We start from the raw sequence: 72089 nt of genomic DNA, 5'->3' as shown, positions 1-72089 counted from the left end.
TCCATCTCACTGAGAGTTGGCCCAGAGCAACTTACTCATTTGCTGTTAAGGAAACGGAGGCCCAAGTCAGGCGCTGTTGGGTACCTGCTCAACGGCCTTCTCAGCTCCATGTCTTCCTGATAGTGTCTGGCTTTCAAGCCAAGAGCCCTTGATCTCAGGGAAGATGTCCCCAGCCACTGTCGTTACTGGTTCAAGCCAAGCACGGTAAACCCATCTCTCTTACTATGTTATGGGTGGCCATGTGGCCTAGTTTGGGTCCATGAGACAAAGCGGAAGTCCACTGGGGGGGTTTCTGGAAAAGGTTTTCCTCTCTGATCAAAGAGAGAGGCATAGAAATAGAAAGTCTCTTCCCTACACCCACTTGCTGCTTTTGGAAGTTGTCAGGTGATTGATTGTGTGATGCTTGGAGCGGCTGAGTGCACTGCTGAGTGGGAGACCGTGCTTACCCACTGAAGGTAGCAGCGTGCAAAGACAGAGAGAAGAGGGTGGGGCTTGAGCTGCGGTCTCTTCACTGGAACTATTTCCAAACTTTTTATTTTGTGAGAAAATTAAATGTATTTGTCGCTTAAACTGGTGTTAGTTACTCTACTCCTTGAAGCCCAAAGCTACCTAATTGATTCAAGACACAAATAAACTGAATGACATGTCCAAGAGCACTCAGGTCATCGGTGTCAGTGCAAGGGCTAGATCTGGAATGAGTGTGGAGTTTGGAATTAAATAGACCCATGTTTTTTTAAAAATTCATTTTATTGAAGTATAGTTGATTTACAACGTTGTGTTGATTTCTGCTGTACAGCAAAATGATTCAGTTATACGTATATATATATATTCTTTTTCCTATTCTTTTCCATTATGGTTTATCACAGGATATGGAATATAGTACCCTGTGTTATCCATTGTTTATCAGAGTTTGCATCTGCTAATCCCAAACTCCCACTTCATCCCTCCCCCACCCCACCTCCCCCTTGGCAACCACACGTCTGTTCTCTATTAGACCCGTGTTTGAATCACTAATTCACTGTGTGCTCTTGGACAAGTTATTTGATCTCTCTGGGCCTGTTTTTTCCCTTGTAATATGGGACTAACATGAGCATCCACCTCATGGGGGTGTCATGAGGTTTAAATGAGATCATGTAATGTGGCCAACAGTCAACGAATGTCAGCTTGTTCTGCTTCCTCCTTGACACCACGTCCAGTGCAATCTTTTTTTTTAATTAAAAAAACATATTTATTGTAAGAAACTTAACTTTAGAACTTTAATGCAGTACAAATTTTTAAATTAATCTTATTTTTATTTTTTACAAAATGTATTTGAAACAGTGCAATCTTTCAACCTTGTCTTTTCTTTCCTTTAGAACTATATCAGCAGTTGTATTTTCATGATAAAATATTAGCTGTACACGATCTCACAGTACCTAGAGGATTAATTTTATTTCATTGTAAACATTTTAATATATTTACAATGTGTCTCCTCTTGGAAAGTCCCCCAAACAGTACACTGCTTAGTACATTAGTATCCAGAAAAGTTACTGCTGAATGCCTATATCTCTTGCTCTGAAAAATAATAGAGACCTCTTGAAATCTGATGCATCATCCTGAAAATCTTTAAGTGCTTCTTAAAAGTAATCCTTAAATCTCTGTTTTTTTACGCTATTTTCAGACACCTATGACAAAAGCAGATGAATATAAAGAGTGGCTCAGCTGTTTCTACCTGTGAATATTGGAGAGAAAAATGATGTCTAAATAAGAGTAATTTGGACTTCCCTGTGGCGCACTGTTTAAGAATCCACCTGCCAATGCAGGGGACACAGGTTTGAGCCCTGGTCCAGGAAGATCCCACATGCCATGGAGCAACTAAGCCCGTGGGCCACAACTACTGGGCCTGTGCTCGAAAACTCACAAGCCACAACTACTGAGCGTGCGAGCCACAACTACTGAAACTCACGCACCTAGAGCCCGTGCTCTGCAGCAAGAGAAGCCACCGCAATGAGAAGCCCGCGCACCACAACGAACAGTAGCCCTGGCTCACCAAAACTAGAGAAAGCCCGCATGCAGCAATGAAGAGCCAACGCAGCCAAAAATAAAAATAAATAAAGTAAATAAATTTTTTAAAAATAACAGGAATTTATGAAGTGGCCATAGTGTTTCTACAGAGCAGGTCCTAACAACATCACACGTGAGCAAATGCACTGTGATCAATTCTTTCCAGTTGTTATCTCGTTAAATAGTGCCAACAACCCTATGTGGTGGATTATGTTATCCCCATTTGAGGGATGAGAAGACTGAGGCTTGAGAAGGTCAGTGATCTGTCCAAGGTCACACAGCTAAAGTGCTACAGCTGGGATTGGACCCAAGTTCTGTCAGATTTGGGAGCCCAGTTTCTTAATTCCTATACTTTACAGATGGCTAAAATGCCTGCTGAACTTTCCTGAGTTACCACACTTTCTTGAACAACTGGACCTAAACATATGTCGGTTATCCATCATAATACTAGTTAGCGTTTATTGAGCACCTACTATATGCCAGGTAAATGATTTCATTACCAGAACAACCCTGAAAGGTATGTATTATTGCTATAAAAACAATAATAATGACTTTATTTATCATAATAAGTATCAATAGCATCAACATTAATTAATATTAACATTAATGGTAATAGTTATTAATGTTAACATTCATTATTAACAATGATGATTAATAATATTAGCATTAATTAATAATGTTAACATTGATTATGAATTGATGGTATACATTATAAGTTATTAAGAAGAGTTAATTATTTATTAATTAATAGTATTATGAATAGATATATTGCTTATTATAATAACTTTACAGATGAGGACAGTGAGGGGCGGTGGTGGGCTGTAACTTCTCCAGGTTTGCACAATTAGTAATGGGCATTCAGTTCCAACACAGCCCAATTCCAAAGCCTGTGTTCTTTCCACTGTAGCACGTAGCTTCCTATTGTAAACAAGAGTAACTGCCATAAGGAAGCTGATGCAAGTTTAAAATGGAAAGTATATCTATAGTAATATATCTTAAGTGTCTCAGGGCCTTTACATTTCCTTTGTTACCCAAACAACTAGAAGAGTACTAGATACCTAATGGGCACTCAGTGATTGATTGCTTGGTCGATCAACTGAGAGGTTGATAACCAGCAATGATCTGTTACTTGCACACATTTCCTTCTGAAGAATTATTTAAGGGCCTGACAGTGATGTGAATCTCATCATGAATGCCAAGATACGTGCTATATTTTCACAATGGCTGCAGGACAATTTCACAACAATGACAATGTCATCAGTTTGTGAAAGTCTTAAGGATACAGTTGTCAAAAGGAAAGCTGGTCACATCATTTTTTTTTAAGGCTACATACAGCAGTGGCTTTACAAGAGGAAAAATGAAAAGACTAGAGACGATTCTTCATTAGCCCTTCATGCTTAAGTCAAGAAATGGATTTGAATCAAAATAGTTTGTAGAACTAAAATCTTAAGTGTCATGGTCATAACTTTCCAGAAGATATATAACTTGAAATTCTTGACATTTTACATATTCATAAACTTGAAGGGATAGAATGAATGCGGGGGTGGGAGTTGATGTGTGTTTCATGAAGAAAATAAACTTTGATGTTTTAAGAAAAATGCACTGCAATTTCATTTATATAATTTCAGACTGGGGGCCTGTGGAAAACTAGAGAGAAGGAAAATGGAATCCAGTTCTGGCCCAGTTGCTAACTTACTGTGTGACTTTGGGAGCATTGTCCCTTCCCCTCTCTGGAGTTCCATTTCCCCTTCTGTACAATGAAGGTTTGACCTTGTGACCTGTAAAGTCCCTTTCATGTCCAAGTCAGTCCATTCTCTTTCCTTTTACTCTCCAGGTCATTACTGCAGGAGGAAGAGTGGACGATCTTGAGAAAAGCCCCTTTGGTAGCAAATATCCTGTCTCATGAACCTGGAGGACATTATGCTAAGTGAACTAAGGCAGTGACAGAAGGACAAATACCACCCGATATCACGTCTATGGGGAATTGAAAATAGTCAAACTCATAGAAGCAGAGAATGGAAGGGTGGTTGTCAGGGGCTGGGGGAATGGAGAAAGAAGGAAATATTAGTCAAAAGGTACTATATTCAAAATCCTGAGATAAACCATAATGGAAAGGAATATAAAAAAGAATATATATATATAAATATATAAAACTGAATCCCTTTGCTGTACAGCAGAAATTAACACAACACTATAAATCAACTATACTTCCCCCCCCAAAGAAAAGATAAGTCCTAGAGATCTATTGTAGAGCATGGTACCTGTAGTTAACAATACTCTATTCTATACTGGAAAACTTGCTAAGAGAGTAAATCTTATGTTTAAGTGTTCTTATCACAAAATAATAATAATAGTGAAGGAGGTGGGAAGAAATTTTGGAGGTGTTGGATATGCTTATGGCAAAGGTTGTGATGATAGTTTCACAGGTGTGTACTTATCTCCAAACTCATCAAGTTGTATATGTTGATATTTAATGTACAGCTTTTTGTATGTCAATCATACCTTAATAAAGTGGTTTAAAAAAAAAAGAAAATACTCTGTCTTGAGTTGAAAGTACTCGGAGACTATAAGGCTCTTCATTCATTTTTGGAGCGAATAACATGTTCCATATGTATATTAGTCATGATTCTTGTGGCTGCCAGACACTTAAACCCAGCTGGATTTTGCTTATGCAGAAAAGGGAGACTTATTGGTTAATGTAACCAAGCCATGGGAAAGTCAAGGACAACTGAAACAAAAGCCTCTGTTAACTGACAGGATTCTCTTTCTCCCTTCCCCCTCCCTTTCTTTTTCTGACTCCCATCTCTGCCTTTCTGAGTGTCAGCCTCATACTCTCAGACTAATTCCTTTCACACAGCTGGATACATGGTAGCTGGCCAGATCTGTACTCACGCCTCCCAGAGTTGATGTCAGAGAGGAATTTCTACTGGCTCTAAGGTATTAGAAGTACCAGGAGAGATTTTGATTGGCCTAGCCTGGATCAGGCGCCTGCATCTTTACCAATCACTGTCCAGGCAACAGAGTTTTGAAAGAACATAGCAGTGGTCCTTCAACCGCATGGTGGGAGTGGAGAAAGGAGCACTTTCCAGAAGGGGAGTGCTGCTCTAGGTAGACAAAACACTAGACATCGGCTGCAGTGAGGCTTCATTGTCTTTGATGAAAGACTGCTGAGCACAACCCACAATAACACCAAAAGATTCTATGGCATTTTTATAATCAGGAAATGCTTTGGACTGAATGTTTGTGTCCCCATCAAAATTTGTATGTTGAAATCCTAAACCTTAATGTGATTAGGTCAAGGGGTGAAGTCCTCGTGAATGGGATTAGTGCCCTTATAAAGAGACCCCATAGAGATCCCTCATTTCCTTCAGCCATGTGAGGACACACCTAGAAGACACCATCTGTAAACCAGGAAGTGGACTCTCGCCAGTCATCAAATTTGCTGCTGCCTTGATCTTGGACTTCCCAGCCTCCAGAAGTGTAAGAAATAAATTTCTGTTGTTTATAAGCTGCCTATTCCATGGTAATTTGTTATAGCAGCCAGAACGGACTAAGGAGAGTCTTGGAAAAGCAAATACATTGCTACCTTGAATGTAAAGGACTGAGGGGTTTATTGTGTTTTATCAGTCTCCTTTCTACAATGCAGATATGACTTGTGATTTGGCAAGAAACATCCATTTTCTATAATGTCTCTCAAGGAGTAAGCAACAGAAACTTCATCCATTTTTATTATTCATAACAGTACTTGATACTTACATACTATGGCATTTTCATCAAAGGATCTCAGAACATACAATTAGCAAGTATTAGTCAGTTTTCAGATGGGAAGTCAGAGGTGCTGAGAAGGCAAAGCCAGGCACTGTAAGTCTGCCTGGGATGGTGAACTTCTGGAAAGTACCTTTTCTAACCTTGGCCTACTCAGCCAGTTCAAAGGTGATATGCCCTCCAGTCCAGAAGCGCTATTCCACTCAAAAGTAAAGAAAAGAGGAAGGTAGTGTTTTTATGGAATCAGAGACTCTCAGATATGGCAGAGGACTAGGAGATCAGATGCAGCCTAACCTCCGATCTGTGCATATCCTATTCCTAGATCATCATCCATCATGAGTGGCCATGCAATGTCTAGAAGATGAACACTATTTAGCTCACTAAGCAACACATTTTATTATTGAAATGGGAAGGTTATTCTTTACATTGGAATTCATCTTCCCCAGGGCAGTGATTCTTTTTTTTAAATTCACTCTTGAAGGTATGTTCTGTGACTGACACCTACCTAAGTATAGGGATTCAGAGGTGAGTAAGCATTTGTCCCTGTCCTCCAGGATCTCGGAGGAAACGGTGGAGGAAACAGACATATCTGTCAGCGGTAGGTGCTTTAGTGAAGGTGTGAACATGGGATCCCAGAAGTGGATATGCTTCCCAGAGAGGCCAGGGAAGCTCTCCTGGAGGGGCTAACCCCATAGCTGATTTTTGAAAAGATGAGTAGGAATCTGCCAGATGAACAAGGGTGGATCCTGGATGAGGCAGAGGTGAGAATGGCATATGCAAAGGCTCAGAGGTGAACAAGAGAATGACCCATGGAGGGCACCACAGGTAGTTCAGTGTGACTGGAGACATGAGGTTTGAGGTTTAAGAGGCCAGGCTGCAGAGCAAGGTGGGGCCATATGATGAAGGACCCCCATACCATAGCAAATGTGCCATGTTTTCCCTATTAGCTAGTGGGTCTCAGCCTTTCTACGGTCATAGCTTACTGAGAATTGGACTAAAGGCTAGGGGGCCTCTCCCCAGTAAAACGCATGGACACATGCACATGTGAGTACATGCACACATACACACACACCACATTTCTTATCATTTCACAGATGCCCTAAGGCTCGTCCATGGAGGCAGGCATGTATGCATTCATTCATTCAGTATTCATTGTGGGAATTAGAGGCCAGGAGCCAAGCCCTGGGTTAGGTACTGGAGATAGAACAGTATTATGTGTTGAATTGTGTGCTTCTCCCCACCCCACTCCCAACCAAAAAAAGATACACTGAAGTCCTATCCTCCACTAACTCAGAATGTGACCTTATTTGGAAACAGGATCTTTAAAAAGGTAATAGTTAAAATTAAGTTATTAGAGTGGGTCCTAATCCAACATGACAGGTGTCCTTATAAAAGAGGAAAATCTGGACACAGGGAGAATGCCATGTGAACATGAAGACAGAGATCAAAGTGATGGCGCTACAGGCCGAGGAACACCAAAGATTGCCCACAGACCACCAAAAGCCTGGAACAGATTCACCCTCACAGCCCACAGAAGAAACTAACCCTGCTCATAACCCTGGAGCTTATACTTTACTGGGGAAGAGAGATCATTGAACAGATACAAAAATGTATGCAGTGCACAGTGAGAGCAGAAGCTCAGGGGGTTATGGGAATACATAGAGGGGGGCATAATTTAATATTGGTGGTCAAAGAAGACAACCTAGAAAAAATGTCTTAAAAGATGAGGAGAAGTAAGGCATGCTACAGGGTGATGAGGTGGGAAGTGTGTTGTGAGAGGAGAGGATATCCATGAATTCCAGGATCAGAAAGAAGGTCACAATGATTGAATCTAATGTGTAAAGGGGAGAAAGGTCAGAGATGAGGACATAGACTTGGGGTCAGATCTTGGAGATTCTTGTAGGCCAACTTAAAGAACTTGGGCTATATTGTAAGGGAAATGGTGAGTCATTGAAGGGTTTTAATCAGGGGAATCAAGATTTAGAAAGATCACTTTGGCTGCACGGTAGAGAATGGATTTGAGAGCACCCAGAGTGGCAGCCAAGAGACCAAGTTAGGAGGCTGTTACAGTAGTCCACTGAGAAATGATGATGACTTGGACCAAGGTAGTAGTGGTGGAGGTGAAAAGAGCTAGATGGATTTGGGATATAATTTTGAGTTAAAGCCAATAGAACCTCCAGGTGGATCTACCCTACAGGTAGTTGGAAATACCTTCAGAGATCACCTCTCTTTCATGCATCACTCATTTCTCCCTTCCTATTGCATCAATTCCATAAACATACAAACACATTCTAATAATTCTTATCTTAAAACAAATTCTCTTTTGATGCTATATACTCCTCCAGCTATTACCTGTTAAAGTAAAATTTGTTTTTCAAAGCAAAATTTTGCAAAAAAATGTTTGCACAGGATTGTCTATACTCTCTCCACTTTCTCATTTCCCATTCACTCTTTTTTCTAAAAAATATAGCTTTATTGAAGCTATAATTCACATATCATACAGTTCATCCATTTTAAGTGTACAATTTAATGGTTTTTAGTATAATCATAGAATTGGAACATTTTCATTCTCCAAAACAAACTCTGTACCCTTTTTCTATCACCCCCATATCCCTCATCCTACCACACCTTAAGAAACCACTGATCTATTTTTTGTCTCTGTAGAATGGCCAATTCTGGACATTTAATTTAAATGTAATCATATAATATGTGGTCTTTTGTGACTGGCTTCTTTCATTTAGTGTAATGTTTCAAGGTTCATCCATGTTGTAGCATGTATCAGTACTTCATTCCTTTTTATGGCTGAATAATATTCCATTGTGCAGACATGCCATATTTTTTTATCCATTCATCTGTTAACCCATTCAGTCTTCAATCTTCCCCAGTTGGGCTTTTATTCCCCACCACGCCACTGAAAATACATTTGTCAAAGTCACTAATAAATTCTACATTACTGAACTCCATAGTCATTTTGCTATTTTCATATTATTCAACCTCTTAAGCATTCAACATGATTGAACACTTCTTTCTTTTTAATTAATTAATTAATTAATTATAATTTTTGGCTGCATGTGGTCTTTCTCTAGTTGTGGCGAGCAGGGGCTACTCTTCATTGCAGTGCATGGGTTTCTCATTGCGGTGGCTTCTCTTGTTGCGGAGCATGCGGGCTTCAGTAGTTGTGGCACGTGGGCTGGGTAGTTGTGGCTTGTGGGCTCTAGGGTGCAGACTCAGTTGTTGTGGTGCACGGGCTTAGTTGCTCCACGACATGTGGGATCTTCCTGAACCAGGGCTTGAACCCATGTCCCCCGCATTGGCAGGCAGATCCTTAACCACTGCGCCATCAGAACACTTCTTCTTTTTTGAAATAATTTCCTCTCCTAACTTCAGTGAACCATATTTTCCTACCCAACTGGTTACTTTTTTCAGTTTTGTTGCTACTTTTCCCCCTTTTATCCCACCTCTAAATGTTGGAGTGTTCTAGAGTTTGAAGGTTGGGCTCTTTCATCTGTCTGCACTCTCTAAATGATTTCATTCAGTCCCATGGCTTTATATATTATCTATGCATGCTGATGACTCCCACATTTTCATCTTTAGTCCAGACCTCTTCTCTGAGCTCCACATTCATATATCTTACCTCTTGTTTAACCACTTCCTTTATATGTCTAAAAGACATTTCAAATTTAACATGGCCAGAGTGGAACACTTGATTCCCTATCATCACAAACATGTTTTTCTTACAGTTTTCCCCATCTCAGTACATGACTTCACCGTTCAACAGTGGCTCAAGCAAAAACCTAAGAGTCATTCTTAACCCTTCACATTTTCTTCATCACTTACATCCAAACCAATGGGCTATATGTTTAAGCACGGTCCAGAGAAAATAGTCATCCTTGCTTGGACCACTGTAATAGCATTCTCATTGCTCTCCCTGATTATATTCTTGACCCCACTTCAATTTATTCTCTACATCACAGCCGGAGTGATCATTCTAAAATGAAAATCTGATCATGTCATTCAAAATCCTTTCAAAGCCCTCCAAAGCCTTATTACCTATCTAAGTGGAATCCCTTGGAATAAAATCCAATGTCCTCACTATAGCCTATAGGGCCCTACAGGAATGACTCCTGTCATTCCCTTTGATCTCTTCCACTATTACTTGCCTCCTTACTCATGCTGCTACACTTCTTTCCTTGTTGTTTCTCAAATACACTTATCATGTTCCCATCTCAGAGCTTTTGCACTTCTGTTTCCTTTGTCTTGGAGGCTATTCCCCCAGATGTTTGTATAGCTGGATTCTCATTGTATCATCTCAGTTCAAATATTACCTTCTTTTGAGAAGGCATTCCTTGACTACCCTATCTAAAACTGCACCCACCATTTTGTTTATGACAGGGAGGAAAGTACTTTTTAAAAATGAAAATGGTATGGGAAAGTTATACAGTACTACTTCTCTTAGTCCATCAACGAAACTATCCTATAAAATTCTTAGAGATAATAAAAAAGATTATCCTCTAAAGTTCTTAGTTAAAGTTAAGATGTATTTGTTATAATAAATATTTCAGATGAACTAGCATCATTTCATGAAGTTGACAGAGAAAACTGTTTCAAAGCAAACTCTGTAAGAAAATATATTAGTAAGGAAAAGGTATATGTATGCCATTTAGGAAGGTATAATTTGCAGCATAGACCCATTTTAGGTAGAAAGGATAAAAATGTCAACATCAACCATTGTGAGGACATTCTCTTTAGTCAATATAATTTGCCAAAATAGTAGTAACTATAGTAGTAGAACAGTGGGTTTTGAGCTATGTCTCTGGTCTTGGAAAATTGTAGTTGAATAGAAACCCCTGGGACTTCATAGAAGCTTGCAACACTGCAATCAGGTTCCTTTAGGGGTTTCTAAAATCTTGAGAGATGGCCTAAACCCAGAGCAGATGACCACAGGATTATGGCTTCTAAGGGCTCAGAAAACTAACTTTCATTGGAACTAAAGCCCATACATGTAGGCCAAAACCTACATACTAAACTAAGCAGGGCAACTACATGTTAAAATAGAAGATTTAAATAAAATCAAGAGTCTCCTAATATAATAATCAAAACATACAGGGTACAATTTAAAAAATCACCTGTCATACCAAAACCCAGGAAAACTACAATCTGAATGAAAAAAACAATCAATAGACATTAATACTGAAATGAATCTCATGTTGGAATTATCTGACAAGAATTGTAAACCAAATGTCATAAAAGTGCTTCAACAATCTATAACAAATTCTCTTGAATTTACAAATTCTCTTGAAACGAATAAAAAAATTATGAGTTCCAAAAAGAGAGGAAAGAGAGAGTGGGACTGAAAAAACATTCAAAGTAGTAATGAATGAAAACGCCCCCCAGTTGATAAAAGATATAAACCTACAGATTCAAGAAGCTGAGCCAATATCAGGATAAAACCCAAAAAAGTCCTTACCAAGACACAGCATCATGAAACTCCTAAAAACTTAAGATGAAGTATTGAAAGCAACCAAAGAAGATCACAGGATTATAGGTAATCTTATAGGGGACCACCAATTTAAATCACAGTGGGCTTCTTATATGACAGCCTGGAGGCCAAAAGGAAATAAAGCAATATTTTTCAAGTGCAGAAAATACATGTCAATCAAAAATTCTGTATCCAGAGAAATTATCCTTCAGGAACAAAGGAGAAATCAAGCCATTCTCAGATTAAGGAGAACTAAGAGAATTTGCCACTAGCAAACCTTCCTTGAAAGAGTAGCTAAATAAAGTCTCTAAAGAGAAAGGAAATACCAGAAGAAGGCAGGAATCTTCAGGAAGGAAAAAAGAACATGTAATGGGTAAAACTAGAAGTAAACATTATAGACTATCCTTCACCACATGATTCTTTAATTATATTTTATGACTGAAGCAAATGATATAACACTACCGGATATGGAGCTCAATGCATGCAGAGGAAATATTTAAGACAATTATATTTGAAAAGCGAGGAGGGTAAAGAGACCTAAATGGAATTAAAATTTCTGTACTTCACTCAAAGTAGTAAAATGTCAACATTAGTAGTAAAATGTCAACAAAGTAGTAAAATATCACCAATATTGGTAGGTGATAATTTATGTATGTGTGTAGTAATACCTATAGCAACCACTAAAAAAACTGTACAACGCATTATGCTCAAAAGCGTTATAAATAAATAAAGTGGAATTCAAAAAATTGTTCAAGTAACCCACAGGAAGAAAAGAAGAAGGAAAAAGAAGAACAAGAAATTGGGCTTCCCTGGTGGCTCAGTGGTTGAGAGTCTGCCTGCCGATGCAGGGGACATGGGTTCGTGCCCCAGTCCGGGAAGATCCCATATGCCACGGAGCGGCTGGGCCCGTGAGCCATGGCTGCTGAGCCTGCACGTCCAGAGCCTGTGCTCTGCAGCTGGAGAGGCCACAGCAGTGAGAGGCCCATGTACCGCAAAAAAAAAAAAAAAAAAAAAAAAAAGAACAAGAAATAGGGAACAAACACAAACATAAAACAAATATTGAAAAAACAGACTTAAGTCTTAGCAATTCAATTATTACTTTAAATGTAAATAGCCTAAATTCAGCAATTAAAAGACAAAGATTGGCAGAATAGATTTTTTTTAATGACCTAACTATATGTTGTCTCTAAGCAATAATCTACAAATATAACAATATAGTCAATTTGAAAGTAAAAGGATGGAAAAAGATATACCTTGCAAATATTAATCAAGAGAAAGCAGGGCTTCCCTGGTGGCGCAGTGGTTGGGAGTCGGCCTGCCGATGCAGGGTACGCGGGTTCGTGCCCCGGTCCGGGAGGATCCCGCGTGCCGCGGAGCGGCTGGGCCCGTGAGCCATGGCCGCTGGGCCTGCGCGTCCGGAGCCTGTGCTCTGCAGGGGGAGAGGCCACAGCAGTGAGAGGCCCGCGTACGGCAAAAAAAAAAAAAAAAAAAAAAAAAAAAAAAAAAAGAGAAAGCAGAAGTAGCGATATTAATACCAGATAAAGTAAACTTCAGAGCAAGGAAAATTACCAGAGACAGAGAAGGATATTACATTATGATAAAAGGGTCATTCCATGGAGAAAACCAGCAAAAAACACAGCTGAAAAGTATGTGAGCAAAATCTATAGATATGAAGGAGGACTAGACAAATCCGTAATAATAGTTGGAGACTTCAATACCCCACTCTTAACAATTGATAGAACTGCTAGACAGATAATCAGCAAGGATATAGACAATGTTAACTCAATTAAGCAACAGGATCTAATTGACATATATAGAACATTACAACTAATAACAGCAGAATACACTTTTTTTTTTCAAGCACTCGTGGAACATTCAAAAATATAACTATATCCTGGGTCATAAAAAACAAAACAAAAAACCCTTAACAAACTTAAAAGAATTAAAATCATACAGCATATGTTCTTTGGCCAAAATCAAACTAGAAATCAATAAGAAAGATAAAAGTGAAATCTCCAAACACTTGGAAACTAAGCAACACACTTAATAATCCATGAATCAAAGAGACAGTCTCAAAGGAAATTTTAAAAACACATAAAACTGAATGAAAATGAAAATACAACGTAGCAACATATATGGGTTGGATCTAAAGCAGTGTTGAGAGGGAAATTTACACCACTAAATGCTTACATTGGAAAAGGAAGAAAGTCTCAAATCAATAAGTTAATCTTTTTAAGAACCTAGAAAAAGAAGAGCAAGATAAATCCAAAGAAAGCAGAAGGAAGCACATAATAATAAGAGCAGAAATCAATGACATTGAAAATGGAATCAATAGGGAAAATTAATGAAACAAAAAGCTGGTTCTTTGAAAAAACTCAATAAAATTGATAAACCTCTAGCAAATTTGAAAAGGTACAAAGAGAGAAGACACAGGGCTTCCCTGGTGGCGCAGTGGTTGAGAGTCCGCCTGCCGATGCAGGGGACACGGGTTCGTGCCCCGGTCCGGGAAGATCCCACATGCCGCGGAGCGGCTACACCCGTGAGCCATGGCCGCTGAGCCTGCGCGTCCGGAGCCTGTGCTCCGCAACGGGAGAGGCCACAGCAGTGAGAGGCCTGCGTACCACAAAAAAAAAAGAGAGAGAGAGAGAGAAGAAACAGCCAGCATCAAGAGTAAAATAAAAACATCACAGCAGATCCTGTAATCATGAAAAGGATAATAAAGGAATACTACAAACCACTTTATGGCCCTAAATTCACATGCAGGAACTTGTACACAAATGTTCATAGCACCTTTATTTCTAATAGTCCCAAACTGGAAACTATCCATATGTCCTTCAGTGGGTGAATGGTTAAACAAACTGTGGTACAACCATACTGTGGAATACAACTCAGCAATACAAAGGAATGCACCACTGATATATGCAACAACTTGGATGAGTCTCAAGGGAATTATGCTGAGGGAGCAAAAGCCAATCTAAAAAGAATAAATACTGTATAAGTCCATTCATATAACATTCTCAGAATGACAAAACTATAATGATAGTTATAGAGAACAGACTTGTGGTTGCCAGGGATGGAGAGAGAGGATGGGTGTGGCTATAATAGTGTAACACAAGAGAGTTTTGTGGTAATTGCATAGATGAGCGTCTCGATTGTGGTGATGGTTATACAAACCTTCACATGTGATAAAATTGCATGGAGTCTTACCCCCACACTCATACACACACACACACACACACACACACACACACACACACACAGAAACACAAGAGTGTATGTATGTAACTAGTAGAACTTGAATACGATCTCTGGATTTTACCAGTAGCAATTTTCTTGACTTTGATATTGTTACTATAGTCGTGTAAGATGTTAACTTTGGGGGAAGCTAGGGGAAGGCTGCTCAGGACTTCCTTGTGTATTTCTTTGCAACCTCCTGTGAATTTATAATTATTTCAACATAAACCATTATAAAAAACATTTGTACCAAGTGAGAGATTCCATATATGAAGTCCTTCGTCAACTGAGAAGGGCTGCATACATGCCTATTATTAGTGCTATTATTACTCATCTACCTTCCTGGTCCCAGCTTTTCTCCATGTACAACAGCCCCAAAGTGTATTGTCAAAATAAGCAGCTTTGCGCATTGTAGTCACTCCACAGAAAACCAAAATACTTTTGTTAACCTAGTTGAAGCTTACAGTCCTCTATCAGGCTGCCTCCCCCTAGTCCTTCTTTGCCCCAAGACAGAGCATTTCTGGTCAGGCCATAAAACATGTTTTTATTAACACAGTAAGAAGCACTTCAATAAGGGTGAGCCTCACGTGTAGTCAGAATAAGAGTTAACCAGCATCCTCAACTTCAGAGAGTATATATGTATACAATTGTATATGTATAACGGGTGTGATGTTTGTCATTAATTTATAGGAATCCAGACATAATAAGGACACTCTGCTCCCCTGATTTGGAAATCAGCTTATTATGACTTCAAATATTTCCCACTTTACCTGGCCTCAGTTAAGAACACGGGCACTGACATAAGGTAAATGTAGGTCTAAATCCCAGCTCTGACACTTACAGGCTGTGAGAATATGGGCCATTTGTGTTGAATTCGCTAAGCCTCATTTCCTCATCTGTAAAGCGAGGTCTTAATCACAATTACCCAGATGGTTGCTGGCATGAGCCAATGAGATTTTGAAAAATTGCTCAGTATAACACCTTCTGGCATACAGTAAAAACTTAATACACAGGACCAGCTGTAGTAGTGATAATTATTATTACTATCATTATTATGATCCTTATTTCACCACCCACCTCTCGTGGTGGCCAAGACCTAGAACCTGTGGTTTTAGATGTCACTCCTTATTGTAATTCTGAGTGAGGCTGGTTCTTTCTATCTGCACCCTCTCAAAAACTTTTGAGAAAATCCTCAGGTTTCAAGTAAACCTTTACTTCTTTGGGGTCTACACTGTGGTTTTCACTGAGTTTCATTCTGATATTTAGATTCAGCCAAAGGTAGAGTTCAAAGTGAAATTTAAAGAGGAAATATTCTTTTATGCAACTATAACTGAAAAAAGTTCTGCAAAATGGAAAGTGCTGAGTTTTGGGCAAATTTGAGGTAAGTGCTTTCTTAGTCCAGACAACTCTGCCTGTACTGGTGGCGCCATAAGCGTGCAAGAGAGAAACGGCTGTGGGAAGAGAAGAGGCCTCTCCTCTATCCAGTAGTTATCCTGGATATAACGGAGAGAGGGTTGTAGGAAGGGTAAAATGGGACCCTGTCCAGAGGCTCAGTGTCTGCTGGATGCTTTGTCACCTTTAGGCAGTTGCTCTTAGTCAGAGGCAATGTTTGACTGGGGCTGCAGTGGTCAGGGGTCAATGCAAGGGCCTCCTCTCCAGCTTCCCAGATGGAAAGTGTCGGGGAGGGGGAAATTTCCTCCTCTCCCCCACTTGAGTTCTTGTGGCTGGACTAATAATAAAATTGACACAAGACGAATTCACAGGAGAAAGAGAAACAAATTTCAGTTCATGCGTACAGAGGTCTCATAGAAATGGAACGTGAGAAGTGGCCAAAGCAGGCAACTTTTATACTTTTTAGACAATGAAACAATAAATTTGTAAGGAATTGACAGGACAAAGAAATGTAGATTTTGGGTGCTCAATTAGAGAAGAATTTAAACAGAGTATGAGCTTGAGGTAGTCAATGAAAGAAGTAACAAGGTTTGTTTCTACAGTCTTCTTGGCCTGAATTCCCCATCTCTGGTGATAAGCGTGCACCTTTCACATGAGATTTATTTCCTGCTTTCAAGGAGACAGAAAGGAGGTCAGAGTGTCCCTCTTACATTGACCATTTCTTAACTAACTTTAATTCAAAATAATCAATATGCCACTGTGACATTTTGGGGGTTGGCCTGCCTTGAGTCCCAACAGAAGTAACTGTGCAAACACAATAGAACTGTCAAAAGCACATGATACCTTCTACGTAAAGTGTGAAACATAGGCCAACAGTGTAACTAGTTCTACAGTACTATAGAAATAGATAACTGTTGCAATGGACTGAATGTGTCTCCCCCAAATTCATATGTTGAAATCCTAACCCCCTAATGTGAGGGTATTTGGAGGTGAGGCATTTGGAAGGTGACTAGGTCCATGAAGGTGGAGCCCTCACGAGTGGGATTAGTGCCCTTTAAAAGAGACCCACAGAGCTCCCTTGCCCCTTCTACCATGTGACGACACAGCAAGAAGACGCTGTGAACCAAGAATGTCTATGGGACCTAATGAAACTTCAAAGCTTTTGCACAGCAAAGGAAACCATAACCAAGACCAAAAGACAACCCTCAGAATGGGAGAAAACATTTGCAAATGAAGCAACTGACAAAGGATTAATCTCCAAAATTTACAAGCAGCTCATGCAGCTCAATAACAAAAAAACAAACAACCCCATCCAAAAATGGGCAGAAGACCTAAATAGACATTTCTCCAAAGAAGATATACAGAATGCCAACAAACACATGAAAGAATGCTCAACATCATTAATCATTAGAGAAATGCAAATCAAAACTACAATGAGATATCATCTCACACCAGTCAGAATGGCCATCATCAAAAAATCAAGAAACAATAAATGCTGGAGAGGGTGTGGAGAAAAGGGGACACTCTTGCACTGCTGGTGGGAATGTGAATTGGTTCAGCCACTGTGGAGAACAGTATGGAGGTTCCTTAAAAAACTACAAATAGAATTACCATATGACCCAGCAATCCCACTACTTGGCATATACCCTGAGAAAACCAAAATTCAAAGAGAGTCATGTACCAAAATGTTCATTGCAGCTCTATTTACAATAGCCAGGACATGGAAACAACCTAAGCGCCCATCATCGGATGAATGGATAAAGAAGATGTGGCACATATACACAATGGAATATTACTCAGCCTTAAAAAGAAATGAAATTGAGCTATTTGTAATGAGATGGATAGACCTAGAATCTGTCATACAGAGTGAAGTAAGTCAGAAAGAAAAAGACAAATACCGTATGCTAACACATATATATGGAATTTAAGGGAAAAAAATGTCATGAAGAACCTAGGGGTAAGATAGGAATAAAGACGCAGACCTACTGGAGAACGGACTTAAGGATATGGGGAGGGGGAAGGGTGAGTTTTGACAGGGCGAGAGAGAGTCATGGACATATACACACTAACAAACGTAGTAAGGTAGATAGCTGGGGGGAAGCAGCCGCAAGGCACAGGGATATTAGCTCGGTGCTTTGTGACAGCCTGGAAGGGTGGGATGGGGAGAGTGGGAGGGAGGGAGACGCAAGAGGGAAGACATATGGGAACATATGTATATGTATAGCTGATTCACTTTGTTGTAAAGCAGAAACTAACACACCATTGTAAAGCAATTATACCCCAATAAAGATGTTTAAAAAAAAAAAAAAAAAAAAAGAATGTCTATGAACCAAGAATCAGGCTCTCACCAGACACTGAATCTGCTGGTGTCTTGATTTTGAACTTCCCAGCCTCCATAAATCTGAGAAATAAATTTCTGTTGTTTAAGCCACCCAGTCTATGGTAATTTGTTATAGCAGCCTGAACAGACTAAGACAGTTGTTTGTGAAGATAGAAAATTAAAACTTGAAAATTCAATAATGTCATACTTAAGTAATCAGCACTCACACAACCTGTTAGTCATACAATTCCCATGACTAAGGCAATGCATTTACCAATGAAAATTCCTTTCTGGGGTGCCTTCTGGGTATAGTGCTATAGACGCACACATTTTAAATGTCAGGCTAAACAGCATTTTGTCTGGAGCAGCCAAGAAATAAACCCCTGGGTGAATGGAAGATCCAGGAACATCTGTTCAGGGAAAATAACTGAGCACTCTGGTTGAAGGATCTTGGGAATATAAAATACATTTGGAAGATTATTCTTTGACATTGTCTCTGAGTTTTAATTTTTCAATTTCCATGCAGATTTTGGAATGCATTGTCTGATAAGGGAATTAGGAAGAAAAACAAAGGTACCAGATAAGCCCCCCTCATCCCAGCTAAAGGCATACTCTTGAGTGGTTTTTAAAATTTTTTTATTTATTTATTTATTTACTTGGCTATGCCAGGTCTTAGTTGCGGCATGTGGGATCTAGTTCCCTGACGAGGGATGGAAGCCGGGCCCCCTGCATTGGGAGCGCAGAGTCTTAACCACTGGACCACCAGGGAAGTCCCCTTCTGAGTCTTTTCTTTTCTTTTTTTTTTTGAGTCTTTTCAATACCACTTCTTTCTCTGACCTTTCCTCCAGTTTCATTAGGTTGGGGCCTTATGGGATCTGTAGGAGAGAAATATTTACCACCTCAAGGTGTCTCTTTGGCATGTGGATTATATCGAGCTGAAAACAATCAAGGTCCAAAAAAGACTCAGGAAGAAGCTTTGGCCTTCCCCCTGACTGTCTAAAGAGTGTAGATAGAGGACCAGTTCCAGGCAGGAGACTACCATCATTGGTAACTATAGTGAGAACTAGGTGTGTAGACAGGGAGGAACCCAGCAAAGTCTGTTATAATTACTCTCTGTGTCCCATTGTCTCTGCACGAAGCAGCAAACTTTTTTTTTACAAAATATGTTCTTTTCCACCTCCGTGTGAATTGTCTTTCTCCCCCTTGAAGCCCCAAACCACTACCGTGAGTATCCTCTTTTGTCTTTAGCTGAAGTTTGGTATTAAAGGTGAGGGTTTAGTCCATTTTGGGAGTTAGTTTTCCTGGGTCTCTCCCATGTATACGTGTTCTTAAACTTTGTTTGATTTTCTCCTGTTAATCTGTCTCATATCAATTTAATTCTTAGACCAGCCAGAAGAACCTAGAAGAATCTAAAAGGGTAGAGGAAAATTTCTTCCACCCCAGTAAATCTCACAGTCTCTCGTACCTTTCCCTCACAGTGCACATCACACTAAGAATTAGATAACAAATCGTGTAATTGCGAGTGTAGTGCTTTGCTTCTGCTAGACTATACACTCTATGAGGACAGGCCCTGTGTCCAGTTTGGTCACTGCTTCTGGGACTACTAGCTCACAACCTGGCACACAGTGGAGCAATGTCTGCTTATATCACAGACATGCTCAATCCACATTGAGCATAGTGGATGCTCAGTAAATATTTCTGAGTTAATCCAATTTCCCCACCATCCTTGATCTGAGCTAGCTTGAAGAACTTCTGTGCCTTGCAAACAAGAAACTTGCATAGAATGCAAAGGAATCAATGAAAACTCAAAGTCTCTGAGAAGGCTTAGCCCAGGTTTCTTTCCAAGAGTTTATTTGCAAAGGGATTCCTTCTGTTTTTAATGAAGGGCCCACATTTCACTCCCAGAGGCTTGGATAACTAGATCTGTTTCCTCTTCTCAGCCATGGAGTAAAGTGTTACACTACTCCTTCTTTCCTCACCTCCAGTCTAGTTTCATTTCTAGGTTGCTAATCTGACCTTTAGTTTTTTGTTGGTTTTTTTTTTTAAAGTCACCAAATGCAAAGAGAAAGTAGCTATTTTCCCCAGGTATTATTACCAAAGTGAGACCACATCATTTCTTAGAGTCTCTGTAGTTAGAGACCCATTTGCTGTTCAAAGTTCCTGCTCCCCATACAAGTGCCAGAAGGGGATCCATCCTTATCCCAAAGCCAGTTTTCCTCAGAAAAGTTAGGCTGAGATGTTTGTATGAACGTAGATTATTGAGAAGAGAATGGTGTGGTTTAAAATTTGCTCAGGAGGGACTCGCCTGGTGGCGCAGTGGTTAAGAATCTGCCTGCCAATGCAGGGGACACGGGTTCGGGGCCTGGTCCGTGAAGATCTCACATGCTGCAGAGCAACTAAGCCCATGTGCCACAACTACTGAGCCCGTGTGCCAGAACTACTGAAGCCCACGTGCGTAGAGCCCATGCTCCGCAACAAGAGAAGCCCACGCACTGCAGTGAAGAGTAGCCCCTGATCGCCGCAGCTAGAGAAAGCCCGTGCGCAGCAACGAAGACCCAATGCAGCCAAAAATTAATTAATTAATTTTTTAAAATTTGCTCAGGAAACCCAAGGACTTAGCAAATGCCAGGCTTTTGAATATAGGACTTAGGAATTACTCCCCCAAATGAGAGATTTGCTCCCATTTAGTTCAGAACTTAACAAATGCACCCAGTTTCCTTCTCTACCTGCCCCAACCCCTATAGTATTTAGGCAAAACTTGGAAGCCTGCCATCAGGCCTGTTGTAAAGCAAAGCCCTGTAATGGATGGGAGGCTGTTCTAGAAACTGAGGCCCCCTCATACCCACAAGGCAACATATCAAGAATTACATAAGCTCTAAAAGAGACTGAGGCACTTCTTGAGAACTCCTTTTAAAAAGAATTATTACTCTACTCTTATGTGGAATATGTGGGCAACATATTTTAATATATAAGCAGACATTGCTTTTCTACCTCAGTTTCCGAGAGACATGGCCGCTTCTAATGATCTTTTGATCTCAGCTTAAGATGCCACATCACCTCCTCCAGGAAACCTTCCTTCACCCCCACCAAGAGAGTATCTTCCTCTGTGCTTCCAAAGCGGCCCCAGCAGAGCACTTGACTGCTCACCTCCTTCTGCCTGTTTCCTCTTTTGTCTCTCCCACTGGACCTAGATCCCCTGAAGGCAAGAACACATCCTTTCTGGTCAATCATTCTGCCCTCTCTTGCTTCTGGGTCTTCACTCCTAATTATCCTTCAGGGCTTTTGCTTAAGCCCTGCCTCCTGTGTGAAGCCTCCTCCACACCCTTCCACCCTAGACGGAATTCCTACAGCCCATGTGGCCTCCTGGATTTACTGAAACCACATATTTGCTAGTCTATCTCCAGTGGTGTGCTGGTAAATGGTTAATAACGTTTTCTGAAAAAATATTCCTGGTTGATAGTGATTGCTGATTTCCATAGTATAAATACTCCTACCGTGGTCAATTTCAAGCTACCAGTGTGAGGTCACTCAACACCTACTTGGGAAGAAGTGCCTGGCTGTGCACCATTATACAGTATTTCCACCATGCAGACACAGTGGATGTGGAGAACCTCAAGAGCACAGGTAATCATAAAAGGCACAAAGAAATGATTAGGAACTGATAAGCTTTGAGTATTTATTTATTTATATTTTATTTATTTATTTTTGCTGCATTGGGTCTTTTTTGCTGCGTGCGGCATTTCTGTAGTTGTGGCGAGCGGGGGCTACTCTTCATTGTGGTGCACAGGCTTCTCATTGCGGTGTCTACTCTTGTTGTGGAGCACGGGCTCTAGAGCACAGGCTAAGTAGTTGTGGCACACGGGCTTAGTTGCTCCGTGGCATGTGGGATCTTCCCAGACCAGGGCTCGAACCCACGTCCCCTGCATTGGCAGGCGGATTCTTAACCACTGCGCCACCAGGGAAGCCCGCTTTGAGTATTTATTAGCTTTGTTTTAACTATATTTGCTTTAATTGTAAGTTTACATAATTTAATTTTTAATAGCAGTGTGTTTAACAATCGGTTTGCAAAATTTCTGTTTATCCACGCTCCCGAGCCAGCAGGAGCTCACGCCAGCACATCATTCTCTGTCTCCCAGACTAGGCTGTCAGCTCCTTGAGGACTGAGACCAGGACCATCTTGTCCTCACCGTACCTCCTGCCCCACAGCTCGGAGGAGACACTCACCCATGTTCCCTGGAGGTAGCCGGGCGAATCCAACCTTTGGTTCCCCCATCGAAGAAGTTCAGAGAGAGCTCGCTGTGCTCTTTAACCACAAAGGTGTTGGGAAGGAAGAGATTTCCCTCTCCCCTTGTAGGTTCTTCTGGCTTAAAACTTAAACTGACACGACACAGATTAACAGGAGAAAATCACACAAAGTTTAGGAACATGTATACATGAGAGAGCCCCAGGAAAACTGAGTAACTCCGAAAATGGACGAAACCCTCACCTTAAATACCAACTTCAGCTAAAGACAAAAGAGGATGTTGGGGGTAGGGGTTTGGGACTTCAGAAGGGTGGGAAGGCAATTGACATAGAGATGGAAAAGCAAATGTTTGGTAAATACATGTTTGCCAGGCCAGGCAGAGACAGTGGGACACGGAGTGGACTCTGATCTCTAGGTCCTCTTCCCCCAATCCCCTGCCCCCAGCCCATATTCTCTGCAGATGTCTCCGCTGATAGCTTTATTCTGGGAACAGGCCCTCTGTGTACATTCTTTTAGGCACTTACGGGGAAGGTGAAAATTTCTTCCTGAGTCTTTCAGGTCTTGATTGTTCTCATTTCGAAATAATCCACATGCCAAAGAGACATCTTGGGGTGGCAAGTTTTGCTCCCCTAACGAAGGTCACTTGGCAAATGCTCTAGAGGAAGCCTTCCGACCTCAGCTAAGAACAAGGTCAGATCTCTGACATATAACACCTCACGACCAGCTTCCTACCTGCTAAGCTACCATGAGGCTGAGGGGCAAAAAGCACCAGCTTTCTTCCTAAGGAAGCAAGCAAGATAGCGCAGTTCTGATCTTAAGGCCAAATTCACACCAAATCCCGTTCAGCAAAAGAGAATTCTTGCCTTTCCAAGCCTCAGACACCGATCCAATTATTTCAAGACCCATTAAAATTCACAGAATTCCAACCCAATGGGAGAATTTAGACATTTCCCTGAGCTTTCTTGGAATGGTTTTGACTACCCCAGAGCACCAGGCCGGCCACCAGCAGGATAGAACCACAGAAATAGTCACAGTATGTTTCAGGCCAAATCCAAGTCATAGTAAGTGTGAAATAATATTCATATGTATGGTAAAATGAGAAAAATTTAAACATAAAAATTCTTCTCTGCCCTTTGGCCTCCTCTCTCCCCCGACTGTGCATTGTGTACCTGCATTATGGATCGAACAAACCTCCCCCATCGAGAGGAAGACCTGCTCAACCGTAAAGTGCAACATTCTCTCAGCATCAACAAGACAACTCCTTAAAGAACATTCCTGGGCTTCCCTGGTGGTGCATTGGTTGCGAGTCTGCTTGCCAATGCAGGGGACACAGGTTCGTGCCCCGGTCCGGGAAGATCCCATGTGCCGCGGAGCGGCTATGCCCGTGAGCCATGGCCGCTGAGCCTGCGCGTCCGGAGCCTGCGCTCCGCAACGGGAGAGGCCACAACAGTGAGAGGCCCGCGTACTGAAAAAAAAAAAAAAAAAAAGAACATTCCTGGGCTTCCCTGGTGGCGCAGTGGTTAAGAATCCGCCTGCCAGTGCAGGGGACACGGGTTCGAGCCCTGGTCCCGGAAGATCCCACATGCCGCAGAGCAACTAAGCCTGTGCGCCACAACTACTGAGCCCGTGAGCCACAACTACTGAAGCCCGCGCGCCTAGAGCCCGTGCCCTGCAACAAGAGCAGCCACCATGATGAGAAGCCCGCGCACCGCAACAAAGACCCAACGCAGCCAAAAATAAATAAATTAATAAATTTATTTTTTTAAAAAGATAACATTCCTTCTTGATCTTGTAAAGGTCACATGACCCACCACAAAGGTGCTTAAATCTGGATTACGTAAACTGTCAATAATGTGTCATTTGATATACAGCCCTCTGTCTCAAAAAACTTATATAAATTGTGGCTTGACTTCTAACAGGTAGAACAGTCCTCAGAGCCTTCTGAGATGCTCTTCCTGGGTTATAATCCTCAAATTTGGCTCGAATAAAATTTTCCAATTCTTTCTTAGATTGATTAATTTTTCGTCGACATAAGCCTACCTTTCAGGCACTGGTGAAACCTTCTGGAAAAGAACTTTTAATAATCATAGCAATACCTAACACACAATGGGTGCTTCGTACCTCTGTGCCAAGCACCATGTAAGGCCATCCTCACAGACTAATTAATGAGGCCTCACATAAAGACCTCAACTGGTGGCGTCCTCATCTAAATTGTCTGGGGCTGTTCCCAATCCAGCAAGATCAGACTGTGGCTGGGATCAAAATGTTCTGCTTCATTAAGTGTCAGAATGTTGTTGTGGCTCTCTAAGAAATCACAGTCGGGGGGAAAAGTCTCTCAGGGACTATTTTCCATTTTGCCAAGATGGTGTCATTCAAACTGGCAGGAGAGGGACTTCTCTGGTGGCCCAGTGGTTGAGACTCCACACTCCAAATGCAGGGGGCCCCGGTTCGATCCCTGGTCGGGGAACTAGATCCTGCATGCCGCAACGAAGATCCCACGTGCAGCAACTAAGACCCAGCACAGCCAAAATAAACAAGCAAATAAATAAATAATTTTTAAAAACTGGCAGGAGATGTGGCTTCCTCATTAATGTGCCCAAGTCACCTCGACTCACTCCAGTGAGAAGCACAGCAGGAAGACATCCCGCGGGCTCAGCTTTGCCCCTGTCTGACATCCGTTCAGAGAGTTGAAATCCGTTGGCTTTTCAGAAAAGTGGGTGACACTACCCACGGTCCTTACAGATCTTCAATAGGTTGACATTTCACATCATTTGAATAAATCAAAGTTACAGAGGTGCATTAAGTTGCTGAGTTGGGGAGAAGATCATAGAGAAGTGAAAAAGACATTTTCATTTTCTTGCTGATGAGCAAAATAAGTAAATTTTGAAAAGGAAGTGAGAAGCTTTGTGGGAGGACCCTTCTCAGGGAGAGAGCTGCAGTGGTACCTCTGTCTTGGCCAGTAATAAACTGCTGAGGAAATGTCTCAAAACCACCCACCATGTGCACCCTAAATCCCAACGTGTAGAATTCACATTCTCCCTGGAAAAAACAGAGCCCTGATTAGGTAAATCCTGACCTTGGAATACAAACTCTCAGTGTCACATGGAAAATTGAATCTGGTTTCCTCTAAGTGAAACTTGAGCCTTGGTCCTCCGTGGCTGTTAATCTTTATTTTTCCTGCAAAAAGAAAAAAGTAGTTTTTCTACCGTTGGTGAAAACACAGGGTATAGGCGCTCTTCTATTTGTATGCAGAAACAACCTAACTCGGCTTCCAAGCTGCTTTTTTTCAAAAGGAGTTTCAATGGAAGCAACCTAGATGTCCATTGACAGAGGAGTGGATGAAGAAGATGTGGCACATATATACAATGGAATATCACTCAGCCATAAAAAAGAACAAAATAATGTCATTTGCAGCAACATGGATGGACATAGAGATTACCATACTAAGTAAGTTAGAGAAAGACAAATATCCTATGAGTGTGGAATCTAAGAATATGGTACGAATGGACTTATTTACAAAACAGAAATAGCCACAGTTGTAGAAAACAAACTTATGGTTACCAGGGGGGAAAGGGGGGAGAGATGACTTGGGAGGTTGGGATTAACATATACACACTACTATATATAAAAAAGATAACGAAAAAAAAAATAAATAAATAAAAAAAAAAAAAAAAAAAAAGATAACGAATAAGAACCTACTGTATAGCACAGGGAGCTCTACTCAATACTCTGTAATGGTTTATATGGGAAAAGAGTGGATATATGTATACGTATAACTGACTCACTTCGCTAAACAGCAGAAAGTAACACAACATTGTAAATCAACTATACTCCAATAAAAATGAAAAACAAAAAACAGCAACAACAATAAAAAAGGATTTTTAAGAATTCAGTGAGTGAAAAGCAAAAGCAAAGCAAACAAACAAAAACCCCAAGTGGTCCTGCAATTTGAATCAGAAGTTGAAAAACACTACTGCGAGGCCTCATTCAGGAAGGAAGATCTTTTCATGCGAATCAACTACTAATTATAAAATAGGTGAGAGCAGGCGCTGTGAGGGACTAAAAAGGAGGGGGTGGGGTGGTACTACTTCAGCATTTAGTCACCCTGGGCTGGAAAGTGGGCGTTGTAAGATCTGGCACCAAACCCCAGCGAGTCACTCTGTAGCGTGGGTTTCTCTCACTTTGGGCTTTCGGTTTGGACACCACTGGGTGGGGGAACTAAAGTCATTGTAAGACCAAGTTATCACCACTGCCCAGAACCAAGTCAAGGGGAGGGGATTTGTGGTCTAGAAAGTAAACGGAAGGAAAGTGGTCTCAGTGCTGTCTGTGTATTAGAATCGCCCGGGGAGCTTTGAAAACTCTGTGTCCAGGCTGCACTCCACATGAATTAAATCAGAATCTCTGGGAGGAAGACTCAGGAATCAGTTGTTTTAAGCGAGTTAATTAATCAATTAATTAATTAATAAGTTACTGTCGATTGATTGATTTACAGCAATAAAGCATACCTAAGGTAATAAAGTATTCTAATGTGTGCACAGTCTGTGTTTTTTCAAATGATGCTTTCTCTTATAGTTGGCATGCAAATGGGCGATTGACGTTAGCGTTGGTACCTCGTTTCAGTATTGAAATACGTGTAAAGTGAATACCTAATCAAGGGGCCAGGTCTGGGGCCTGATGTTGAGCAGACAGTAGGCTGGCAAGGCTGATGCCCTCCTCGGGGAGATGGGCTCCTTTGAGCTCATGGGCTTGGCACTTGGCGTGCTTGGCCAATCGGTTGCTACCAAGTGATCAAGGTGGCACCAAGGTCTGAGAGCCAGGCAGGCAGGTGGATCTGGGATTCGAGTGGAGACAGCGTGGAGAGGCATTAAACATGGAAGTCCCCGAGATGGGATGGCGCACTAGAACAGACTCAGAGAGGGATGGGGCTTCATTCTGCCCCACGCTAGAGTTCTTTATTCGGGCTCAGGCAGTGGCCACCCTTCTCTTTGGCGGGGGTTTTGGAGTTTGAGGGGAAGGATCTGCTACGGCATGTGCTTCCAATAGGTCTGAGTTAGTTTCATGTTCATTGTGTTCTAGTCAACAGCCACCTATCTGACTGAGGACAAAGTTTCGAGGTGCCTAAGATTCTCCTGGCTAGGAGAGCTGTGTGCTGATGTGGTGGGACTGGGTACACAGGGCCATTCCTCCAGGTTGAAGTCCTCGTTGCCTTCAGGGTCTGACCGTTAAGATGGCACCCAGTAAATATTGTATCGCAACTCATTTGAGGACATTCATTCACCTGACAACTCTTCGTAGCGTGCCTGATAGATTTCAGGTGCTTGTGAGAGAGGACTGAATCAGCTAAGTGGGGCTTGGGGATGGGGGTGAGGGTGTCCCAGTCTTCTGGGGAAGACAGCTCCAACAGGGCTCAATGAGTCCACAGAACAAGAGGGACGTGATATAGTAAGAGTTCCCAGAGGTACTGAATCTTAGAGAATGAGTTGGCACTCCCTAGGTGAAGAGAGTTGGGAAGGACATTCTAGGCAGAGGAGCCAGAGAAGGAAAAGCCTGTTTCTATTGGAGATCACATGCAGATCACTGTAGCTGGGGTGTTAAGTGCTTATTTGTGTGAACTAAAGGAGAAGGAGGGATCAGGCACGACTCCCAAAGAGATGTGACCGTCATACTTTGCTGATGGGGTTGTAAAATGGCAGGGGGGAATGGGGAGTGACTAGTAATGGGTAAGAGTGTTGTTAAATGATGCAGAGAAAACGGGTGACAGAATACAGGTTTTTATTTTGGCTGCACCTCCCGGCTTGCGGGATCTTAGTTCCCCAACCAGGGATCGAACCCACGCCCTCAGAGCTAAAGCATGGAGTCCTAACCGCTGGACCGCCAGGGAAATCCTGGCAGAACACATTTCAGAGGGACTGGTGCCTGTGGGACCTCCGGGTACCGATGTTCATTAGCCAGGTAGATGGTGAGTCTCATGCTCCTGGGAGAGGTCTTGGTAGGAGATGGTGATTTTGGAGTCATCAACTTGGTCATCAGTGGTCATTGATGTTATGGGAAAGGATTCCATCACAGAGGAAGAGGTTGTGTGTGTGTGAGGGCTGTAGGCCAAGGAAAGATCCCTGGAAAACACTAACATTTAGGGGATAGTAGAGAAAGACGAACTCATGCAGGAGCCAAAAGAGGAGGCTCGGGAAGATTTGAGGAGAAGCAGCCAAGTGAGAGGACGGATTGTCATGGGATCCCAGAGCACTGAGATACAAAATCCAATGTAAATACTATTATATAATTCAGTCGTTGCCCACATTCCTAGTACCAGCCCATACTGACCCTGTTTTGCCTGTATGGGTAAGATGAATTTTGTGCAATGATAAGTTCTCTGTAATTAAAAAGTTCTCTTTAAGAAGAGAATGTTTTCAACAAGAACACCTTTTAATTCTTTTTTTCCCCCCTCTTGCTACAAAATGCATTTACAGGCAGACCTCGGATATATTGTGGGTTTGACTCCAGACCATGGTAATAAAGCGAATATCGCAATAAAGTGGGTCACATGAATTTTTTTTGTTTCCCAATGCATATAAAATTTACGTTTACACTATATCGTAGTCTATTAAGTGTGCAGTAACAATATGTCTGAAAAAACAATGTACATGCCTTAATTTAAAAATACCTTATTGCTAAAAATGCTAGCCATCATCTGAGCCTTCACGAGTCATAGCATTGATACTAACATCAAAGACCAATGATCACGTCCACCATAACAAATAGAATCATAATGAAAAAGTTTGAAATATTGAGAGAATTACCAAAATGGGACAGAGACATGAAGTGAACATATGCTGCTGGAAAAATGGCGCCGGTAGACTTGCTCGATGCAGGGTTGCCACAAACGTTCAATTTGTAAAAAACCCAGTATCTGCAAAGCACGGTAAAGTGAAGCACAGTAAAATGAGGTCTGCCTGTATTTACAGCCAGATAAAATTCCCCGACTGCATATATGGTACATATTATAAGGTCCTTCTTTGATACATGTCCTGATAATAAGGATATTTAACACATTATTAAAATGTCTACCAATAAATAAGCCACAAGGATATATTGTACAGCACAGGAAATATAGCCAATATTCTATAATAACTTTAAATGGAGTATAATCTATAAAAATTTTGAATCACTATGTGTACACTTGAAGCTAACATAATATTGTAAATCAACTATAACTTAATAAAAATTTTAAAAAATACATAGCAAACAAATATCTTTGTCTCTTAAAATATAATTTAATTAAACTGCTAATGAATAAGCCATGCGACTGTTCACTGACATGGGTGGCTTGCGACCCTTCACTGATGAGTCCAGAGCTATATCAACACATCACCCGACGATGAGAATGTTTTTAACAAGAACATTATAAAAGTCTCTTTTACGAGTCCTGGTCCCTGGTCCCGTTTCCCCCCTGCCCCTGCCCCTAGAAAGACAGAGGTCATCTCTCCAGGGCAGAATTAGTTCCTCCACCCTCTGCAGCCCCGTTATTCCTGCAGGTCCTCTTGGAGACAACAGGAAGAGGTGTGGTCCCCGGAAGACTGAAAAATGAGCTGTCAGCGTGGGCTCGTCACACGTGCCCCAAGTTGTCTGCCTCACATGTTGACCGTGATATTGAGTTGACGTTTATTAAGTGCTAACTATATGTCTGGCATAAGCCTTTACTCATTTAGTCCTCAAAATAACCTTACAAGTACAGTTATTCTTCCCATTTCAAAGATGAGGGAAACAAGGCAAAGAGAAGTAAAGTGACTTGCCTGCCGCTGTCTAGCTAGAGCATGGTAGGGCTCTAAGAGCACTTGGCCTTAACCAAGATCTACCGACCTCTCAGGAAGGAGCAGCAGGTAGCAGCGTGGTGCAGGAGTAAAGGGAGTGGATTTGAAGTCAGCCAGTCAAGTCCAAGCTCTGTAATCTAACAGCAGGCTGTGCTACATTTGGCTACTTACACACCCTCTCTGAGCCTGGGTTTCGTAATCTATATCATGGGGATATTAATACCGGCTCTGCGAACCTCACCGGTTTGTTGTGATGAGCAACTGAGATGTGTACTAAGCGAATGCTTAAAACGATAAAGCTCTGTGCAGACGCAAGTAGGTGGTCGATAAAGCTCTGTGCAGACGCAAGTAGGTGGTACTCTTATTCTCCCAGAACCTCATTTGGCAGTGGACACAAAGTAGGAGCCTAGAACCGCTGATGGGGGGAACTCAGGGATCCTGATCCACGCTCTCTGGCGACGCTAACTGTACTTTTTTTTTTCCGCACCACGCGGCACGTGGGATCTAATTCCCCCACCAGGGATGGAACCCGCGCCCCCTGCATTGGAAGCCCGGAGTCAACCACTGGACCGCCAGGGAAGTCCCTAACTGCACTTTATTGTAACTCTCTGTTTGGATATCTGTCTGGGACTTGTCATCTCTGTCTCCACAGCACCTGGCTCAGTACCTGGCCCTGAGAGGCGCCTGGTACCTGGTAATAGTTTCTGGGGGTAACAGTGAGAGCGGCAATAGGAGGAGAGGCCCCAGCAGCAGCACTTTGAAGGAATGACTTCATAGTCATTCCTTCAAAGGAATGACTACAGTCCTACCGCACCAGCCTGTGGCCAGCAGAGGGCAGCAGAGACCCTAGGCCCAGACCGTGTCGGCGCAAGCCCGGGTACCCGGCCAGTCTCCGTGCATCTCTGACATTGCATAGCATTTGGCCTCTCTCCCAAGGGTATAAATTGTGCTCCGTTTGACTAAAATGTTTCCCCAGACCTTAGCAGTTTTCAAATTTCGGCCTGAAACTAGGGCAACAGGAGTCGTTTTAGTCACCAAGGCCATTCCCAAAGTTTGCTAAGCCACCACATCCATGAGGCCTGAAACTCTCCAGGGAGGGACGGTGGCGCTTCCCAACTCCTTCCCACAGAGCTCAATGCGTTTGACAAATGGTATTATCGAATTTGGAAAGAGTTCCTGGCTTTAGAAGATTGAGAACTGGAAACTTCTGTTTCTTTCTTTCCCTTTTTTTTAAATAGTGTATTCAAAGGTCGCTTAGAGAGAGCTGCTGTCTACATATTATTTTGATGTTCTGTCGTTAATAGAAGGCCCCACAAGTCCGTGTTGGGAGTCATTTAAAGTGGTTGAATGGATGGTAATTATTTTAGCTAGCAATGGAAAGTAGGGCCCAGCATACTGGTGAAGTGGCCTGCTTCTACTAATTGATGGGCCAACCTTATTATTTTTTTCCATTTGACACCAAAAGGCTGCTGGAACTAATGGCCTTTCAAGAGAAGGCAAAAGCTTTCTATTTATTTACTTTATTCTCTGGCTTTTACAGGGTTCCATTTTAATACCCCTTAATTACTCTACAGCAGTTGAGTGAAGGGGTTAAGAGTAATGGGCTTTGGAGTCAGACAAAACAGGGCTTGAATCCCGGCTCTCTAACAGCTCACCAGCTGCCTGGGCTGGGCCACTTATGGTACCGCTCCAAGCTTCAATTTCCTTATCTGTAAAACAGCAACACTAATTCCTGCCTCAAAGGGTAATTGTAAAGATTCAATGAGATGATGCATCTAAAGCACTTAGCCCAGAGCAGGGTACACCATGAGCGCTCAGTAAATCATAGCCCTTGATATTACTCAAATACTATAAGAATGCTAAAACACACGGGCACGCAATCATGAATTCACACTGAGGACAGTCAATGGTCATGATAAAATGCCCGAAACAAACCCTCATCAAGTAATGAGGTTCAGAGAGATGACGTAATTGCCCAAAGTTGGTAGGAAAGTGCTAGAGATGGACCTTAAGCCCTGTCTGTCTGAGGCTAGAACTAAGCCTCCCATGTCAACTTTGTTCTGGAAGGGCAATCGACTCTTCCCTCCAGCCTGAGATCTCTCAGAACCAGGCTGTAAAAGTCTGCCCTGCGTCCCTTTCAGGGTCCATCCTCAAGTCCACTGCTCTAACTGAGGCTGGCTCCCAGGAAGCCAAGTTATTTGCCTAAGGTCACACAGTTGGCTGAGCAAGGAGACCTGGAGAAAGAGTGGTAAATCCATTATTCCTTAGCCTTGATGTTGTACTTCTGGAACATAGAGTATAATTAATAGTCCAGGCATCCAGTCATTCATAAACATGGCACTAGGGGTACAGTGATGATCAGGGCAGACCCAACTCACAGTCTAATGAGGAAGACAGACAAGGGGATAAAAAGGGGGTGACCAACACTGAAATGGGATGCCTGGGGAGCTGAGGGAGCTCAGAGGAGGGCAGCTAACCCAGACTTGGGTGGGAGTGAGGGTGTGGGTCCAGGAAGGATCTATAAAGTTCATCTGTTCTTTCTGTTGGCCAAGAGTAATATCAATTGGTCAGTGGCACAGTGCTATTTTCATTCATTTTTTGAACAAACATTCACAGAATGAGGTCCCTGTGCTAGGCACAATAAAATACAGAGATGACTCAGCCATGGGCATTGCCCCTCCGAAAGCTGGCTCTTTCCTTTAGGAAATGGGTAGCCGTGGTGCTTTGCAGTTTATTCAGAATTATCAACTCCATCAGCTTCAGGTAACAGGTAACGATAACTAAGTCTGAAAAATTCATTGGTTGGATTTCTGCCTGGTTAAAACATCTGTTGATTATTTGTTCTTTTTGCATCACAAAATGTGTTAGTTTGGGGCTTCCCTGGTGGCACAGTGGTTAAGGATCTGCCTTCCAATGCAGGGGAGACGGGTTGGATCCCTGGTCCAGGAAGATCCCACATGCCACGGAGCAACTAAGCCCATACGCCACAACTACTGAACCTGTGCTCTAGAGCCTGAGAGCCACAACTACTGAGCCCACGCACCTAGAGCCCGTGCTCCACAACAAGAGAAGCCACAGCAACGAGAAGCCTGTGCACCACAACTAAAGAAAGCCCGTGCGCAGCAACGAAGACTGGACGCAGACCCCCCCCCCAAAAAAAATATGTTAGTTTGTGAGCAGGAAAGTGCACCTGAATTTCTGGAGCTTCCTGCATGGTAATAGGTTATGATATTAACTAATGAAGTCTTGAAGACTGACCTTCACCTTTTGAGGATGAAATCAAACTCAATGTCAGTGATATGAGCAGACATGTTAACATTGAGGTTTGTCTTTTTGGTTTTTGGCTTCCATTTTTAAATTCTAGTTTTATTCCATTTAGAGGCTTGGCATTTTGCACCATAGATTTGTTCTGCTTGTGTTTTTTTTTTAACCATATATAAATGGAATCCTGCTACCTTTTCTTTTGGAACTCCAAAGCATTTCTCTTTTCAGTAAAAAAGACAATATTATCTCAAGGTACCAAGCTCTTCTGACCCGGAGATGGAGTTGCTTCTATCATAATTTCAATAATTCTAGAAGTTACTGAGGTTAAGCCAGTTAGAGTGGACAGATCGCCATTGCGATTAGGTTTGGGGACACAAAATCCTCGTGAAAGTGTTGGGAAATTTTGAAAATGTGTCCCAATTGTCTTCCCCAAAGTCCCTTTTCTGTCATTAGCAAGCTGGATGCAAACTAACAGAAAATGAGAATGTCACGCTATCTTGGCCAGATACTATTTCAATGTATTTCACTTTCCAACTTCACAAAGAATATATTCAGAGTATTTCCAATGAGATTCTCTGCTGTTGCCTTCAGAATATGAAGAAATCGTTACCAGAAAACTAGGTTTCTGTACCATCTAGTGGTGCATCCAAATATAGCTGACACATAGATATTTTTTAAGTGAATTGTTCTTTAAAAGAATCTCTGTGGGCTCAGGTCATTGTGGATTGTTTCATAGAGAGATTCTAGGTGCAAGGAAATGGTCAGCTCCTTCATTCTGGTATTATTATTATGAGCTCTGTTGCTTGACTCCTTACCTTGTCAGGAGAACGATAGATTCCAGTCTGCAATCTAAAGAATCTAGGTCTGCATTGACTATAAGTCGGGGCACGGGGGAGGGGGGGAGAAGGGCCAGCATTAAGCGTGCATTGTTAGAGCATAATACACCGTTAGAACATAACCTCTCTCTTTTTTCTTTCTGGGACATCATTTAAAAGTTCCCAGAGCTAAGAAATTTTTTTTAAACTTCAAATGTGGTAGAAAGCACATAACATGAAATTTATCATCTTAACGGTTTCCAAGTGTACAGTTCAGTAGTGTTAAGTATATTCAAAATATTGTGGAGCATATCTCCAGAACATTCCATCTTGCAAAACTGAAACTCTGTAACCGTTAAACAACAATTCCCCGTTCCTCCTACCCCCTCTAACAGGTTTTATCAAGGGATCACTCATAGCCAATCCTTTATGGGTCAGTGTTTTTACTAAAAGGAATAATTGTCGCAAAAACTGCTCCCTCCCTTTCCCTGCCCACTACTTGGGAACAAAAGAATGATTCTGAAGTAGTGACATTTTATCTTTTGTTAACCCCAAATCTCAGAACTGAGTTCCTGTTTCCCACCATCGTTGCCCGCGAGAGCTGGGAGCAGAAGTTTTGAGACCTTGAAATGCAGGATTCTGTATTCCGTAAAAATAAAAAGTTAAAATTAATTATTGTTTGAATTGAAGGATTAAGTCAAGGGAATTTAAGGCTCACCAGGGAAAAGTTGCAAAGAGATCCCAGTGGAGGAATAGAGAGCACACTTTCCTCTAAAAAAAGGGGAGAGCTGGTTTGGAATTCTGGCTCTGCAAAGTTTCAAGCTCTATGGCTGCTATGGACTGAATGTTTGTGTCCCCCAAAATTTATATTTTGACCTAACTCCCAAGGTGATGGTATTTGGAGGTGGAGCCTTTGAGAGGTAATTAAAGTCATGAGGGTGGCACCCTCATGAATGAGATTAACGCCCTTATAAAAGAGACCCCAGAAAACACCCTCTCTCCTTCCCTCACCTGAGGACACAGCAAGAAGATGGCTGTTCATGAGCCAGGAAGCAGGTTTTCACCAGACAGAGTCTACCTGTGCCTTGAGCTTGGACTTCCCAGCCTCCAGAACTATGAGAAATACATTTCTGTTGTTTAAGCCACCCAGTTTATGGTAATTTGTTAGGATAGCTCACACAACCTCAGTTTCCTCATCTGCAAGGTGGGAATAACAACACCTATGTGTTGTGAAGCAACAACTCCACACACACACACACACACACACACACACACACACTAACATGTCCTTTTTCAAAAATCACAAAGAGGATAATAGAAGCTGGCTATTCCATAACTTGCCTTTCTCAACTAATGATATATCTTAGATGTCTTTCCTTACCAGTATATATAAATCTACCTGATTCTTTGTACCTGGTCCATAGTGTTCAATTGTACGGATGTATTATCATTTATTTAGGCAATTCTTTTGACAGGAATTGGGATCACTCCTAGTTTTTTTGCTACTAGTAACCATACTGTAATAAACAATTAACCTATTTTAATTATCTGTGTATATTTTACAATGAGCTTAAAGTATATGTGTGTGTGTGTGTGTGCAGTGCATGTGTATACCTCTTGTACTTAATAATATGCATTTTCATGCATAAATATAGATCTATAGCATCGTTTGTTTTTTTTTTGGACCACACAGTGCAGCATGCAGGATCTTAGTTCTCTGACCAGGGATCAAACCCACACCCCCTGCAGTGGAAGCGCTGAGTCTTAACCACTAGACTGCCAGGGAAGTCTCTATAGCATCATTTTAAGGGCTGTGTATTATGTTATATTGGATGAATGGAACATAATTTGTTTAATGAATGCCCTACTGTTGGAGATTTATGCTGTTTCTGATTTTTCACTAGTATAAACAACGCAATGTTAAACATCTGTGTGCTTAAATTTTTGTGCATTTGTCAAATTATTTTCATTGGACGTACTCCTAGAGGTGAAGTTGCCAGGTCAAGGAGTACACATATTTTTGAGTAGTCATTTCATTTAAAAGGAAAACGCCAATTCTGTCACACAGATTTGCTAAACAGAGGTCCTCAGATATATAGCCTCAGGAAGAAACATTTATATCATGTAGGTCGGTGGTTTCCAAACCTGATGTAGTAGGCAGAATAATAGCCCCAATGATGGCCATGTCCTAGTCCCCAGAACCTGTGAATATGTTATGTTACATGGCAAAGGAAACTAAGGGTGCAGATGGAAGGTTGCTAATCAGGGGGATTATTCTGATTATCTGGGGCCCAGTGTAATCACTAGGATCTTTAAAAATGGAAGAGGAAAGCAAAAGAAGAGAGTCAGAAGAAGATGGGACTATGAAAGAATGATCAAAGAGATGCAATATTGCAGGCTTTGAAGATGAAGGGAGGAGACCATGGGCTGAGGAATGTGGGCAGCCTCTAGAAACTGCAAAGGGTAAGGAGACAGATCCTTCCCTACAGCCTCCAGAAGGAATGCAGCCTCGCAAACACCTTGATTTCAGCCCAGTGAAACCCATGTAGAAGGACTTCTGATCTCCAGAACTGTAAGAGAATCAATGTGTTGTCTTAAGCCACTAAATTTGTAGTAATTTGCTACAGCAGCAATAGGAAACGGGTACACTTGTTTACACCCAAAACTAATGGCGGGGTGTGGGGCAGGGAGGAGATGGGGGAAAGGTAGGAGGATGGGGGTGTCTCATCCCCAGAGACTCTGATTCAGTAAGTCTAGGGCAGAACTGAGGAGTATTTTTCACCGTGCTCCCCAGGTGATAAAACGCATCGAGTGGGGCTCTCGAGAGGCACTGATATAGACCACATGGCTCTGCAGAAGTAGCCATCTCCTGTTACGTAGACAGTCATTTGCTGGCCTGGCGGATGGTCCAGGTAGCTGATTGAAGATGGAGCTGACCTGGGGCTCCAATCTGGCACCAACCTTAACTCCATGTCCACGTGACAGTGTCAATCAACCTCACTAATCTGACCCCAATCTACCTTTCCAGCTTGATTTTCAACTGCTTATCAACCCAAATGCTCCACTCCAGTCAGACTAGTCTAATCGTCATCTATTCAACGAGTCTTGAGATTTATTTGTCTTTGCTCTTAAAATACTGCCCTATTGTCAGCTGGGTCGTCCAGAAAGCAGGCTCCGAGAAAGAGTTAAAGATGTGAAAGGTATATAGGGGCTTGGGGCGAAACATCTGCAAAAGATAAAAAGGGAAGGAAGCGGGGCTTCCCTGGTGGCACAGTGGTTAAGAATCCTCCTGCCAATGCAGGGGACACGGGTTCGAGCCCTGGTCCTGGAAGATCCCACATGCCGTGGAGCAACCAAGCCCGTGCGCCACAACTACTGAGCCCATGTGCCACAACTACTGAAGCCCGCGCACCTAGAGCCCATGCTTCGCAACAAGAGAAGCCACCGCAATGAGAAGCCCGCGCACCACAACGAAGAGTAGCGCTGCTTGCCACAACTAGAGAAAGCCTGTGCATAGCAACGAAGACCCAACGCAGCCAAAAATAAATAAATTTATTTTTTTAAAAAAAGGGAAGGAAGCAGAATTGAGGAGGAAGAGACTCAGACTAGGATGCAGATCTGATAAAGTCTCAGCCAACTCAACAGGAACCCTGGAACAAATACTGCCCAATAGAGGAGTCCCATGTTGGGCAGTAATGGCCAGGTCCTAACACTCCTGTCATGCTCAGTCATTGGCTGCCCATGAATAGCATGACTGAAGCAGATCCTAAGGTGCTGATAGGTGGAGGCACTCAGCGGACAGCACTTCTTGGAGCTGAATGGCAAACCCATGGCTGCCAATTCTTCCGTTTTCCAGTTGGCCAGACCCTGTCCTTTCTTTGAGCCCTCCTATGGCAACCGTTGACAGGTCTTGTCATAACCACTACATGTATTTCGAAATATAGGCTGTCTGAGCTGGAAATGTCCTTAGGGATCATCTCATTTTACATATTGAGAAACCGAGACCTGGGCGGGGTGGGAGGGTGAGTCATTCAAGATGGCACAGCTAGCTGGTGGCAGAGCCAGGACTGGAACCCAAGTGTCCTAACGCTCAATTCCGGTTTGCAGTTAACATTAAGAAAAGGCTGATCATTTTGAAAGATGAGTGGAGGGTCAGTCTTCACCTAAAACGTAATTGTAACTGCTGTAAATCAAGACTAAACTTGCTTCCAAGTATGCTGAATCATTAAAATGAAGGGAAAAAATAACCAAACTTCTCTTTGAGAAGATCTCTGAGGCTTAGTTTAATCTCAATTAAATTGATAAGAAATAGTGATAAAACTGTAATCCTTATGAAAATTCTATAGCCCATTTCATTTCTATAATCACCACAAATCTATAAAAAATTCAGTGACATACGACTTTAAAATCGTACTAATCTTATTAAAGGAATTCGTACGGACCATTGCATTATTTTGAAAATACAGACGACTTACAAAATGATTTTCAATTATGTCAAGCTAGAGAAACAGTTATGGAAAGGGCAGAAACTATTGTTTATACGGGAGAAAGATGTGATATACAGATTACTTAGCTTTATCTCTGGAGAGGTGACTTTCTTTTCAGCCTTACACGTGATATTGATTTTTAGAATGGAAAACTGCTTCAACACAAGTCTCAATTGGCTTTGCAAACAACATCCTTATTTGGAATTTTTGAAAGATGGTCTTTACTACCAGAAAAAGGAAATTGTCACCTTTTTTGTTTTAGCCCAGGGATCATTCAAGGATGTAAGTTTCCAGCACATTTGGAAACAATTTCCATTCTTTCAGACTGTGAAGTTCAGGAATGAGTGTGTTTGGGTTGGGGGAGATGTGGCAGCAGGTGAGTCAGTCAATGTGGGTGAGTCAGTCAATCCGGCCACTTGTCAATTTCTGAAACTTGTAGAGAAAAATGTGAATGAGGTTTATGGGCTGTAGCCCTATTGGGCCTGACTTTCCAATTTCAAACCTTGATCCATCTGCTAACTCCACCCCCTCCCCAACTAGCATCTCACAAAATTATCAACTAGGAGTGTAGATGAAACCCCACAGATAACACAGGGGGCTGGTGTGTGTGTGTGTGCAAAAGGATGGATCTAGAAAGACAGAAACCAAAGTCTAGGATTAAGTAGGAGATGATCTGGGGAGGGATTTACTTGTCTCAGAGGAGCAGGGGTCTTTCAGAGGCAGGAGACCTTTTCTTCCCTCTTTATTAACGTGGGAACATTGATCACTGCTTTCAACTTTATTCAAGAAAGAGCTTCCAAGCTGAGGGATTTGCAGGGAAATATTATCAGATTACCCAGGCTACACAAAATGCCAGCCCTCTTGGAATCATTTTTCTTTTCCCTAAATAGCAGCATATAGAGTTCAGTTCTGATGGGCATGTTATCTTCTAACAGATGAATCTTTCTACAGCGAGCCAAGATAAACACACACTTTGTTTAAGTGCTGGAATCAGCCTCCACCCTGAATTTTCCCAACCATCACCTAAAATAGAACACGGCTTTTGAAGGCAAATAACTGAGAGAAAACGTACTGGTAAAGTTTTTTTTTCTCTTAGTAAATCTCGGAAACCTATGTAACACACTGGAAAAACTGCTCGAGACAAGAGAATTACTGTATTACTGCCAAAGTTACCAATTCACTCGTGCAAGAGCTGTGGTCTTTATTTACATAGCAGATGGGAGAACAAAATATCCAAGAGCCACCCTGATGGTAACCTTTGATAAATATTATGGTGGAGAGAAAAGAGCCCCGAGATCACACCCGGGTTCCAGCGCTGGCTGTGTAAACTTGGGCAAGTCATTGGCCAACTCTAAGCCTCAGTATCCACATGTATTAAGTGAGGATTATTGTGTCAATCCTAGGGTTGCTGAGAAGTTTGCATGAGATCATGGATGTGAAAGAATCTAGAATTAAGAATAACAGGGCTTCCCTGGTGGCGCAGTGGTTGAGAATCCGCCTGCCGATGCAGGGGACACGGGTTCGTGCCCCGGTCCGGGAGGATCCCACGTGCCACGGAGCGGCTGTGCCCGTGAGCCATGGCCGCTGAGCCTGCGCGTCTGGAGCCTGTGCTCCGCAACGGGAGAGGCCACAACAGTGAGAGGCCCGCATACCACAAAAAAAAAAAAAAAAAAAAAAGAATAGCATAATCCCAAAATGTCATTTGATTATTCACCCTTTGAGCTGTTACACGGGAGCAACTGGGGTGTGCGTGGGGAACGCTGGTGGCAGGGGCCTCCAGGGTTGTCAGGGCTAGGTACCGAGCTCACACCGGACCATGAGCTGTCTATCGGACCGGAGAGACGAATGAGTTTGGAGAAATTTGTCATCTCATTTGGAACAATCTGCAGAGAAGTCCTGCTACCAAGTCTTGGACCCACGTGGGCATCCACACTGGTGGCCCCAACGCTTCTGTGCTGAAAAGAAAGTTACTATTTTCCCGATGTCACTAACAGCGGAAGAGCTACAGGAAAGCTTCCGTGTTCATGGCAGCCAGGCGGGCCCCTGCAGAAGGCTGTCAGGTGCAGATGACCTCCTCCTCAGAGGGAAGGCAGCCAGCAAGTCTTGCAACTCATCCAAGAAACGTTCTGGATACAGAGCTTATTCTAGGCCCCACTTGGGATGGCGTGGTTTGCTTACTAACGACTTGCAAGTTACTTCTCAGATTGCTCAGCCATTCTATTTGGAATCACTTTTTTAGAATTCAGGGATCAAATTTTCCAGGTGACTATCTCGTTCATCAGGCCCAGCCTGAGACCTTTTCAGCTTCCTTTCAGACTCCAGCCACTCTCAGTGGGTCTTGCCCACCCCATTTCCATTTTGCTTTTTGTAGAGGGAAGATGGAAATAGTCTGGTTAAGGCTAGAAAGTGTCAGGCTGTTCCTGGAACCTCTACTCAGTTCGAAGAGTGGGACAACCCCATCGGGTACCACGCCGTCAGTCTTGATGTGGAAGACCCAGCTGATGGAGGGTAAGGCGGCTGATTTCTAAGTAGGAGGGCAGTGGGTGCAGGGGGTGTGAGCCTCTATGCTCCCCACCGCGGAACATCTCTTTTAACCATCTTATATGCTTAAAAAGTTAAAAAAAAAAAAAAAAAAACTAACGTGGGGCATAGGTGCCAAGGAAAAGTATAGAATTTCAGGGAGAACAGAAACTTGCTTTGGACTCAGTGCTCTTTTGTGGCAGAAAGAGATAAGGACGGCGATGTCTCTAGACCCTCTGGATTCTCAGTAGAAAACCATAAGCAGGTTTGGAAAAAGGAATTCTCTTCTTTAAACCGGAGTTCAGTAAAAGAACAGATCTTTTCTTCTCTCTGGAGACTGGCTTTCTGAAAAATAGGATAAGCATGATGAGGAAAGAAGCCAGCTTGGGGTCCAAGAAGCCCAGGTTTGAATTCTGACCTATCTCACCACTCCTAGCTGTGTGACCTTGGGCAAGTTGCCTAGCCTATCTGAGCCCCACTTTCCTCAACTGGTAAATGGCAACACTAATGATACCTACCTCCTACGTGAGTTACACACATGTAAAGCCCTTAGAACAGATATGTTCAATAAATATTAGCTCTTATTTTGTTAAAGAGGCAGTGCCTTTATAGGGAGTAGAATTATTGTGCGGTCATGCTGTAGCTTAGCTTAGTGGGTAAGACCAAGGACAGAGAAAACTGACGCTGACACTTACCTTGACTTTGGGCAAGTGACTTAACCTCCCTAAAGCTCCATGTTCCCATCTGTGAATGAGGATAAAAACAGCACCCGTGGTGTAGGGAGCTATTGGCTCTTATTTTGCCTCACTTCCACGGCTCTTGTCATTCTCCTCACCTTCTAATGATCTTTACTTCAGCCAGCCATTTGCCCTGGTCACACGCTAGACCTCATCATGGCCTACACAGGTAGCATCCTTGCCATCTCAATTTCGAACATCCGCTCTCCAACCACCATGTCCCAATGTCATTGGCTTACGTAGTCTTATCACCGCATTTTATATAACCTCATCCTCCAATCCATCAACCTCCACTACCCGGCACCTTCCATCTGCCTCCGTTTCCTTCTTTGAGCAGCTTACACGCCATGGTCCCTTGTTACAATCACTCGCTTGCAAATACCCTCAACTCCTGTTCCTCTTTCTCCACCCATCGCACTCACTCATCAAAATCTCAGCCCTGGATGAGCCTCACCGTTTGCCTTCTCTGCATTACACTAACCCAATAGCACTGGCAAAAGTCACCCAAGCCTGTTTCCACTTAAACTGGTGATCTCAGCCTTCACAGTTGACTGAGAAGAGAGAAATCGTGTAATTAGTACATTTCAGACTCCCAACAAACAAGCCTGCAAATCTACTTGCATCTGTGTCCTTATTCTGCTTCTTTTGTCTGCTTTCAGTGACAGAAGGTCCCCTCCTCTTAGCAAATGTCAGTACTTCCACACGTCCCTTTCAAAACTTCTCATTGTGGGGAGGGGGAAGGGTAAGCTGTGACAAAGCGAGAGAGTGGCATGGACACATATACACTACCAAACGTAAAATAGATAGCTAGTGGGAAGCAGCCGCATAGCAGGGAGATCAGCTGGGTGCTTTGTGACCACCTAGAGGGGTGGGATAGGGAGGGTGGGTGGGAGGGAGGGAGACGCAAGAGGGAGGAGATATGGGAACATATGTATATGTGTGACTGATTCACTTTGTTGTGGAGCAGAAACTAACACACCATTGTAGAGCAATTATACTCCAATAAAGATGTAAAAAAATTTTTTTTAAACTTTTCAGTGACTTCAACCACAAATTTATCCTCATCCTCCTGTCATCCATCTCTTCATCTTTGTATAGGCTGTAATATTTGCCTTCTTTAAAAAAAAAAAGACCCACTCCACTCCACTAGTCTCCGTAGCTACCACCTTATTTCTGTTCACCCCCCTCAATGCTAAGCTCTCCGAGAAGCTACTGGCATTTACTGCCTCCACTTTCTCATCTCCCATTCCCTCTTCAACCCACCCAACCTCGCTTCCATCCACACGCTATAACGAAAACTGCTCTTAACTAGGTTATCAAAATCTTTGATGCCGCATCCAATAGAAATTTCCCTGGTCTTCTCTTATTTGATCTCTGGGAAGCCTTTGCCACAGTTGATCATGCTCTCTGGAACTTTCTCCTCTCTTAAGTTTCTGTAACACCTCACGCTCCTGGCTCTCCTCCCACCCAGGGACTGCTTCTTCTCAGTATCATCTTCTGGGTCCTTACATCCTCAACTTGTAAATATTGGCACACTCCAAGACTCTGCTCTCTGCCCTTCTCTCTTCTCTGCCTGGGTGATCATTCAATGGCTTTCAATGTCATTTTATACTGAACAATCTCAGAAGTTTATCCAGACTCCCCTCTTGAACTCCACACTTACATACACAACTGTTGAAGAGGGATATCCGCTTGCATGTCTTGTAGGCATCCAGACTGAACGTGGTCAGAGTTTTGTTCTCCTACAATCTTCCTCATTTCCATACATGTATCCACCCAGTTGCTCAAGCAGGAAACCGAAGAGCTAAACCCCCTCAAATAGATCTCAAATGCATTAACTTCATTTGGCCTCCACTGCTGCCATCTGTTCCAGGCTACCATCCTATGCTTCTGGCCTCCTAACTGGTCTCTTTGTTCCCATCCCTTTCTCCAGTCAATCCTCTCCACAGCAGGCTTCTGCGCCCTTATTAAGTGCAAACTGGGGGCTTCCCTGGTGGCGCAGTGGTTAAAAATCCGCCTGCCAATGCAGGGGACACGGGTTCGAGCCCTGGTCCGGGAAGATCCCACATGCCTCGGACCAACTAGCCCGCGAGCCACAACTACTGAGCCTGCGCTCTAGAGCCCGTGAGCCACAACTACCGAGTCTGCGTGCCACAACTACTGAAGCCCGCGCGCCTAGAGCCCATGCTCCACAGCAAGAGAAGCCACCGCAATGAGAAACCCGCGCACCGCAAGGAAGAGTAGCACCCCCCCCCCCGCCGCAACTAGAGAAAGCCAGAGCGCAGCAATGAAGACCCAGTGCAGCCAAAAATAAATAAATAAAATTTGTAAAAATACTTTAAATAAATGCAAATTGGCTCACACTTCAAACCCTTCCATGGCTCACTGAGTCACTTGGAAGAGAAAATCCAACCACCCACCATGACCCAGAAGGCCCTGTGTCACCCGGCCCCAGTCGACCTCACTCACTTCCGGGCCTGGGCAGGGCAGCTGCCTCCATCTCCACTCCAGCTCTTCCTAAAGCTCACTCCATCCCTCACTTCATTCGGGTCCCTGCTTGCACATCACTTCCACACAGAAGCCTCCCTTGACCACTTTATCCAAAGTTGGCCTCCATCTTTCTCTATTTCAACACTTGGTATGCTTCCTTCATACTTACCATAACTTGCAAATATTTTGTTTTGTCTTCTTTATTGTTTTTTTGGTGGAGTCTACCTTCCCCACTAGACTATTAACTCTCTGGGGAGCAGGGGCAAAGACAGTTTTATACACTATTGGATTTATATATGTAAATAAAAGGGCACCGTGTCTGACAAATAGCAATGTCAATATTATTATTACCTGTAAAAACTGAAGAAATGTACAAGGAATCAGTGTCTATTTGTACAGATTAAAAAAATCAAATTCACTAAAAATTTCGGCACTGCAGTTTTGGGGAGTCCCCTCCAGAAAGGTCTCTCCAACTAACTACCCTTCCAGCAGATCGCTCTTCTCTCCACAAGGTCTCTGCCTCATGGGTGTGGGACACCTGCATGAGGGGACTAGGCCATATTGGAGGGTAAGGAGGGGACTCGGCCTTCCTTCCTTCCTTTGACAAATATTTATCTGGAGTCTCACAGAGGAAATCTTTCAGAACTACCAAAATCCTTCCTGAAAGGTCCATCCGGCTCACTTCAAAATCAGGTTAATATATGGGAATTCCCTGGTGGTCCAGTGGTTAGGACTCAGTGCTTTCACTGCCAGGGCCTGGGTTTAATCCCTGGTCGGGGAACTAAGATCCCACAAGCCGCGTGGGCAAAAACAAAAAACACCCCAAAAAACCAAGCCCCCCCCAAATCAGGTTAATATAAAATATATCAAGAATCAAACATATAAAGAGGCGACCAAGTCCCACGCCAAAGCTAGCAACCAGGAAGTGATGGCACAGAATCTGGGCATTTCACGAGCTCCCCTTTGGTTCTCAGCATCAGGCAAGATGGGGAAACTGGCAGTGTGCTCTCTTAAGAGCATGGGCTTTGAAGGGGTTTCCTGGTCCTTTTATCCACCTAGGGAGTCACCCCACTTCCCCGTCCCCGCCCTGCTGCCTCCTCTGCCCAAAGCCACAGCTGCAGCTTAGCCAATGGGGATGGGGGCTATTGGCATAGCCAGGTACCCATTCCCCACCTCCTGTCAACTACTCTCCGCATGGAAGGCTCATCCCCTTGGCCCTTTCTCAAGGTAATACTGCTCCTTTGCATGCTTTCCAAGTCTCCTGCGTCCACTTCTCTTATTCCAGGATGGTGTCCTGGCCACAGATGGACAGTGAACCCATATACAGTGAAACAACCGTAGCAGTTGCTAATCTTCACTGTTGTACACTTGATTTAAGTTGGAATTGTTTTGATGATTTATGTTTCGTGTAATTTTCGATGCTGATCATTGTAGGACACGGCAAGAGCAGAGAGAGAATACCTCTGCTGCCTGCTGCTGTGTGATCTTAAGGCGAGTAAGGCCTTTCACCTGTTTGAGACTCAGTCCCCTCATCTATAAAATGGGCACATTCATTCCTTCCTTCAGTCAGTCAATCCCTATTTACCGGCTACCTCTCGTATAAGGCACCTAGGATGTCCTCATACACGTATCACAAGGTCGTTGTGGGGACTGAGCGGGATGCAGTGTGTGGGATCTGGCTCACAGCCATCACCCACAGGTGGTGTTGCTGTTAATTTGGGCCTGTGAACAATGGAAATCATCAAGTTTTTAGTAATTCTAAGGCTTATAATTTTTAAATGTATAAACTCTTAACAAGTACTTAGGAGACTTGATAACCCTGATATCATTCATTAGAAGGCCAGCAGAGCTCATCCCCTCAGGCAGAGACTTCCAGGAAGGCTGACAAAGCCGTGCTACCTTAAACCTACCTCCTCACCTGGGCACCGCCAATTCCTCCCTGAGGGTGATTTGCGGCTTGCTTGTTTCTGTTTTACAAAATGGTGTCAAACAAAATTAATTTGTACTCTGTCGGCAGATAGATTTTTACCATTTCCTTTTTCGATGTTCTTTTACTGTTTCCAGCATCTGTGCACTCATTCATCTGACACATATGTACTGCCCTCTGTGCCAGGCACTGCCGCAGGTGCTAAGGATGGGGCGGTTCACCCCTCAAAGCTTCGGCCCTCAAAGCCCGGACATCCTAGGGAGGCCTATATATCGTGCTCACCCCCACTCCACACCAAACTGTAAAGTGCCTGAGATCTGGGGCCGTGGTGGCAGCTCTTCCCTTGATGCCTCTCAAACACACAGCACGAGAACAGCTGAAGGCACACAGGATGTCCTCCCAAAAGGCACTTATGTTGTGCCGGGCTCACTGGAGCTAATTTCCATTAGAATGTAAATTCTAATCATTTACATATATTATTTCAATTAATCCTCACAGAAGCCTGATGAGGTGGGCATTATTTTAATCATCATTTTATAAATGAAGCCACTGAGGTATGGACAGGTGAAGAAACGTGGCTAAGTTCCTAAAGCTAGTAGGTAATGAAGCTGGATTCGACACCAGGTCATGAAAATCCTCATGTCAACCCCTGAGACTGTCCTCATTTGGCATCACTTTCAAATTGAGCGTGGGCCCAGACAGACTCCTAGCCTTTGGTATCAGGCGGCATTTTCTCTGACTGCAGAGTCCCGGGGTGGCCCTATGTTCTAGGCTGAAAACTGAGCATCCGGGAAAGAGCAGGGTAACCCTCATGAATTTGTTCATTTTCCCGCATCACCTTGGTTATCTCACTTAAATCCAGCTCAAAGAACTCAATAGAGCTGCTTTTATAGCCAAATTAGAAAATGGGCAAAACATTTTACAAGATACCAAGTGTACGGGCTCCTTGAGACCAAAATGAAACCTATTCTAGGGATGAAAATACTAAGTAGAAATGGGGGTCATTTCACTTGCTGGAGATCCTGGGTTTGTTTTTTTTTTGAGTTACTGAAAAAACTTTATTCACAGAGCAAGTGTGAAAATGTCTTTTTATTGGTATTAAAAGGGAATTTTAAGGCTGTAATACCAGCTCTTTATTCCTTAAAGGGAAGCAGTTACTATAATGATGTACTTGGAGCCACACGGCTAGTTAGCACCTTCCCTCTTCACTGGGGAACCGTGAAGTCTATTATGTTCCCTCAGGAGGGCAGTTTTCCATGAGAAATTGCTACATTTGTAAAGAACATATTGACCATGATGAAAAGATTTTATCCACATCTACACGATGATGACAAAATTGGACATGACTAAAAGGTTTGGGCAGCCCAATTCTCAGGAACAAAAACTAGAAACAAATGTCATGATACCCATAAAAATGCCTTGATGTGTCTGTCGAGCGTGGGAGATCCTGGTTTGTTTGTTTGTTTTTTTTTGCGGTATGCGGGCCTCTCACTGCTGTGGCCTCTCCCGCTTCGGAGCACAGGCTCCGGACGCGTCGGAGCACAGGCTCCGGACGCGCAGGCTCAGCGGCCATGGCTCACCGGCCCAGCCGCTCCACGGCATGTGGGATCTTCCCGGACCGGGACACGAACCTGCGTCCCCTGCATCTGCAGGTGGACTCTCAACCACTGCGCCACCAGGGAAGCCCCGAGATCCTGGTTTTTATGCTACAAGCTTGTTCTCAGGATACAGAGACATGCTATCAAAGGCAGAAGCAGATACTTACTTTCAACTGCAAGGCTGGAACTGGCAGGTCCACCATCAGGGGGGAAATAGATTTTCTTACCTAGGAAAATAGAAAACATGATTGGGAATGAAATCGGGGACTGGGTTAGAAAGTGCCCAGAAGCCCCCCAGGGAACCCCAAATTGCCTCGTCCTCAATTTATAGACACCTGACATTTTATCAGTTGCTACAAAAACAGAGAAGCTTCTGTTTTGAAGGCCCTGTGGGTTTTGTTCCCATGTTACAAGCAATGTTTCTGATCAAGGGTCACTGACTTCCTTAACAGATCCTGGACCATTGGTCACCAATTAATCCGACAGATATCTGCATTAGTAGGAGAGTCTGAAGAGTCGGTAGCAGTCGAGACTTTAGTGCTCAACATTTGAGAATGTGTCTAGAACTTTCAGGAACTGGATAATGCCTGCATGGTGGCTTTGCCATGATTTGCCTGGCATATAGTAGATGCTCACTAAATCTTTGCTGAATTGGATTTGAACTGCACGGGCTTGTTATGTTTGGGAGGTGATGATTTGAGCCATCTGTGTTCTAACCATCTGTTGAGACAGGGCTCTGCTGTGTGTGTACACAAGCATATATACACAGTTGGCCTCATCTGTCCCTCTGAATCCAGCAGGAGCAGATTTTTGGAAAAGAGGACTAGGGTGGGAATTCTCATAGGTTTCCCAAGCATGACATTTTTATGATTTACTCTTTAGGTACATTCCTAATCAAACTGTGGGAATGATGGAGTGGCATTTTAATGGGAAATTGGTTTTCGACATTAGGATGGAGCACAGCACCTGACCTGGGTAGGGCTAGACTGAACAGGCCCTTTGTGTAATATACATACTTGGTTCGGAAGTAAAAGCAGCTTCTAGCAATTTCTTTCAGGCATGGAACACTAGAACCAGATACGTATGGACCAGGGAGCTGGAAAGAAAATTCATCTAGGGTACAGAAAGCCAGAGGATTAAATATCTGTCGGGTGAGTGAGTGAATGAAATGGTGAATGAGCCTTAAGGATGCTTTCGTTTGTGGAGGGGTGTGGGTCTGGGAGCAGAAGCCCCAGACAGTCAGGCACCGTGACGCTCTCTAGGCAGCAAGGGGGCTGCCTCCACAGTCACTTTGAATTTTAATGCGTGGAGCAGATGGATGGTATAGATGGCCCTTGTTCTTGCCTAGGGGTCTGGCATTATTGCAAGTTGCCAACCTGTTTGGAGGATAGAGTTTCGAGCCTGTAGGTATATCCCTGTGAATGCAGGACCCTAAGATTTTAGGCAGCAGCCCATTTTTCTAGGGTAAGTCCAAGTCAGCAGACCAGGGTGAATACTGGGCCAAGTGCATCTGTCTGGCTATCTATGCAACCCTTTCGTCGTTGAACAGTGACTATCGACGCAGCCTAGTGAAGACAGATGGAACTGAAGCAAAACATTCTATCCCTCAGAAGCCCCGTAGCTGGAGTGGCAGCAAGTAGTCTTCACATCCCATCTCACGCCAACTCACTCTCAACCACAACCGATCAGAGGCAATCCTCCAAGTATCTGGAGGCGTTTCCTTACAGTGGGCTGAGCCGGAAGGCAGGTTGAAGAGCAATCCCATGCTTCCGGCCGTCTGGGCAGAGTTGCCATCCTCCCACGAGGCAGATTCCTGAGGATGGGTTAGGCATCTCTCTGGCTGGAGGAGACTTAGGAGGGGCTCATACTTCCCATCAGGCTGGGTCTCTGGAACCGAGTGCCCAGTGGAAAAGGCATGAGGGTAGCCAAGCTCTGGGAAGCTGGAGCTGGCGAGGGAGGAGAAATGCCTCAGCTCGCCAGGCTGAATGGAAGGGCTCCCGGTCAGGGACACTGGATACTGATCCATAGCCATGGGACCAGATCCACTCAAGCTGCAGCTGGCGGCACCATTTGCAAAAGATACTTCCGGCTGTGGCTTTGTCCACTGAGAAGAGAAACGCCACTGATTTGGAGGCATGCCACTATCTGGGAAGGAAAGATTTAGAAGACAGGTTTATGTATTGTTTTCAAAATGGAATTAGCTTAATTTATTTCTGGTTAATATATACTATTTTTTAATTGTAAAAAAAATCACTCTAAGCATAGTATCCAGAGACTGCCATTGTCTACCTTTAGGTGTACTTCTTTCTAAGATTTGTTTCTATTCATGTATGCACTGTTTTCACATCACATATTGTTTTCAAGGTTGCTTTTGCATTATTAAAATATCGCAAACATCCTCCCATAGCAAAGAATAGAGCCAACGCCAGCTTTTTAAATGGCTGCAGGTATCCCATCATACGGCAGTACATCCCTTGTCCAACTAGCCCCTCAAGGAAACTTTTCTAGAAGTAGAATTACTTGGTTAAAGGTGATTGGTGTTTGTTTGTTGCCGTTGTTTGGCTTTATTTTACAGCTGGTGCTTGGAACACACCGAATAGGAGGACTCCACAGAACTTTACAAAGGGTTTAATACTTGCTTGCATCACACAACTCTAGGGATTGAAACCCCACTTTCAAGAGAGGTCTGGGGCATGGGGATGTTAACAGACTGGACCAAGTTAGCCAGGCAGTTTAGCCAAGTAGGGATCTGAGCTGGAGGGATCAGTGATGGGTAGGGAAGTGGTGGCTTGAACCTCTTCCTGCGAAAGCGAAAGCTCAAGGTCAAGCAGCAACTCAAGTTTCTTCTTGCAAAGTTCTTGTGGACAAGCTAGTGGGGATGGAGTCTCCTTTGGTCTCAGAGACACTGTTCAAACTGCGCCTCTAACAGCTGCTGAATCAGAGTTCTCGAAGAGTCTCGGGCAGCCCGTGACGTGGACGGGTGTTTTCCCCATTCTCAACACCCACTCAGGAGGAGGGGCGGAGGGAGAGAGCGAACTCTGGCAGATGGCGCTTAAAGCCTGGAGGTTCTTATCTGTCCAAGATAATGCAGGGGGCGCGTGGGTGTGGCTGTCAGGCCCCCTCCCCCTCCTCCTGCACCTGTCCCAGTGCCCCTGAATGTTCGATTTGCCTGGATTTTGTCTGAGAGGTCAGCCCAGTGAGACTGGAGTGTCCCACCCACCACCGCAGCAAAACAAGCCCTAACCTACACGGCACAGATACTCTGCCCAACTTTTCCCATCGTTCACGAGAGATGGGCGATGGGTGGCTACTTTTAATGAAGCCAAGGGCAAGGAAACATATGAAGATTTGTTCCTGGGGATGGATGTTACTTTTGAAAACTGTTATCTGCGGGCTAGTAGCAATTCAGGGCACTGTGTCGCACAGACAGAGTGATTAAGCTGACTTAGGCTAATCACTGTGCTTCATATTGAATGAGGGTACAGAACATGTCCTAAGCACAAATGAGAAAACAATGTGTAGCCTCTGATAACTGGGCAGTTTCCAACTGAACTGGCTTTACAGATCTCATACATAGGACCTAGGTTTTGAACGCTTGAAAAGTGGAAGGCAAGGCCCCAGCGTGTTTTGAGTATTTTAAAAGACTGCTTCCCTTCCAGAATTCTCTGAGTGAAACGTTAAGGGGAGTGGGTGGCGTGCCTTTGGCCAAGGTCACACTTGGTCACTGAGTGCACCAGAGCAGTTTGGCTGGGAGTGTGTGGCCCAATCCCGAATTCACAGCAACCCAACGGTGGGCACCTTGGGAAAGCCCCTGGCCAGAGCAGGTTTGGGTGCGGTGTCCCGTGGAGCAGAGACCCTAGATTTTGGTGGGCCTCTTTCCCAGGCTGCTTGGGCCAACAGCTTCCAACAACCACGGCCATCTATCCTGGGGACCGCTGGAGTGGCTCCCGGTTGCCACCGCTAGAAGTGGCCCTGGTGACACTTCCTTACCCAAGATCCCCCTCTTAGTTACTTGGGAGATGAGAGGGAGCCCTAGGGAAGAGACTGCTGCCTTCTCAAACCCCAACCTACACTAATGAATGGAGAGCGGGCAAGGAGCTCTTTGGGGACACTTAGGGAAGGCTGGATTTTTCTCATTCTTTTTTTTTCCTTCAAGGTGATGCTAGGCAGCGTTTGTGAAATGTTAACCACCTCCTATCTTGTGATGTCTTGAAGTGGATGCGGCTTTAGTCTTTTTTTAAAAATTAAAGTAAAATTGGCTTACAATATTATTTTAGTTTCAGGTGTATTTTTAGAGATTATACTTCATACAAAGTTACTATAAAATATCGCCTATAGTCCCTGAGCTGTACATTACATCCTTGTAACTTATTTATTTTGTACCTAGTAGCTTGTACCTCTTAATCCCTTTCTCCTATTTTGCCCCTCCCCCTCCCTCCCAGGCTGGATTTTTCTTTCAGTAGGAATACAAAAGGCTTCCATCCCCTCTACTCCAACTCTGAACATGTAGCCCTAGCCTCTTAGTCCCATCCATGCCTCTAGCATTCCTGAGGCCTCTGGTCCTAAGACCAGGTCCTGTTCAGAGAGCGCAAGTCTCCATTTCCCACCCTGCCCTTTTAGGGTGAAAATAGCTAGCTATTCTCTGGCGTCCTAAGCAAACCCAGAGGCACCACCCATGCCACCCATAGACACTGCTGAGAACCCCAGAACCTTCTAGAAAGCACCTTCAGGCATCAGAGTTTGCTTCCACCCCAGAGGACCCTCCCTCCACTCTATCCTTGCATGGTGGTCCCGTCTCCCTGTTCCAGACTAGTTTCTGGACACACCAACTTCAATGTCACCCCCTCAGAGAGGCTCTCCCTCAGCTGCCAATGTCCAGGGTGTTAGCCTGCTACTCTCTGTGACTATGCCCTGCTTACCCTCCGTGGCATAAGCCTAACGTGATTCCATTCCCTCCTGCCCTCCTTCCCTATTGGTCCTCCCCACCAGCCGGTAAGCTCTAAGAGGACTGAGATCCCTTCTCTTCTGTTCACCATCACATACTCAGGAACTTGCACAGTGCCTGGCACAGAATGGGCCCTGACTAAACGTTACTGTAATGAGGGCACGCCCACGTGTGCCCTCACACGTGCACAGGCATGCTGGCACACACACACACACACTCACAGTCCCCACTAAATCCTTCTCTGTGGACGAGAGCAGCACGCAGAGGGTCTAAGAGCACAGACTTTGAGGCCATACAGGCTGGGAGTCCAATCCCAGCTCTGCCACCTCCTACGTGTGTGACACCGAGCTTGTCCCCTCCCGTCTCGGAGCCTCTTGGGGCTGTTGTGAGATGGAAGGGGACAATCCATGTAAGGCGTTTGGCACGGTGCCCGGGACCTAGTAGGCACTCAAGAAGTGAGAGCTGTTGCTGTGGTTACTATTAGTATTATTTTGGTTTAGAAACGCAGTGTAGGCTCACATTCACGGGTTTCTCCCCTGGTCTGCAACACTCCACAGAATCAACCAGGAAAAAGCAAATTGGTAATGCATGAGGCCTGAGGAGCCTCCTTGCCCTCAGTCAGCACAGAAGGGAGGGCAGGAAAGGACAGAGCCAAGGCGTCTGGGAAGCAGTGGCAGCCGCAGCGCTTCAGGGCTGACGTGGAGGATGGAGTAGGTATCGGCTATGAGAGAGATTTCAGAAGCCTTGGCTTGGTGTGTACATTCCCAGAAATAATCCATCAGAGGTGGGCAGGAACAACTGTACCTCTAGAAGAGCTTTTGTTTACTGCGCACTTACTATGGGCCAGGCTCTTTGTCTAGCATTCTGGATGCATCTCCCGTGAGCTTCACAGGAACCCAGATGAGAAAATAGTGGTTAAACGAACTCGCCTAAGGTCACACATAGCTAGCAGGTACTCAGCCAGCCACTAATCATGCTTATAATGACTAATATTTATTGAGCACTTCCTGTGTGCCAGACCCTTTGCTAGGGGCTGTCACGTGAATTATCTTACTGAATCTTCAGACCAACCTATTGGTTAATTCTCACCATGCCCATTTTCCTGTTAAGAAAATTGAGGCTCAGAGAGGCAAATGACTTGTCCAAGATTCCACAGCTAGTAAGGGGCAGCTGTTCACAACCAGATCATTTGATTCTAGATACTGAGCTCTTAGCTACTTTCAAATACTAGTACACTCTCTATGTTTAATCTCCTATTTTCAGTTGGGAAAGGGAACCTGGATAATCAGCAAAAGACTAGGTAACCCAGGCAGGAGGCCATGAAGGAGGGGGTGGGACTGAATAGCTGGCTGAATCTCAGCCTCAGACTTCATTCACTGGTTCTGTCTCCCATAATTGCAAGAATGCAGCGAGCCTGCGCTCTCACACACTCCCGTGGCTGGACGGGGGGCAGATGGGCGTAACATTTCTGGGAGCAATTTGTCAGTAGCTATCGAAACCCCAAAATTTGAGTGGACTCTGATGCAGTCATTCTACTTACAGCAATTTATTTTAAGAATATAAGCAATGATGCCTGCAAAAATTGAGCTACAAGGATATTCGATGTGATATTTACATATAGCCAAAGACTGGCAACAATCTAAATGTCTGAAAATTTTAATAGATTTGGTACATCTATAAAAAGGATAGTCTTGAGCCATAAAATGATGTTGTAGTAGAACATGTAATGGCAATAAAGATACATACGGCTTATTGTCGGTTAAAAAACCAAGTTACAAGCCATGATGTGCAAAATGATGTTAGGTTGTAAAACTTAGTATGTGCACATAGATGCACATGTGGTTTTGTGTCCTGAATGCTTCTGTGTTTTCTAAAGTTTCAAAACTTGACACATTATTTTTGTGATTAGAAAAATTTAGTTAAGTAAAAATTTATGAACGCACTTGACTCAGTGAACCTGTCACAGCTGTGAAATAATTGCCCGATTACCTTCCGCCCATCTTTTCCTCCTTCTTTGTCCCCTGTCTCCACCTTTAATATAAATGCTGTTTTATGATGAAGTTGAAGCCGAGATCCCTCTGAACACACACACATATCTTGCCCCACGAAGGTCCCAACTTTGACCTGCCCGATGTGCACACACTGACTCTCCCCTCTCTACCATCTTGGCTGGTGGCACTTGTCTCTGATTCATTCATCCCAGAAACAAAGAAGATATTCTTTGTATTAGCCGATGGCTGAAATAACACCAGAGGCAGAGACAGCTTATGGAGGACAGTCCTGTTCCAGGGCACCCAGTCCTATTCAGTCCCACCCCCTCCTTCATGGCCTCCTGCCTGGGTTACCTAGTCTTTTGCTGATTATCCAGGTTCCCTTTCCCAACTGAAAATAGGAGATTAAACATAGAGAGTGTACTAGTATTTGAAAGTAGCTAAGAGCTCAGTATCTAGAATCAAATGATCTGGTTGTGAACAGCTGCCCCTTACTAGCTGTGGAATCTTGGACAAGTCATTTGCCTCTCTGAGCCTCAGTTTTCTTAACAGGAAAATGGGCATGGTGAGAATTAACCAATAGGTTGGTCTGAAGATTCAGTAAGATAATTCACGTGACAGCCCCTAGCAAAGGGTCTGGCACACAGGAAGTGCTCAATAAATATTAGTCATTATAAACATGATTAGTGAGAGTCCTAGTAGGCATTAACTCTCTGGCTGGGGTGTCGTCAGGGTCTACAAAGGCAACATAATGGAATAGTCAAGAGACTGATTCTGGAGTCTGACTGACCTGGGCTTCAATCTCTATCACTCACTGGGCTGTGTGACCCATCCCATCACTTACCCTCTCTGGGCTGCAGTTTCCTCCTCTGTAAAGTGAGGCTATTAATACCCACTGTAAAGTGGTTTTGTGAAGTACAGCACGCATGTAGGAAAATGCACAAGTATAAATGTGCAGCTGGGGGAAAAATTTTTCACGAACTGGGTGATGAGTACCCAGATCAAGGAACAGAGTATGACGGTCACTCCAGAAGCCTTCCTCAGCCCCCTTTCCCATCACTAAACCCCTCCAAATGTAACCCCTCTCCTGTCTCCTAACACCATAGATTCTGTTTACACAGCTTTGACCCTTATCAATTGTAGTGGATTTAAAGGACTGAAGTGAATGCAGTTATAGCACAGCACCTGGCACCCAGTGTGGCTCCCTGTAAGTTAGTTCAGAGTCCTCTCCCTCATTGGGAAGGAAGACACGAAGTCATCAGGGTTCACAGGGGCCATAAACAACTAGCATGACTATACCTCATGTAGATATTCACACTAAAACAGAAACCCAAGACACGGAAGCAACCTAAATGTGCATCGACAGAGAAATGGATAAAGAAGATGAGATACACACACACACACACAAATGGAATATTACTCAGCCATAAAAAAGAACGAAATAATGCCATTTGCAGCAACATGGATGGACCTAGAGATTATAATACTAAGTGAAGTAAGTCAGAGAAAGACAACTATCATATGCTATCACTTATATGTAGAATCTAAAAAATGATACAAATGAACTTATTTACAAAACAGAAACAGACTCACAGACTTAGAAAACAAACTTATGGTTACCAGAGGGGGAAAGGGGGGAGGGATAAATTAGGAGTTTGGGATTAACAGATACACACTTCCATATATAAAACAGATAAAAAACAAGGTCCCACTGTATAGCACAGGGAACTCTATGAACTATATTCAATATCTTGTAAGAATCTATAAGGGAAAAGAATCTGAAAAAGAATAGATCCATATATATGTATAACTGAATCACTTTGCTATACACCTCAAACTAATACAACATTGTAAATCAACTATACTTCAATTTAAAAAATTTTTTTTAAATAAAAAAGAAAGGGAAGGAAGGAAGGAAGAAACCCAGCGTTTCTTCCCCACCCCGACTGGATTCTGGAGGGGGAAAGAGAAGGAGACTGGCTATAAAAGACCTCTGAGGGCTCAGGCTGTACGTATACCTTCTTCTCAGCAGCCCTTGAGCATGTTGCCAGGCCTAGGGCTGGGCTCGAGGCTGGGATAGGAAGAATACAGGGTGGTAGTGTACCAGAACCGTGACCCCAGAAATAGTAACTTCTGAAGCTTCTCGAGTTACCTACTCTAAAATCCCCAACATCCTTCTAAAAGGGAGATAATTCAAAGATACTTTCAGCTTGTGTTTTCTTTTCTACAAGTAGGGCCAGTATAAATTATACCTAAGTAAATAAAAAAGTAACTTTGATTTGAGAAAAGCAGCCAGGAAGTTCAACGGCATTTCCTAGCCATACGGGCCTCAGTGTTTGGGCTTTGCGTATTTGGCCTGACAGAGCACCCTTAGAATGTGGGTGAGGCCGCCATGGGAGCCCATGAATGGAAGCCTGTTCTCCGTGTGGCTTAGCTGAGGCCTCAGTAGGGCCAGGCAACCTGGGACTGGCCTGAAGAGGCTGAGAGGATGCTAAGGGTCAGTAATGAATTTCCCACTATTTTCGAAGCTACGTGCATCTCATGTAACACTTCCAGTGAGAACAACTGCGGACCCGCCTTCTTTCAGGGGACCCTCCCCGGAGGCAGCAGAGCTTATGAGAAACTTGACTCCTAACTGCGATAAGAGAGGCCTTGAGGAAGACGGACTTTCTCCTTCATTTGTTCAAGCAGCTAGACGAACGAACATTGGCCTAGCCCCTACCACGCGCTGCGAGGGAGACACATTCTTCACAGTCCCGGGATCTGTGAGACTCTCACACGGAAAATGCAACAACCCAGAAGGTAGGTGGAGAAGAAAGCCGCCTCTCTGGCCTGAGAAGGCTGGCTTGGGCAAGATATAAGGCCATGTCCAAGTTCCCTTGGCGGGCAGGGGCTTCACAGAATACACAGCAAAGTCAGAAGGCATAAGAAACAGGGCAGCAGCCACCCAACAGAAGCACCTGGACAACTTGGGGGCTGACGGGAGGGGCCTGCTGCTTTGATCCTGATGTTTTGAAGGTGGGCCCTCGTACCCACTGTAGCCATTCAGAAACACGCGTCAAGCCTTCACACCACCACCGCAAAAGTAACTACCACCTACATGGCATTTACTATGTGCCCCTTGACATGCGTTATCTCATCGATTCCTTCTCTAGTTCAATAATACTCAGTTTTACAGATGAGGCAACGGAGGCCCAGAAAGATGAAGTGCTGTGCCCTGAGATCACATGGCTGATCAATGGTGAAGCAGGCCCCGCCTCAGGCTGCCTGGTTCTAAAGCCATACACCAAATGAATCTCTCTACAGTGACTCCATAATTGACAGAATCAACACCTTGTGATCCAAGTCACAACTTCAGGGGGCTTCCCTGGTGGCGCAGTGGTTAAGAATCCGCCTGCCAATGCACGGGACACAGGTTCGAGCCCTGGTCCGGGAAGATCCCACATGCTGCGGAGCAACTAAGCCCGTGTGCTACAACTACTGAGCCTGTGCTCTGGAGCCTGCGAGCCACAACTACTGAGCCTGCGCTAAGAGTCCGTGAGCCACAACTACTGAGCCCATGTGCCACAACTACTGAAGCCCACGTACCTACAGCCTGTGCTCCACAACAAGAGAAGCCACCGCCATGAGAAACCCACGCACCGCAACGAAGACCTGATGCAGCCATAAATAAATAAATAATTTTTTTTTAAAAAAAAAGAGCTCTACAAATCACGATTTCATTCATTCACGAAATATTTATTGAGCACCTTCCATGTGTCAGACATTAGGCTGGGTACTTGGAAAACATCAGTTAACAGGTTGAGTCCCTGCTGCCACAGAATTCAGAGTCTAGTGGGTAGGAAGAGCTAAGAAACACATAAATATATAATATGCCACATGGTGACAAATGCTAAGAGAAATAAAACAGGGTAAGACAGAGAGTGACAGGGTGGGGACTTCTATTTTTTAAATAGATTGTTCAGGGAAGGCCTGTCTGAAAAGATGACATTCCAACGGAGACTTGAATGAAGTAAGGGGAAGTCATGCCGTTATCTGGGGAAAGAGCATTTCAGGAAGAGGGGAGAGGAAGTGCAAAGGGCCTGAGGCAGAACTGTACTTGTCAAGTTCTACAAAGAGAAAGGAGGCTACACTGGAGTGAGGGAGGTGGGAAGTGGCAAGATATGAGAGCAGAAAGATGACAGGGGCCCAGGCCAGGGAGGTCCTCATTAAAGACCTTGGATTTGATTCCAAGTGAGATGAGAAGCTAGTGGAGGATTTCAAACAGAAAAGTCATATGGTACGACTTTCAATTTAATGGTATAGACTGAAGTGGGGCAAGGGCAGCAGCAGGGAGACTGGTGAGGAGGCTGCTGCAAAATTCCGGGGGGGCTTCCCTGGTGGCGCAGTGGTTGAGAGTCCGCCTGCCGATGCAGGGGACATGGGTTTGTGCCCCAGTCCGGGAAGATCCCACATGCCGCGGAGCGGCTGGGCCGGTGAGCCATGGCCGCTGAGCCTGCGCGTCCGGAGCCTGTGGTCCGCAGCGGGAGAGGCCACAACAGTGAGAGGCCCGCGTACCACAAAAAAAAAAAAAAAATTCCGGGGCGGGGGTGTGGAGACGGCTTCGCAGACCAAGGGGACAGCAGTGGAGGTGAGGACACGTGGTCAGAGCTCGGATATATTTTGAAGGTAGAACTTACAGAATTGTTCGAAGGATTGGATGTGGGATATAAGATAAAGAGAGCAGTTAAATATGACTCCAATTAATTGGAAGGATGCAGTTGCCACTTATGGACGGAGCAGGGTGACGGGGAAACTAAGAGTTCAGCTTGGGACCTGTTTGGTTTGAGATTCCTATTAGCTCTGTGAAATGAAGGTATCAAGTAGACAGCTGTGTGGATAGGTCTGAAATCCAGTCTGGGCTAGAGATACGCATTTGGGATTGACCAGCACATAGACAGTATTTATATAGATGGTATTTAACACCAAGAGACTGGAAGAGATCCCCTAGGGAGTGAGTGTAGAGAGAGAAATTGTCTGAGATCGGAGTTCTGGGGCCCTCAAATGTTTAGGAGTTGAAGCGTTGAAGAGGAGAGGACATCCAGCAAAGGAGACAGGAGGGTAACCAGGAAGCCAGGAGGAAAAGCATGAGGGTGTGACGTTATGGAATCCAAGTGAAGGAGGTATTTACAAGAGAGAGCAATCGACTGCAGCAAACGTTGCTGATGATGGCTCAGCTAAGATGAGGACAGAGAAGGAACATTTGGCTTTGGAAAGTGGAGGTCCCCGGCTAGCCTGGATAAGAGTCGTTTCAAGGAGTGTTGAGGATGAAAAACAGAGTGGAGTGGATTCAAGAGAGCAGGAGAGGAGAGGAAGAGGATGGAGAGTCCACGGACACCAGTTATAAGTCTTGCTGCAAAATGAAGCGAAGAGATGTGACAATAAGCCAAGAGTTGGTTTTATCTCAGGTTGGGTTTACAAGGCAAGCAGGATAGAAGAAGTGAGGGACTATGAATTGCTGGCGCTGACAAAGAAGGGATTGTAATATATCCAAGTCAAAGTGTTCAGAACTAACCCAGAGTCAAATACCCAAAGTGAGCAGACTTGTCTAGGCATCAAGAGCCTGCGGTTTTGACCCTTCCCAGGAGCCAGTTAGATCCTGTGAATCCCACTTACCGCATGTCAATTCCCCAAACGACTCAAGAGCAGCCATTCCTGCCGCTGCTCTAAAGCGCTCAGCACACCGTTAGACAGCACACCTCCCCACTGTCCACCCAGCCCCTGGTGCCCAGTGTTTCCTTTAGGATCTGCTGCTGCTACACCCCCTTCCACATGTTTCCTGAAGTCCCAAGAGTCTCTGAGAAAATCACGTCACCTGACTGGAAAAGTTATTTCTGGGAGAGAAGCAAATTCTGAAAAGCTATATCAGCTAATACACCCACTCCCTGCCCAGACTGAAAGAGTCTGGCCAGCCAGGGTGTTGGCGTCTGAAAGCAGAGGTCCCACTTGGAGGCATTCAGCACGTGAGCGCGGCACCTTTTGACACAGCTGTCTTGAAATGTGTTTTGAAAAGAAAGAATGCTTATTATTAAAAAAAAAAATTACCCAAGAGCTTGTGCAATAGACACCCCTGATGCTGTTAAGGGTGGGGAGAGGGATGCCGCCAGACAGTTCATTTGCCTCCCTCTGGCCCTGGCCCTGCTCCCCAGAGCACCCACTATTAATTGAGAGGAGGCTGGGTGTACACGCGGGGGACACGCATGCTCTTATCACAAGTCCTTTGGTGTTCCTGACCTGTCAGACAAAAGTAGTAGTAATAATAATAGTACAGGTAATGGTGCTAATAATAAACAGTTGTGGAGCTCTTACTGTACACTGAGTAGTGAGTTCAGCACTTAACACAATTGAGGACATAAGGGAATAGGTATATCAATTTGATTAAACAGTGTCCTTTTTGTTTTTTGGCCATGCCACACGGCTCGCGGGGATCTTAGTTCCCCAACCAGGGATGGAACCCATGCCCCCTGCAGTGGAAGCACAGAGTCCTTACCACTGGACCATCAGGGAATTCCCTAAACAGTGTCCATTTTCATGTGAAACTTCTGAGAAAAGGGTGTGGCTTCTCACTAGACAGTGTGACGTGCCTTCAGGAAATATACACACGTCTAAGAGCACTGAGGGCATCAGAACTGGTCTTTCCGTGATAGCCCGATAGGTAATTCCAGCCCCACTCTCCCGACATGCTCACCATTCCTCAGGATCACATCTCCGCTCTGGCTGGAAGGGCTGAGTCCCTGGGGGCTCTTGACATTGCCCAGAGCTCTGGAGAAGTGTTCGTCCACTACACTGCTAATGTCCCCTTGGAAATAGGTGAAAAGGACACAGCGGGAATTCCATTCAGTCTTGATAGGGCTCTGCATCTGGACGGCGGTCTTCCTCACTTCTTCCATCGTGACACAGGGGAGAGCTGCGGAGCAAACGCAAAATGTCACTGGTACTGTTTTTCCAAGCGGCTTGGCTGTAGTTTGGAGAAGCAGCGTCCTTGAGGGCAAGCAGTTTGCTGCTAAGGTTCGGGCTCTCTCACTGGGGCCCTGGGTAGCTGCGCAGCTGCTGAGTTCAGGAAACAAGACAGAGCTCTACCAAGTCCTGAAGCGACCCTCTCTTACAAATGAAAAAGATTGTCTGGGAGCATGATTAGAAGAGCATCAGGAAATGAAAAAGAAAGGGAGGGAGGGAGGGAGGGAGGGAGGGAGGGAGGGAGGGAGGGAGGGAGGGAGGGAGGGAGGGAGGGAGGAGGAGGAAGGAAGGAAGGAAGGAAGGAAGGAAGGAAGGAAGGAAGGAAGGAAGGAAGGAAGGAAGGAAGAAAGGAAGGAAGGAAGAAAGGAAGAAAGAAAGAAAGAAAGAAAGAAAAGAAAAGAAAAGAAAAGAAAGAGGGAGGGGAGGGAGGGGACACTGAGACCAAAGAGTGGAGTAACTTGCCTTCTGGGGAAGTGCCTGCCTCCCGCGAAAACCACGTGGAGATCCCCCTGAACAAGGGCACTGAGTACCCCAGTAGAGCTTGGCTAAGCGATCCAGTGGGTACTGACAATTTCAGGTTCCCTAATAAGCACTGCTTTCCACCTTGGCCACTTCCATGCAGAAGCATCAAACACATCAAATTCTCCCTCCCCTCTGAAGCCATAATCTGTGTTCGATGGGGTCCTGCACCCACCCCCACCCCATCTTAGAAACTAGCAATTACAGACAACACCAGTTCTGAGGCCTCCAGACAGATATACTCTGCCCAGAGTCATTTAGAAAATGTCAGAGCTTTAAGTCCAGGTCCAATTGACTCTGAATCCCATATATTTTTTTTTTTTGGTCGCGCCGCATGGCTTGCAGGATCTCAGTTCCCCAGTCAAGGACTGAACCCGGGCCACGACAGTGAAAGCCCGGAATCCTAACCACTAGGCCACCAGGGAACTCCCAGACAGATATACCCTGAAACAAATGCAGAGAACATTTTTCACACTAATACTTTGTGGCGACATTGGGGAAAAGCGCTCTGTTCACCACGCTTCCTCCGCGCCTAGAACAGTGCCTGATGTCTAGCTTAATACTGAACAAACGCGCAACAGCCGTTGGCTAAATGGCCTTGAACTTGGCCTCCATCATTGGATTCTGCCTGAGCTCCTTGAGGGCAGAGGCTGTCCTTTTGGTCACCTCTGGCCATCCAATCCGACTTGCCCTGATGCATATAATGCAAATAACTAGAGTTTAACAGCTCTTCTCCCTCCCTAGTCTCTGAGATCCTCGAGGATGGGGGGCCATTTCTTATTCATTTCTTTATCTCTAGCACCTGACACTAAGTAAACAATGGGCTGAGTGATGAAATGCCATTTCGTGCAGTAAGAGCACAAAGCAAGGGAATCACACCAGTCACAGGTTAGAGGACCTGGGCTTGCCCTTGGCTGGGTGTGTGCCTTTGGGGGAAATCACAGAGCCTCTCTGGGCTTCAGATTCCTCTAGGGTAAAATGAAGAGGTTGGGGTGTATGAATTCTGCAGCCTGTTCTTTTATGGTCCTGCCAGAAGTGCTAACAGATTATGATGAAACATTACGAGGGAACCTGGCAGTGAGCAGAGGACCCTTAAAAGTTCTCCTTTCGGAATCCCAGCCTCAGTCACGGCTGGATTCTCTTGTCTCCAGAAGCCTCTGATTGAGCACATCGATCTGTTTCCCCTGGGTGACAACCATGCTAAGTAAGCATCACAGGTACTACCTGAAAAATGAATCCACTGTATCCTTATTTCAAAACACATGGGAGCAACCGCTTTGAAAAACTGGCGGTTTCTTCTAAAGTTAAACGTACACTTAACCATGTGACCCAGCAATCCCACTTCTAGGCACATGTAACCAAGAGAAATGAAAACAGATATCTGCACAGAGACTTCTACATGTTCTCACCGGCTTTATTTATAGTAGCCAAAAAGTGGAAACAACACAAGTGTCCGTCACCAGGAGAATAAATAAACTAGCTGGGACACTTTCATACAATGGAATGTTCGTCAGCCATAAAAAGGCACAGACTACCAATCCACCCAACAGCATGGATGAACCACTAAAGCATTAAGCTGAGTGAAAAGAGCCAGACGCAAAAGACCACATATTGTATGATTCCACTTACACGAAACAGGCACAAATAATCTACGGTGATAAAAGAACAATGGTCGCCTGCGGGGTGGGGCTTGGAAAGGGGTGAGAGGGAACTCGTAGGAGTGTTGGAAATGTCTTACATCCTGAAGAGGGTGAAGGTTACACGTGGATGTAGACATTTGTCAAAACTCAACAAATTGTGCACTTAAGATCTGTGCATTTCACTGAAGGCAAATTATTCCTCAGTGAAAAAGCACATATTATCGTCAGATACTTGGACTCATAGAAATAAAGCAAAGGTGTAATCCTTGGGCACGTTACGCGGTAAGTCAAAGACTTTCAAGAGGCAAACTTGTAAAAATAGAGAATAAAATGGTCGTTCCCGGGGATGGGGGGCAGGACCAATGTTGTTTAAGGAAACAAACATGCCATGAGTAGTGAATAAGTCCTAGAGCTCTACTGCACGGCGCAGTGAAAGTAGACAACAATATTGTATTATAGTTATCAAACTTTCTCGGAGACTGGAACTTAATTATTTCAACCACTAACAAGAAAGGATAACTACGCATCATGATAGAGGTGTTAATTGATAGCTCCGGTGGCAATCATAAGACAACACATAAGTTTATCACATTAGCGTGTTGTACACCTTAAATCTACAGAATGTTATACGTCAAATATATTTCAAAAAATAGCAAATCAAATAAGGCGACAGTGTTGTGAATGACGAAGTAACGATAAATGTGGACGCAGCCCTTCTTCTAAAGCGGCAGTTTACAGAAGACCTACTCTGTGTCGGAAGCTACAGATATACTTTCTCCAATCTTTACAACCTTCAAGGAGGTATTGTTGTCCCCATTTTATAGATGACCAAATTCAGGCTTCGAGAAGGGAAATCGAGGGCCCAGGCCACGCAGCTCGGTGGTGGCAAAGCTGGGGTTTGAACTCAGGTCTCCCTGACTTCAGTGTCTGGCCTTTTCTCCCCATCCCTTTCTAACTACCTGGTGGGGCTAACCGTCCGTTCCCCTCCACGGGACTCGCACCAGGACCCTAACCCAGCTCTCTGGCTCCCCGTCGGGCGTGCAGGCAGGCGGCCCGTGCGCTCTCGCACACATCTTCTGGAAGCCTGTACCGGCAAGGGCCGCTTGGCGCCTTTGTGGGTTTTGCCCTCTTACCCTCTCGTCAGTGGCCACTTCTCTAGCTCAGGCTTGACCCAGCCTGCCACCTCTCTTTGCTAAGTCTCCCTGAAGCCACGAAAAGAGCCGGCCGGACCCTTGGGACATCAGGGCGGTGAAGCACGCTCCCAGCCCCCGTGGTAAGAGACCACAGGCTAGCTCCATAGCGATAGAGCAGGTCAGAGCACCGTCTCAGCGCCCTCACCCGGGGGGCTCAGACCTTACACAACTGCTGATCCTGAATAAACCCCAAGACCTGCCCGTGCCCCTCTCTTCTCCTCACCAAACACATGACACATACTCGAAAGGAAAGCCCTGGGTTACGTCTCTGGATCCAGCTGACAAGCAGTTCTCCGGACTGTACTCAGAGCTCAGGGGCGAGGATCTGTATTTGCGGGCGATTCAAATTCTGAGAACTGTTATCCGATTTAATTCTTTCATCCCCACACGAAGCCTCCTTGAGGGCTCTCTTCTTCATTCGGTAGTGAATTGGTGGGGTGGGTCTGACTTAGAAGGGGGGCCGCAAAGCTGGAACTAATGGGAGGTCAACGAGGCAGAAGAAAGGGTGGGACTTTTCCTAGCCAAGATGTTTCTGTATCGACGCCTGGCTTTGTAGCGAAAGTCTCTTGCTGACAAAACCCTCGGCCTTGTCCAAGCTTTGTCAGCTGTGCCGTTCGAACAGCAGAACTACAAAGGCCCGCTGTAACTTGCAGTTTCCCCAACGCACAAAATATCAAGACACCGAGTAGGCATCAAAATACTGCCCGGTCTTCTGCAAAAATATTTTAACATGGAATCCAAGAGGAACGGTTTGACCTGACTTCTACCAGGCTGCCTACCTTGACGTGCTTACCACCCTTCTGCGAAATGGTACCCAGCACCCCGGCGGTGGGATGGGGAGTCAAAGAGGTGATCACCTGGAACAAAAACCCCAACGGGACCGGACTGTATCTCACTGAACAGAGCATGAGATGCCCTCCACCGCCACCCCGCCCCCAGCCCCGATTCCTTCCCAGTTGAATTCCCATCCCTCCTGTCTCCCCCAAAGTCCCCACCTTCTCTTACCTTAATTCTCGACCATCGGCGGAGACACAGGAAGATGCTATGGCCGGGCAAACGTACCTTTTGATGGCCGGAGCCGCCTGGCCCGTTTTAGAGCAGCTCAGTGCTGGCCCGAGCAGGGCCTGGCGATCTTGTGCCCTCCCCTGGCTACTTTCTACCCTTCTAGCAGAGCCTAAACGAGGCATTTCCTGCTAGCTATCTATTAAGAATGCAGAAAATGTACTCCAACAAGTCAATCGGGTTGGGCACCTGCAGGAATGAGGAAAATAGGTAGTTCTTTTTTTTTATTTCTTTCTTTTTGCATTAAAAAAAAAGCACTTAGCGATATTGTCTCTTAAAGTGGGCGGCCAATTGTTTGCCCGGAAACCACACACAGAGTAGTAATGTCTGAAGCCTCAGTGGTGGGGCTGGGATCCAAGTGATGTGACTTTCAGTCTCTGGAACAGAGAGGAAGTTTGGCTCGTCTCTAGTTTCTTCCTCTCTCCCCTTGGGAAGAGAAGGGGAGCCCAGCCCCTTAGGATTCTGGACTTTCTCAGGCTTCCAGGGGCCCAGAGGGACTGAGGACTTCTCCAAACCGGCAAGAGATGGAGCAGTTCAGGACTCCAGCTGCAGGTTTGGAGCAAAGGAGTCCCAGCCCTCGTCCAGAAAAATCTTCAATAGTACCTCAGTAAGTGGCACCATCATTCAGACCCCAAAGCCTGGAGCCGTCCTTTGCTTCTCCCATTCTCTGTTTCAATCATATTAATTTAACAGATATTTATTATACACCTACTCTATACCAGGCATTATTCCGGGAGTTCTGTTCCATAGTAAACAAAACAGACCGAATCCCTGCTTTCCTGGAATAAATATACACACGTTCTATGTTTGTACGTTATGTGGACTTGTCAGATGGCAGTAAGTACAAGGAGAAATTAATCAGGAAAACGAAGCAGAGACAGGGAATAGGAAGTGTCTCATTTATCCAAGGCGGTCAGGAAAGAATTTTCTGATAAGGTGACGTTTGATCAGAACCCCGGGGGGGGGGGAACCATGTTGTTACCTGCTTTCCTGATATCTGAGGGAACATCTAATTCAAAAGGCAGGTTCACACCTGGCTTGTTCACAGTAGAACGAGGTGGCCAGTGCATCTGGAGAGGCGGAGGGAGGAGAGATGGGGCCACAGCACAGACAGCCTCTCCCGCCATGCTTAGGCTGTAGGCTTTTCCTCTAAGTGAGAAGGAAACCTGTTGATGGTTTCCATCCTTTCTCGCCACCTCCACCTTGCTCACCCTCGTCCAAACCCCCATCACTTCTCCCCCGGACCACAGCCTCCTAACTGACTCAGTACTTCCACCCTTCGCCCTTTCTAATCCTTCACCCCAAGACAGCCAGAGTGATCGTTTGAGGACACGCATCAAATCCTGTCACTCCTTGTTGAAAATCTTCCAGTGGTGTTTGTTCCTGGCCCGTGACCCGCCCCCCTCCCCTTTGCTGTCTGTCCTCATCTCTTACCACCGTCCCCTTCGCTCCACTCCAGCTCCACTCACTCCTGACTGGTCCTTGAACAAGTTAAACACCCTGTCGTCTTCACACTGACCGTTTTCTCTCCCCGGGATGCTCACCCCCCTGACACCCTCCTGACTTGCCCTCCCCTTCATTTAAACCTGGGCTCAGTCACTTCTTCCGAGAAGCCTTCCTTCATCATCCTATCCACGTCAGCAGCGTCTCCCACTCTCTGTCCTCTTACCCCACGTCCTATTTCTTCACAGCACTTTTCATCTCTGGACGTCATATTGCATATTTATTTATTTACAGTTGGTTGCCCCTTCTAAAATCATGCCTGGTATATGGTAGGGGCTCAGTAAATATCTGTTGAGTGAATGAATGAGTAGTGGAGGGAGAGAAATTATTCAGGTATTGACACAAATAGACAACCACAATGGTAATGAACCAATATCTGGTGCAGGAGAGCCTGTGATGAGAAACCCTGACTCCATCAGCGAAGGTAGGGTTGTCTTCCTCGCGCAAATAATGCTCCAGCTGAGATCCAAGAGGCTGAGAAGGAGTTAACCACGTAACGAAGGGAGGCGTGACTGGTCCAAGCGGAGGAAACAGCCTGTGCAGCAGCCCTGTGGCGGGAGGGGCCTGGGAAATATGAGTCATAGGGAAAAGGAATGGAGACAGTGGGAGAGAGCGTGGTGCAAGGTGAGCTGGCAAGGTAAGCAGGGGGCCAGAGCAAGAAGGGCTTCGCAGGCCCTACTGAAGAATTTTGTCTCTTTCCTAAGCAGCAGCAGAAGAGGAAGCTATTTAAAGGTTTTTTGGAGATGCGTGTTGAGGAGAGTGGGGAAGGGGAGGGAGTGGGAAGTGATATAATCAGGTGTGCATTTGTTTTCTTTTTTATTTATATTTTATATATCCCACGGCTTGCACAATCTTAGTTCCTCAACCAGGGATCGAACCTGCACCCTAGGCAGTAGGAGCGCAGAATCCTAACGACTAGACTGCCGGGGAAATCCCCAGATATGCATTTTGAAAACCTCTCTCTGACCGCAGTATAGAGAAAGGATGAAGGAGCACATGGCCGTGAATAGACCAGTTGGAGGGCTGCTCGCGTGGTCTAGGGGAAAGATGATGGTAGCTGCATCTGGGGGTTGAGGTGGAAGCAGAGAGAAGTGGATGGACTCAAGATGTAGTATTTAGAAAATAAACTCGACAGATTTGATACCGAATTGGATATAGGGAATGAGGGGTCTCAAGGATAACTCCTAGGTTTGCGGGTTGCATAACTTGATTGATTAGAGCACCTTTCTGAGCTATGAAACATCGCAGGTGTGTCTTCTTTACGAGAGGAAATAAAGATTTCTGTCTGAACATGTTGATTTTGAGGAATCTTTGAGCTATCTAAGAAGGGATGATAGTAGTCAGTAGGGAGAGAGGTCTCAGTTGGAGCTATAAACTTGGAAGCCGATGTTATGTAGACGGTCATGTTATGTAGACGGTCTAACTCACCCAGGGAGAGTAGAGAGTGAGACATAAAAAAGAACTAAACCACTCTAAAAATACGGGGGGAAGAAAAAGAACAAAGACCTGCTCGTGTAACGGCGACATTTACCGGCCAGGTGGAAGCAATGAGCCAGCAGACATTACTGAGAAAGAATGGCAAAGGAGGGAGGATAAACATCAGGACCCTACAGCCCAAAGGAGAACACGTTTCAAGATGGTGGAACCCATCACCTGGGGCAAATGCTGCTGAGAAGTGGGAGAATCTGATGCCTGAAAAATTTCTCTTGGATTTAGTAGAATGCAAGTCATAATTGACTTTAGTGAGAGATGTTTGCTGGACTGATGAGGCCAGAGGCAGACTCCAGCGGGCTGGGAGAAGAGGAAAGTACGGACAATGTGAGAAGGACTTTGCAAGAGTTTGGAGGTGAAAGAGAGTGGAAAGATTGAGCAGAATCTGGGAGTGAGGGTATGAGTGGTTGACTGACTTCGTTGTTCATTTTTCTTGAAGGGATAGATTTCGACATGATTAAAGGCCAATGGAAAGGATCCAGTTCAGAGCACGAGACTGAATGTACTACGAAAAGAAGGTATCAATAATATAAAACACTGGAGAAAGCAAGAGGAGAGGATGGGATCAAAGTCCAGGTAGAAAGATGGGCTTTAAATACAAGGAGAGACTGTTTTGTCGTAAGAGGAGGAAAGGGGCATAGGATGGTCCCAGACAGACAAAGTTTATAACCTTGGTACCTATGGTAGATATTTATCTACTTATTTTCAGTGGGAGGAGAATTGGACTAGGAGGCAAGAGATCCTGACTGTTGTATAGGATCTTCCCCTAAATAGATTCACAGCCTTGGGGAAGTTCTCATTTCTTTGCCCATTTTTAAAGGAAGAGTGCTCTATTAGATGATCTCTAGGATTTTTTTTTTTTTAGGATTTCTTACAGCTGTGCTTATTCTAAGTAAATCAAGAGAATGTGAAATTCAAAATGGTAGAAAATTAACAACCTGAAATGTTTACTTTTTATTGTTTTCAAATGCAGTGCTCACTTCCAGTTCAAGGTGATGGACCTAGGCAATGTATTTAATCTCATCTTCCCTCCCAAATCCCACTAAAATGCCCAAAGAAATATACAGATAAGAAGAAAAAAAATCCAGAGCAGTGCTAGAAAGCCCGAAAAGGTATCACCTTCAGACCAGATAAATATAATGGCTAATAAGTTATTCAGCACTTCCGGTGGGCCAGCTACTGCCTAAACAATTTACATGTATTAAACCACTTAAATAACTCTACAAGGTAGGCGCTATTATTATCCAATTTAAAAAACGAGTAAACAGAGCCACAGAGAGGTTAAGAGCTTGTCCAACCCAGGCAGTCCGACTCTAGAGTCTGTACGCTAAACCACCGTTCTGTGACCTTTCAGAAACAATAGGATATTTCTAGAAATTATACTGTGGAACCCACATCCTGCTAACACAGAAATAGGAGAAGGATATTTGAGAAATAATTATGAATCCTCCAAATAGAGCCCCAGAAAAACTCAGAATTCGCAGGGGCTAGGAGCTAGAGTGAGTCATGGAACTGAAAGTAGAGAAGTTAAAGGTCTGCCAAAGCAGCTGGGCCATTCTCCAACTCTGCGCACAGTGTCTTGCTGTAGTGTTCAGCCCTGGCCATAGCCAGTGAGAGCAGCTTTCTAAATAAAGCCCTCCTGTGCGCAGAAAGGGAGCCCAGCATCGACTCTGTGGTTGGAGAGAGAGGTGGGGTGTGTCCAGGTAATTTGGGGACCACCATAAGGATATGGAAACAAAGGACATGTTGGCACGGCAGTTAAATCCTCTAAACCACGATACACCCAATAAGACACTTTCCCCACCTCTGACTGCCACCTGTTCCCCATCCATGCTTCATAAACGGGAACCCTCCTGTTGGTACATCCTAACCATTCACCCACACAGCTCTGTCACATTCCGAGAGAAAACCTGTCAGGTGAATAGTGATTCACAACTGCTGAGGACTCCAACCAGGTTACCAAAATGTAGCCAAGTCCTTCATATGAATGGCTTGTCACCAGACATTTCAGGAAAATCAACAGCACAATGGAGAAACACTAGGATGAACAAGAAAACAACTGACTTCTGAGGGAAAAGTTAGTGTGGAAAATGTTTTTAAAATTCTACCTTATATCTTGAGGGATGTCTAAGAGAATATTGCATCCCTAGAACAAAATTAGTCTGCTAAGAAGAAGTAGTCAGAGAATAAGACAGAGTTACAAATGGGAAACAATTGCTGAAATAAAACAGGTCAATTGCAACGGGCATAACTTGAAAATGGTCTTAGTGGCTTGGAAGCCAAGTCATGGAAGATCAGTAGGACAGACTATGGACAACAAATGAGTATTTCATATTTTTATAGGTTTCAAATCAGTAGGAAACAGGTGGATGAATCATTTGATGGTATCAAGACAATTGGCTATTCGTTTGGAAATGAATTAACTTAGAGGCATATCTTAAAGCTCAGTTATCCCCTTTCTCTCCTGCTTCAACTTCTCAATCTCTACTGGATCATTTCCATCATTATCCCAACCACCTCCATTTCCATTCCTTTCTTCCCCTTCGCAGCAACACTTCTTGAACTTGTGGTCCATGGTTGGTCATCATCTCTACATCTTACCTTTCCTTTCCCACCTAAACTCAGTC

At 44.3% G+C, this 72089-nt stretch overlaps 1 protein-coding gene across 1 annotated transcript; it reads right to left on the bottom strand.

Moving 5' to 3' along the window:
• Positions 1–41457: 41457 nt before the first annotated feature.
• On the bottom strand, positions 41458–66512 carry VGLL1 (vestigial like family member 1). The gene is made up of 5 exons (XM_032619939.1): positions 66412–66512; positions 61786–62004; positions 49848–50267; positions 48290–48349; positions 41458–41715 (listed from the first exon to the last, which is right to left on the bottom strand). The coding sequence occupies exons 2-5, from the start codon at positions 61985–61987 to the stop codon at positions 41672–41674; spliced, it is 726 nt and encodes a 241-aa protein (XP_032475830.1). The 5' UTR covers positions 61988–62004; positions 66412–66512; the 3' UTR covers positions 41458–41671.
• Between the last annotated feature and the right edge of the window lie 5577 nt (positions 66513–72089).

Source organism: Phocoena sinus, chromosome X (assembly GCF_008692025.1).
Source record: "Phocoena sinus isolate mPhoSin1 chromosome X, mPhoSin1.pri, whole genome shotgun sequence".
In the NCBI taxonomy this organism is placed as follows: domain Eukaryota; kingdom Metazoa; phylum Chordata; class Mammalia; order Artiodactyla; family Phocoenidae; genus Phocoena; species Phocoena sinus.
This window is presented reverse-complemented; position numbering and strand designations above follow the sequence as displayed.

Excerpts from the sequence above, each read along its gene's own strand:
- VGLL1 (XM_032619939.1), bottom strand. The coding sequence starts at position 61,987 with ATGGAAGAAGTGAGGAAGACCGCCGTCCAGATGCAGAGCCCTATCAAG. Across the intron at positions 48,350-49,847 it reads GCCTTCCGGCTCAGCCCACT|GTAAGAAAATCTATTTCCCC; the intron begins GTAAGGAAACGC and ends CTATTTTCCTAG. Across the intron at positions 41,716-48,289 it reads TTCCAGCCTTGCAGTTGAAA|AAAGCCAGTCTCCAGAGAGA; the intron begins GTAAGTATCTGC and ends CCTATTTTTCAG.